Source organism: Impatiens glandulifera, chromosome 1 (genome assembly GCF_907164915.1).
Source record: "Impatiens glandulifera chromosome 1, dImpGla2.1, whole genome shotgun sequence".
NCBI classification, from domain to species: domain Eukaryota; kingdom Viridiplantae; phylum Streptophyta; class Magnoliopsida; order Ericales; family Balsaminaceae; genus Impatiens; species Impatiens glandulifera.
Window position 1 is genome coordinate 87851082 of NC_061862.1, and position 72089 is coordinate 87923170.

Here is a 72089-nt window from a genome sequence, read left to right on the forward strand (position 1 = left end):
ATGACCTAGTCCTAGTGTATACATAATTATATATGTGATCGAAATTTTATAGTTGAGATCATAAATTTTACCATTGGCTTTGCATTATTGAAGTCTTATTCACATTAATTAGTACCAAAACATATTAAATATGTCTACTAGACTTTGAAACGTTCAATATGTTATTTATGAATGTGTTGTTAGTTGAAGTTTTCAAGTAGACTTGGTTCTACTTTGAATTATTTTAAATTACTTCTTTTATAAGGAATATTTTTTTTCAATAGTTCACAAATTCACAATAGAGAAAAATATAGTATTAATAATGGGTAAAATACCTTACCTATACAATATAAAAAAAAATTGTAATTATCAGTTAATTAAGTGAAAATACCAATCAAAGCTCAAAGATAAACAGGTCCCAAATATACTCCAAATTGAGATAATGGTCAACTTGAAGTTTAAAATTCTTCAAGTTCTTAAGAGAGTAAAAAGCTCGATTTTGGGCTTGACTTCCAAAAGACTCTCTTATGCATATAAGATTGAGTTCGCAAAAACCCTCATCATGGACATACAAGACTATATATATCAACATTTCATTTTTCCAATAGTGTTCTAAATGAGGTGTTTTAGGGTTTATAAATAAGGATCACGAGTTAAAAAAATAGGTATCGTGTTTATATTCTTTTATTATTTTCATGTTTTTAGGACTTTTATTAATTTTTATTTTATTTTCTCATTTCATACAGTATTTTGTTGTAGTAAATAAATGATTTTATCATTTTTTTTATATATTGACCATTTTAAAAAATTAAAATTTAAGAATTTATTTTTAAAAATAAATTAATAAACAAAAAAAGGGTCGGTAAATTATTATTGTGTCAGCAAAATCATTTTCCTTTTTATCTTAATATTATTTTCAAAAAGTCATTTTTTTATAATTTAATTTTAGCTTACTCCACGTAACTATAAGTTGTTAAATGTGTATCTTGGTGTATTGGGTGAAAGATAGAAAAATTAGTTATTTTTCTTGTTTGAAAATAATTTTTTTTAACTCGTGACTTTTATAAATTCTTACATTTACTATACTTGGATCATATTCATCTTAATTCTGAACAACCACAAACCAAACTGAATGCGAAGTAATGAATCACCCAAAATTGGATCAATAATCTCAAGGACATGACCTTATTTTCACAAGTCCCAATTCTTTCTGAAAGACAAAATTAGATTGATAAAATTAGGAATTGTACATGTCCAATTAAATTAATTTTGTTATGGGGCTAATAATTGATATTTCGTACCTAAAAGTATACTACTATTATAAGATTATGCGGGAATACTTACCATGTTCCAACTACATTAATTCTTTGTATATTAACTTCCATTTCATCAACTCTAACCATTCTAGCCATTCCAAAATCCGAGATTTTAGGTTCAACTCATCGTCTAATAAAACATTCCTAACTTCAAATTTCTATGAATTATTCTCAATAGGAGTCTGATTAAAACTGACTCTTCACTTATGTATAGGCTATATTTCTGATGTTACAACCCCCTTATTGTTCAATAACTTATTTAGGTAATAACATTCAATATACCAGACTCATTAAATGTATTGGAACAGTTGGAAAAAAATCATCTAGCTATGATCTCAGTAATGCTAAGGTTGTTTATGGAGTTCACTTTAATGCTCGTCGATGAATCCGATGCATTCATGTCTTGTCCGTTGAAGATGAAAGCGGGCTGCTTTGGAGAAGGTAAAGACATATCTTTGCATATCATGAAAACAACTTCCGACATAGTTGGTCTGTCCATAGCATGTTCTTGCACACATAGAAGTCCTATGTGAATGCATCTCAAAACTTCTTGGTTTGGCCATAAATCTCCCATCCTCGAGTCAATTATATCAGAGGTCTTTCCTTCTTTCCATTTTTCCCAAGCCTATATAACACATGTTAGTTATCAAATATATATATCACTTCAAAGTACTACAAAGTGCAGATTGTAATGATCAAACTTAATTATTTTATCACACTTACATGTCCGATTAAATTAATCGTGTTCTCTCGATAATAACTGTTATTTTTCCTTCCACTTATAACCTCGAGCAATACAACACCGAAACTAAAGACATCAGATCTTATCGAGTATAATCCTCCCATGGCATATTCGGGAGGCATATAACCGCTGCAAATGTAATACATATCACAACATTTTGGTGAATATGATATTTTGGATTTGAAATATATACTACCTAAAGATTTTGTCAAAACACTTACATTGTTCCAACTACCCTTATTGTATTTGCTTCATTTTGATTGCCTTTAAAAATTCTTGCCATTCCAAAATCCGAGATTTTAGGATTCAACTCATTATCTAACAAAACATTGCTAGCTTTCAAGTCCCTGTGAATTATCCTCAACCGAGAATCTTGGTGAAGATAAACCATTCCCTTTGCAATTCCCAAAATGATGTTATACCGTTTCTCCCAATTTAGTTGAGAACATTTCTCTTCATCTGCATCAAAATTTTAGTTGTACGTTAACTTTATATTTGCTTGATTAAAATACGATAATTTGGCCACGTACCGAAAATGAATGAGTCCAAGCCTTTATTTGGTAAGTATTCATATACGAGAACCTTCTCATGATGTTCAACACAACATCCTAACAACCTCACCAAATTTCTATGTTGAAGTTTGGCAATTAACGAAACTTCATTCTTAAATTCTTCGATGCCTTGATGTGAACTTTTCGCTAATCTTTTCACAGCAATCTCTACTCCATCCTTTAAACATCCCTGCATTAATTTAAGTAGTATATTTATTGATTAATCAAGAAATTAATTAGATTTAATATTGTAGATATGAATTGTATTTACCTTATAAACCGAGCCAAATCCGCCTTGTCCGAGTTTGTTTGAAATGGAAAAATTGTTTGTGGCTGCAACAATGGTACTAAGTTCGAAAAATGGGAAATCCTCAAAAGGCTTTCCTGTTGTGGAAGGTTCAATCGATGAACTGTCAGCTGGAGTAAGCAGTATTTGTCTTTCCTTTATCTTTCTCTCTGTATTAATTATTAATATTAAGTTAATTCTCAATAAAAATAAAGTCATCCAATAAAATAATAAGTAAGATACTTATTATATAGTGTGAAATAGGAATTTACAAACTGTTTGTGGGCAGAAACCGAACAAAATTGAAGGAGCTTGAATATAATGTAACTTTTTTTCTCAACTGTTTATATTAAAACCACTAAACTATTAATATATTATATGTTTTCAGTATTTTTGGAAAGAGGTAAGAGTTTACTTATTTACCTTTTCTCCTTTTAACTATTATGAACCAGTAAACCATAAATAAGACTCCAATGGCTAATGCTATAGAGGTAAAGATCACAATTATGTACACCATTTGTTGTTTATGCCTGACCTTAACTGACCGCTGCGACTTCAAATATTCAGCTGAAAATTTGATAGAAATTGTGATTTCCTATTAGTTTTTCTTTTAATTTTGTAAAGTATTTGTCGTTGAGTTTAAACGCACCTAATTCGATGGCAGCGACGCGTACGTAGAGGTTCTGGCCTCCACCTTGAACGAGTCTGATATCGAGCAGTTCTTCGTGCCAAGTTATACAGTGATCAGGATCTTCAGCACTTGCATAAGCAGTGCATGTGCAATTATTGAGGCATTCTTCTCTGCATGCTTCTACTCCCATATTCCAGTTCAATCGAGCCACTCTGGTATCAGGTGACTTAGCTTGCTCCACCTTAATAAACCCGTCTGCTTCCCCACAAACCGGTCGATCTTTCTTTCTCACACACCCGTCCGAACCATCTCTTATGGTGTTCCAATCAGTCGTCGAATTTGGCTCAAACCCAGGTAAGCATATGCACTTAAAACTGCTCTGCGTCATTTGTGGGTCGCAGTTTCCGAACGCGCCGCAGTGATTATACTGATCGCATTCTTCCGTTTTCGATGTCCAAAACGCATGCCACTGACGATCCGAATCCTTCCACGTCAGTCTCTCAAGAATTCCCGACTCATTTGCCACGACCCTAGTCAAGATCGAATCGTTCGACATGACATACGTTACACTCACTTCATCTGGACTGTTAATGAAACTGGTCGTGAAAATAAAATCGGTTCTTGCCATCTGTGGTACTCCGACCCAACCGCGTCCCATCCATGGTCCGGTTCTCCATATCCGATTCGTAATCCCCTGTTGAAAGATCATCTCGGGCAGAGCGGATATAAGATCTATTTGGTACGAGAATTCCCCTGTTCCGGGATCATCTTTGGATTTCCATGAAGTAATGAAACGGTTTAGACCTGTCTTTCTGTCCAGACCCAGTTTCATGAATGGAAGCCAAGTATCTGTGGGATGATCGAAGCTCTGCCATACTACCGTTTCTTCTTCTCCGTCAACCAATTTCAAGTTCCCTGTATCCAAAAGTTGACAAGAAACCTGATTCCCTGAGCCCGAGGTTGAGTTGACATTGGTTGACCAGACTGGGTCTGATCCGGATGAGGATGAGAGGATTACAAGGTTTCCTGTTCCGTCCAGGGAGAGAACGCCGGAGGAATCAGGAACAGGGTTGTCTCTGTTGGCAACCCAGACGACGGTTTGGTTGGAGAATAAGTACCAAATTCCGACATATCGGTTAGTGGATGACTTGCCGGGGCTGAAGAATCCAAGACCAAAGATTCCACCGCTGGAGACGATGAAGCTTCTGCCGTCGTCCTTTAAAGGGTTGTCGACGGTTATGGTGTCTAGTGAGTTGCAACAGAGTTGTTGGGAAAGCAGACAGATAATTAACATTAAAACAGATAATCCCATGATTAGTTTCATTAATCATAAACTGGAAGAGAGAACCTTATTAACCTCAGCTAGCTTAAGTCATCTTATGTAAAGTTTTTATTATAGATTTGTTAGATATGAAGTAAAAGTTTTTTATTATTATTATTATTATTATTATTATTATTATTATTATTATTATTTTACTTAATAATTACCAAAATTTTACTTCATATCTAACAAATCTATGTCCAAAATTTTAAATTAACAATCCCTTGCTCCTGCCTTCCCAGCTCATCTCTCTGACTATTCTTCTTTAACTTTTGTTTTTTCAAATTAAAATGGTCATAATGCTCCTATTATTTACGACTTTGTAGTCAAAACAATTGAATTTTAATACTAATTAAGTTTAATTAATCATAAAAATCTCTTTCTCAACCCAACCCTACATTGTGTCAACCTATCAACGATTAGTGAAGATTTGAACGCGGAAAAGAAGACAATACTTGATTTTGTTGCTTTTAGACTAGCCACACAACCTTATATAATTAAACAAAGGTAACAAGATAAGGAATTTGAAAGAGAAACCCTGTATACATATTAGAAATTAAATTAAGGCTCGTATTTTTGTTCTAATTTAAATAAAATAATTAATTAATATATTAAGAAATAATTTGGGGAGGAAATTTGAGAGAGAGAATTTTAAAGGGAATGACGTCGTAATTTAATTGCTCGAAAAAATAACAAAATTTCTCTTTCTTCTCTATCATCACCATTTATCATTTTTTTTTCAACCAGTGATATAGTGACACATCATTCCATTCCTCATTTCCTCTCTCAAATTCTCTTCTCCTATCACTTCTCTTAATATATTTATATAAATGCATTTTCCTCAAAAACATTGAGTTTTCATAAAATTAGTCGGATTATTAATTTGTGGATTGATCTACCCATAAAATTTGAATTGGTTAAATTAAAAATTAAAAATGACATATAAATATATATTTTGAAAAAGGTCCATATATATTAAATATGATGAAAATCGTTTAAAAACTCAAAAACATGACATGAAGAAAAAATAAATAAAAATAAAAAATAAAAAACATTAGTCAATAGATTACCGAGCTCGTAAGTCCTCGAGAAGAATGATAACTTCTCGACACTCTACCGGCTTTCCTGAATGAATCTCAGAAATCATAATAATAATAATAGCATTATGAATGATACGTATCAGACGACTACTATAAGTGAAAGTTCGTCGATTTTTATTGTGGGTGATGGACGTTCGATTAGTTTTGGGACGACATTTGGTGTGGTGGTAAATATTTGACGAATATTTTCCCCGAGCTTGCTTCTATTTCTATTTGTAGAGATTAATCAGTCAAGGATATGTTTGACATTCAGTCTAGTAGTTTTGCTAACCGTATCAAATATAAAAGAAAATTGAACAATGAGGAAAGCATGTCCAATAATAGACTTTTGTTCATAGTTAGAAATAAGGGGTTAAACTCGTCTTCTCGAAATTCTATGCGGTGGTGTGATCTGAATAACATTCATGTGAGACATTGCTACACTTTGTTCAATTAAGTTAACTCGATTGATCTTTGTTGAGAAAATTTATGGGAGTCTAAGATGTCTAACAAGATCTCATTTTTTGGTTGGAGTGTTATTCACGGCGGAATTCTCACTGACGATAGATGTATAAAAAAAATGCATAATTATTGTGAGTAATTGTCGTATGTGTTTGCATGATTATTGTGAGTAATTGTCGTATGTGTTACAAAGAGGTTGAGACAACTTCTCATCTACTTTTACATTGTCACATTGTTGCAAGTATATGAAGTCTTTTTGTGGAATTTGTCTGGAATACAATGGGCTAAGCTGGAAACTGTTAGTGGCGGTTGGGAGGCAATGATTGGGGCGATTAAAAATGCGAGACTTAAAAGATGAGTCTCTATCCCTGTAATTTTTTGGTGGATTATCTGTTGAAAAAAATCGGAGTACTTTTAACAACGAAAGTAGGTCGTTAAGAATTATTCACAATGTCATTATCATGATGATGCCGGAGATTAGATCCGGAAAACTTGTGAATTTGTGTGTAGATGTTATTGTTATTCTTAAAGATATTCGAGTTACTTAATTATTGTAATGTATTCGATTTGTACATAACTTTTTTCATGACATTTTTTGGTTATGCTTAAACGATTTTTTATTAAATGATATTAAAAAAAACGCACATTACAGATATTTTTTTAATATTTTTTTTTTTCATTTTCTATATTATCTAACTTCTCTACATTCAACTACATTTCAACAGAATCTATTGTTTACAGTTCAATTTTTAATATGCTCTTACATATGAATGAGCTACTACATCATATTTTAATTTAGTTGATGACTTACATTATTTTATTATTATTGGAATTTAATTTTGAATTACATTGATTTATTTTAAATATATTAAAAAACCTAAGGAGGGGTCAATTATATGTTTTTTTAAGTGTTGATGATATTAGGTATTGATTTGGTGGAGGGAGGTGTATGTTTGCAATTGGACATTAGGAAAATATTTTTTATTTAAAAAAAATTGAGATTGCGTCAAATGGCAATGAAGTAATAAACGCCACGAGAAAAATCACACGTAATAGGATGGATAGAAAATTAAAAAACTCTAAATAAATTATAAAAACAATTAATATTGTAGTTTTAATATTATTTTTGATGTAAAAAATATATTAAATGAAGTGGGACAGTAAGAAAAAATGAGGTTAAGCAAGTCAATATGGAAAACGACATCAATTGAATTATATAATTAATAATAAATATTAAGATTTTCTTAAATAATCCAATGGTGATCGGTGAAGACTATTAGTTTGTGAACATGATTTTTTTTTTAAACTATATGTCTCCACTTATTCTTTGATTTTATTACATTTTTGTTATTCTTAATTAATATTAATATATTAAAATTACAAATTAATATTAATTTACTTAAGGACTTTAAAAACTACTATATACATAAAAAAAAAATAAAACAAATTCGAATCAAAATTTAAAAATTTAAATTACTTAATTTAAATAATTTAACACCGATTTTCAATTCAAACCCAACCAATATTATTTTTCAGAAATGAAAGAAAAAAGAAAATCAATATAATGAAATGTGTTGAAACACATAGAAGTCCTCTAAAAGCTTTTCAAAACTTCTTCTCGTGGCCATGAATCACCCATCCTCAAGTCAATTATATCAAAAACCTTACCTTCATTCCATTTGGCCCAAGCCTGAAAAATGAAATTATAAATATATATATATATATATATATATATATATATATATATATATATATATATATATATATATATATATTACTCCATGATATTATCATCAATTAATTGTGTTATAATTATGAACATATTTAGTATAATATACATGTCCAATTAAATTAATCGTGGGGATGACAAATTTTGTTTTTTCTTTCACTTATAATTTCGAACAATATGACACTGGAGCTGAATATATCAGATTTGACTAAGTATAATCTTTCCGTGATATATTCTGAAGACATATAATCACTGCAAATTACACCATTAAAACATTTTAATAAAAAATCGTTTTGAATTTGAAAGACAATAATATAAGATTATATCAAAACACTTACTATGTTCCAACTACTTTTTTGTGTTTTCTTCCATGTGGTCACCTCTAAGAATAAATAAATAAATAAATAAATATATATATATATATATAAATATATATATATATATATATATAAAACGTTTGCCTATAAATTATCGGGTTGTTGATTTGTTATGTGAGTATAAACGGGTTATTTGTTTTTTTAATAATAGCTTAATACACATAATAAATCACATTTTAATTTAAATAAAAATATAATTTTTTATATATATAGTATCTTCTAGAAAGGATATCCATTTAAAAATGTTATGGAAGGATAATAATTATTTATAGTTATCATTTATGAAAAATGACTTATATTTTATTAATGCAAGGGATCATATAGATCACAAAATATCTGTTAATTAAGTAAGACATAAAAATAATTTATTCAAATTATGACATTAGTGGTCAAATTGGAAAAAATGAAACTTCAAATAATAGTACATCCACACTATCTTTAATAATATTAACCCGTGTTCATTTTCAAAAGAATACAACTTTTTAAAAATATGAAATATAAATAAATATATTAAAGATATTATATTTTGCTTGTTTTTAAAAGTGATTGGGTGCAGAATCATGACAGAATAAGTCATCCCCAAAATTTGAGAGAAAAAAAAAATTATCTATCTTTAATTTAACTTGTTATATTGAAAACATTAATAATTTTATATTAAATTGAATATATATAATCTAGATAATTAATTTAGTTGGTTAAATTACTTAAATGCAGTTGCGTATTCAGAAATTAGAATTGAGACGTTTTTTTATCTTTGTTTAAGGTAGAATTAGAAAATTATCGAAAAATTATAATAAAACGAGTGAATGATTTTGATTTTGCTGTTCTTTTTTTTTTGGAGGTTGATGTCCACCTAAATCCCTAATTAGATTCGTCGTCTCTGTTTGAATGTTATAATAATTTTAATTAGGTTTTAGGTTCAAACTTATGTAGGATTTTTTTTAAAATAAAATTTTACAAGTGTCCCCTAGAGGAGCTTTAGGCGGCTGCCTAACTTGTCTATCCGTAAGGTTGGTGGGACGGGAGACAAAATAGCATATCCCCTTAGTTTCTAAGAGCAACTGCATCAGCTACTCTAAATCTGAGTATCTAAAATACATTAAAACAACATAAACTTATTTAACATCTCAAATTTTAACTGGTCAATACATCAACTACTCTAAATTTTACAATTTTATCCTACAAAATTATAAAATATTTATTTCCTTCAAAATCTATTATTATAATAAAAGAGACAGAGTAGAAAAAAAAGAATGGTAGAGAAGATAGAGGAGAGAGAAAGAATTATTAAAAAAATTATAGAAGAGAGAGGAGAGAGAAAGAATTATTAAAAAATTATAGAATTTGTATTTGATATGCTAAACTTAAAATAGGAGAGTCAAAATTTTAGAATTTTCTATTTTAGAATTAATGTTTAGATTAACTGATGTATGATTTTTTTTGAAGATTTTTTTTGTTAAAAAATCTAATATAACATAGATGGTTGTATTTAGAGTAACAGATGCACTTGCTCTAATCAACTACCGGTGATATTGAAAAGAAAAAAAATCATTTCAAACATAGTTTTAGAGTCTTACCTTTATTAGTGTTCATATGATGTTCACCTGATCACAGATTTTGTTGAGAATGGGTAAATCATGCATTTGTCTTGTGTCTATTTTCAACTGAATATATGAAGTCACAAAAATCTAAGGGGAGGCGTATTAAAGTGGCATACATAATTGTGGCCTCCATCTCCATATTGTTAGCCCTTAGTGCACTATATTGGTTGATAACATTAAAATAGAGAAAAAGTAATTCCTAAAATATTTCCTACTAACAATAAGCTTATTGAATTATTTTATTTTTATGGTTATAAATATACATACCACGTTAACATTGTAACCATATATAATGAAATTACATATCGAAAGAGAAAAGAACGTAATATATTGCTTACTCCTACCAATGGCTCAACAAATGAATGTTGGTCAATCGAAAAGTCGTTAAACGATTTTTCCTTTTTCAATATCAATACGATTGTTGTAGCGACCGATAATTTTTCCATTTCCAACAAATTGGGAGAAGGCGGGTTTAGCTCAGTTTATAAGGTTCTTATGCACATTAAACTGATTGTTTAGTTATACAATCTACATTCTTGCTTAATCAATTTTGTCAATTTGTGGAATGACGTTTAAAGAATGGATTAAATATTGCAGTTAAAAGGCTTGTGGAAAGTTCAGATCAAGGAGTGGAAGAATTTAAGAATGAAGTTTCTATAATTATTAAACTCCAACATAGAAATTTAGTGAGGCTCCTGGAGGTTGTATTCAATCAAATGAGAAAATGATCATATATGAATACTTGTCAAATAAGAGCTTGGATTTAGTTTCCCTTATTTGACAAGTATTCATATACCACCAGTATTTTCTGGTTTTGTTGAACACAACAGCCTAACTAGGAGCTCACTAAATTCTTATGTTGGAGTTTAACGATTAAAGAAATTTCATTCTTAAAATTCTTCTACTCCTTGATCTGAATTTTCCGCAAGCCTTTTAACTGCAATATTTAATCCATTCTTTAAACGTCCCAACATATGGTGTCAAAATTGATTAAGCAAGAAAGTAGATTGTATAACTAAACAATCAGTTTAATAGTTTAATCACTTTAATGTGCATAAGAAACGGAGACAAACCCACCTTCTCCCAGTTTGTTGAAAATGGATAAAATTATTGGTCGTTACAACAATTGCATTGAAATCGTAAAAGAGAAAATCGTTCAACGACTTTTCGGTTGACCAACACTCATTTGTGGAGCCATTGGTAGGAGTAAACAATATATTACGTTCTTTTCTCTTTCAATATGTAATTTCATTATATATGGTTACAATGTTAATGTGGTATATATATTTATAACCATAAAAATAAAATAATTCAATAATCTTATTGTTAGTAGGAAATATTTTAGGAATTACTTTTTCTCTGTTTAACCGTTATCAACCAATATAGTGCACTAAGGGCTAACAATATGGAGATGGAGACCACAATAATGTATGCCACTTTAATACGTCTCCCCTTAGATTTTTGTGACTCCAAATATTTAGCTGAAAATAGACACAAGACGAGTGCATGATTTACTCATTCTCAACAAAATCTGTGATCAGGTGAACATCATATGAACACTAACAAAGGTAAGAGTCTAAACTATGTTTGAGATTATTTTTTTCAATTTCACCAGTAGTTGATTAGAAACCAAGGGGAGATGCTATTTTGTATCCGTCCATCAGAACCAATCTTACGGCGAGACAAGTTAGGTATCCTCCTAATTGTAAAATTTTATTTTAAAATAAAAAAATCCTACATAAGTTTGAACCCAAAATCTAATTAAAATTATTATAACATTCAAACAGAGACGAGGAATCTAATAAGGGGTTTAGGTCGGCATCAACCACCCCGAAAAAAAAAAAAAAAAAGCAAAATTCAAAATCACTCACTCGTTTTATCATAATTTTTGTGATGAACAATTTTTCTTCTCTCAACTTTGGGGACAGCTCTGTTCTGTCCATATTCTGCCTCTAATACTTTTAAAAACAAACAAATATATAATATCTTCAATATATTTATTTATACTTATTTTTTTATTATTTTATTTTTTTTAATGTCCAAATTTAAGTTTGATCACTTTTTTTAAAAAAAATAATTTTGAGACAATGATTTCTGACCTAATTCAATTGCATCGACACGAAACATAAAAATCCTGACCACCATTCGGCATGATTCTTTATGTCAATAAATTCTGATACTTAATCTTCTTTGTCATCAAACTCACATTGAAAATAAATTGATTCATCACCGCATGTGTTATTCGCACCCAACCTTTTCCAATCCACAGTCCGGTTCTCCAAATCCGATTCGCACCCTGTTGGTAGATCAACTCCAGCGACTCGGTAATATCTAGCCTGTAAACTGATTCCCCTGTTCCGGGATCATCTTCAGATTTACATGAAATAAGGAACCGGTTTAGGCCTGTCTTACTGTCCAGACCCAGTTTCATGAATGGAAGCCAAGTATCTCGATCCTCCTCATCCGGTTCAGACCCTGTTTGGTCGGCCAATGTCAACTCAGCCTCAGGGAATCAGTTTTCTTGTCCACTTTAGGATTAAGGGAACTTGAAATTGTAGGTTAATTAGATGTTCGCAGCGGAATAATTTATAGATCTAATCTAAACATCTGATCATATGATCATGCATAATTGATAGAATCATGATATATAGTTTATAGAAATATATCTTTGATGCGTGAACCGGATCAGATCTGGTAGTAATGAATAATCGAGAGCCCCACGTGTTGCTCCTCTACTTGGTCCACACGAGCCCGACTAGATCTCTTTACTTTCGACTGCTAGGACGAAAAAGACAAAAGGGAAGCAATCCAATTGCTAGATTAAAAGATGAGTTCTTCCTTTTGGAGTTCTCACTGTAATATAGCAAAAGTCATTTTAAAAGAGGAACAATTCTCTCTCTATTCACTTCTATTTTTTTTGCAAATAAGTGAATTCTTTTGTATTAAATAAAATTCCATAATTAACCATTAATTATATATTATTTTATTTCACAAATAAATAATATTTCTTATTTATAAAAATATCTAATATGTATTAATTATTGATCGGACCATGTCTAACAAAGTTCTGTTTCTCCTTTCTCCTTTCAGACACACCATTTAGCTGAGGTGTTCCTGGAGTAGACAATTGTGTGACTATCCCACAGTTTTTCAAATGATGATCAAATTCGTGGCTCAAGTACTCACCACCACGATCAGATCGAAGTGCTTTTATTTTCTTGTCACTTTGAGTCTCTACTTCGTTTTGAAATTCCTTGAACTTTTCAAAGGACTCTGATTTATGTGACATAAGGTAGATATACCCATATCTACTCATGTCATCAGTAAATGTGATGAAGTATCTATAGTCACCTCTAGCTTTAGTGCTCATTGCACCACATACATCAGTATGTATTACGCCAAGTAGTTCAGTAGGCCTTTCAAACGTTCCTTTGAAAGGTGACCTTGTCATCTTGCCCATCAGACATGATTCACATGTATCAATGGATTCAAAATCCATGTCTTTTAGAAGCCCATCTTTGTGGATCTTCTTCATGCGATTCGCACTAATGTGACCCAATCGACAATGCCATAGGTAGGCCTCACTCAAACTATTTAATTTTTTTGTCTTTTGTTATTTATGTTATACAATTCTGATTTGAGATCTAATACAAAGAGTCCATTACTCATTGGAGCAGTCGCATAGAAAATATCATTCTTAAAAACAAAAATATTTCCATTTTTAATGCTAAATTCAAAACCTTCAGAATGTAATACAGCAACCGAAACAAGGTTCTTAGTAATGCAAGGAACATAATAACAATTATTCAGTTCTAATATTAAACCAGAAGGTAAAGATAGACTTAAATCTCCTACGGTAAGTGCAACAACACTTGCTCTATTTCCAACGCTCAGGTCTATCTCTCCTTTATTCACTTGTCTTTTATTTCTAAGTCCCTGCACATATGAAATAATGTGAGCACCACATGCAGTATCTAATACCCAAATATGACCATTATTTAATGTGAGAACATCGGTTGTCATAATCTCAATAACATAAATACTTGAAGTGGAACTCACAGTCCCGTTCTTCTTGTCTTCTAGGTACTTGGGACAATTTCTTTTCTAGTGTCCCTTGGCCTTGCAGTAAAAACAATCATGATCAGCAGCCATCTTTGGCTTCTCACCACCCTTGGGTTTGCAACTTTCTTGCCTTTCCCTTAGTTATTGTTCTTTTTCTTAGCCACCTTCTTAAACCCCTTCCCATTGTTGACATTTAGAACTTCCTTCTTCTTGTCATCAATAATATTGCCTTCAGCATTTTTAAGTATGTTATGGAGCTCATTCAGATCATGCTTTAGACCATTCATGTGGTATTGCATTCTAAATGGTGCAAAACCATCATGTAAGGATCTAAGAACAATATCAGTGGCCAACTCTTGGTCATATGGGGTCCCCAGATTTTCCATTCTCTTGAAAAGCCTAGTCGGGCTAATCACATGAGGACTCACTGGTTTTCCCTTCACAAGCTTGCTATCAAATATAGCCTTGTGAGTCTCATATCGCTCTATCCTTGCCTGATCCTGAAACAACGTTTTCAGTTCAGTTATGATAGTATAAGCATCAGAATGCAAAAACATCTTTTGCAATTCAGGCTCCATTGCAGTTAGCATGAGGCAAGTAACAGGTAATGCTTCAGTTTTCACCCGAGTTGATGTTGCCTTCTCCTCATCTGATGAGGTTCCGGTCACAGTAGGGATAGGGGTAGTTAGGACATCCTCATGTCCCTTAGACCTGAGAATAATTCTCAGATTCCTTTCCCAATCAAGGAAGTTCGTTTCATTGAGCTTGTTTTTCTCAACAATTGAGCGTAGAGAGAATTTCAAATTATCGTTCGACATATTCTTCAGAATATAAATGACATACAAATCAGTTTATGTTTTGAAATTTGCAAAATACTTATAATTGAACAATTTAAAATAAGTGAATGCACATTTTATTCAAGTTTTTATAGTCCCTAATGAATAAAATGATTCCAAGATCCCATTACAGACAATCCCCAACGTACTTTTGCACTGCCTTAGGTCTTGTGTGTTCAAGGTAAGTAACAATTACTAATTATAACTTCTTATAATTCTTGGTTGATGATCCACATCCAATGTATGATTCATCCCATGCCTCAAGATCCAAAACTTTGCCTTTTGGTCTCTTGTTGGGTACAACCGTATCAAGGTTTATGAATCCCCGTATAGATTCATCCTCAGGAGCCTAAGGTTGAGGAAAGACACCCTCGCTTTTGCGAAACCTATCCAACCAAAACCATAAACTTCATGGGTCATGACACGGAAAGGTATTGCCCTAATTTTCTTTAGGAACTTAAGTTTTGATTGTCTTTTATTTATTAGTAAAAGTTATTATAAATAAAAACAATGCAATGAAAATTGTGATCCTAGTATGGCCCTTAAGATGCAAAGAAAATATATAAAGAACTAAACTTCTTTGGTCTCCATGCTTGCACCCTTCATGGATCTCCATCCTTGAACTTCATGGTTCTTATTTGTATTACATAATTATTTATAATAATCTAATTATCAAAATAAATTACAAAATACATAACGATACGTAGATCGTGTTATAAGAAAACATAACGATGCTCAGATCGTATTTCTGGGCCATACTAAAAAAATATTAATCTTTAATAAGTGGGATTTCCTAACTTTTAGAAAACAAATATATCATATTTATTTGATCCAAATATTTATATAATCCAATTAAAATAAATATATCTTTTATTTTCTTAAAGATAGTTGTACATCTTAATCTATGTAAAATTATATCATCGATATAGATCCGCATCAAAATTAACAGTTAATTTATTGATCCTTTCAATATATGCAACATTGCGCTATGATACCACTGTAGGTTAATTAGATGTTCGCAGCGGAATAATTTATAGATCTAATCTAAACATCTAATCATATGATCATGCATAATTAATAGAATCATGATATATAGTTTATAGAAATATACCTTTAATGCGTGAACCGGATCAGATCTGGTAGTAATGAATAATCGAGAGCCCCACGTATTGCTCCTCTACTTGGTCCACACGAGTCCGACTAGATCTCTTTACTTTCGACTGCTAGGACGAAAAAGACAAAGGGGAAGCAATCCAATTGCTAGATTAAAAGATGATTTCTTCCTCTTGAAGTTCTCACCGTAATATAACAAAAGCCGTTTTAAAAGAGGAACAATTCTCTCTTTATTCACTTCTGTTTTCTTGCAAATAAGTGAATCCCTTCGTATTAAATAAAATTCCATAATTAACCATTAATTATATATTATTTTATTTCACAAATAAATAATATTTCTTATTATTAATAATATCTAATATGTATTAATTATATATTATTTTATTTCACAAATAAATAATATTTCTTATTATTAATAATATATTATTATTAATAATATCTAATATGTATTAATAATTAACCATCTTTCTCGTTTATCTAGTCGGTCAATTCTAAGTGTGTGACTTCATAGGACCCGATTATAATAGTTATAGGTTTAACCCCATTAATCGTAGTTGACTTCTAGCAAAGCACTACGACTCCTAAAATAATCGGATTAAATTATATTTGTTAATTTGTCCTATCCAAGTTTAGTCATTGCACATTAAATTAAATGACATAATTCCTTCCGAAATTGGTTAAATAATGTTATTGCCATAAAAATATATGGTCCATAATATTGACATTTATAAGTCATTGACTATTCACATGCCTATTTGAATATGATTTCTCATGCAAAATAATATTAAATATTTACTCACAACTAACTTCTATTCCGTACATTTGCACGAGTAATTATATAAAAAAATTGTGAAAAAAATATTACGGTGAAAATGTTTATGCGCGGGTCAACCCACAATCCGACCCAAGTATCTATTTACTCTCACATATATATCCAAATTAACCACAGCTCTCGAACCGGCAATCCGGACACTTTAAAAATTAAGCATCATATTATATATATATATATATATATATATATATTAGAAATCAAAACAAACAAAAACATTTAAATTTAAATGTTAAATTATATGAATAATTTACTAAATTAATATTTTTAATAAAAAAATATTTACCGTTCACATCATTTGTTGAGGGCCACTCCAAAGACGAACTCAATTAAATATTAAATTTTAAACGATAAGTGTTAAAGTATATAGTAGGCAGCGAACCAATGAAACCAAATTGAAAGAATTTTTACCAAATAGTCTTAACAGTAGTTAAATTATCCGTAAGGAACGATAAATAACCGGAAAAAGATTTGTCAAATAAATAATAATTAACCATCTTTATATATAGTCAAAATTTTTGAGAAACTCCTACAAATAATGAGATGATACATATACGAGGCTACAAATAATGAGATAATACATATAGAAGGATTTCATATAAAAGATTAGTTTCAATAACTCTCTATTGAAAATAAAATTAAATCAAATAATTACGTCTCATTTGCTACTAGGAAAAAGACGGACATGGACTCAAGAAATAATTATCAACACTATCAAAAGGTATGAGCAACAAACGATTCACCAACAGTTGAGAATATTATTCAAATTTAAAAATTTCAAGATAAAAAATTTGATTCAACTAAATAAGATGCCGAAGCCAAATCGAACAAAACATAATATCAATTCAAATTTGAGATGAATAGATAGATGAGACCCTCCCCTATATTATAAAAATAATTAGAAAAGAGCAAATAAGTGATTTTTCAATTTCTTAATAACTTTTTTTTACATCAAGAAAAGAAAATATTGTGTTATTGTTTCTCTTTATTTAATACAATGAGATAGTTTAGAAAGCCAATAGTTTAATTTAATTGAAAGAAAAAAAATGAAAATTTGATTAAATTTGTTATGAATGAAATGTATCATTAAGAATATAAAATATCCTAATTGCAATGAGATCAATGTATGTGGCTCATGTTTAAAGAAAAAAAAAATTGATCTTTTGAGAATGCTCTACTATATATAGACTATGTTGCAAAGGAAAATGAGGAGGAAGGGATGGAGAAAAAACAAAACTTAAGCGTTGTAATGCTACCATGGCTAGCTCATGGTCATATATCTCCATACTTGGAACTAGCCAAAAGACTCTCCAAAAGAAGCTTCAAAATCTATCTTTGTTCAACCCCAATCAATCTAACCTCCATCAACAAAAACCTCGTTCATAACTATTCAATCGAACTCATCGAATTCGAAATCCCATCTCAACCAGACCTACCTCCGCATTTCCACACAACAAACCGCCTTCCACTTCACCTACACAACTCTCTCATAACCGCAGTGGCCATGGCCAGCCCAACTTTCTCAAATCTCATCAAAACCCTAAAACCAGACATACTAATCTACGACTTCAACCAACAATGGTCTTCAACCCTCGCCGCCGCACTTAATATACCCTCCGTTCAGTTCATTACTGGGAGCCCAATCTTTTTTTCTCATGTCATCCATAGATTGAAGAAACCCACTGAAGATTTCCCTTATCCCGCCTTGAATCTTCCTGGAATTTATTGGAACAGGAAATTTCTAGAAATGTTTAAGCAGCATAAAAATGTTAGTAGCAGTAATTCGGTCATGGGTAGACCGTGTGGAATAATGTTCATGAAGAGTAGCTTTGAAGAGGTAGAGAGGAAATATATTGAGTATGGTTCAGAGCTGTTTGGAGTAAAGATTGTTCCAACAGGTATGTGCAATTAATTATAAAAAGAGTTCTTGTATTATTCGTTAAAGATGTTACAACTATCAATTATTTTCCTGCAAGGTCCGTTGATTAAAGATCCAGAAGAAGACGATGATATCGAAAGTGAAATCATGGAGTGGTTAAACAGGAAACAGATATCCTCGACTGTGTTCGTTTCGTTTGGGACGGAGAACTTTCTCTCTAGAGAAGAAATAGAGGAAATAGCTAAAGGGTTGGAGTTAAGTATGGTGAACTTCATTTGGGTACTTAGATTTCCGTTTGGGGAGAAGATCTCCATTGAAGAAGCATTACCCATTGGCTTTCTTGAAAGGGTAAATACAGAGTCAGATAGAAGATTGGTGATTGATAAATGGGTATCGCAATCTAGGATTTTAGCCCACCCGAGTATTGGAGGATTTGTAAGCCATTGTGGGTGGGGATCTACTACCGAGGCTATGGCGTTTGGAGTTCCAATTGTGGCTATACCGATGCAGTTGGACCAACCTTTGAATGCGAGGCTTGTGAACGAGGTTGGTGTGGGAGTGGAAGTTGAGAGAGATGAGAATGGGAAGTTTAGTGGGGAAGAGATAGCAAAATTGATAAGGGATGTGGTTTTAGGGGAGAATGGGAAGAACATAAGGGATAAAGCTGTGGAAATGAAAGGGAGAATGAAAATTGAAGGAGAAGATGCAATTGATGGAGTTGTGGAAGAACTCTACAAACTTCACCACAAAAATGTATGTATCAGTGGAGAAAACAACTAGTTTTCTATGCCATATTTTTTATTTATTTTTGCTCTCTTACAAAAAAAAAAAAAAATTTATTCATATCTCCTCACCTATCAATGCAATTTTATCAAGATAAATTTCAATGTTTAAGAAATAACTCTCATCCAATTTATAAGAAGGTGCTTCAACTTAATTTCAATTTGCATTGAACAAACCGTTAGAACTTGTTTCATGTTGGTTATTTGTATTTTTAATTGATTAATTCATTATTGGGTTATTTTGTAATGTCATAACCTTAAGTGTCACATTTTTGTAAAATGATATTATTGACCCAACGAGGACACCTTTTTTGTAAAATGATATTATTGACTCAATCAGGAGAAATTTGATGAAATGAACATGAAGATCAACTTATTTGACTTTTTTTTTTTTTTTGGTAGGGGTGACAATTTAAAATCGTCCCGCTCGAACCGAACCGATTGGTATGGTTTTTCTCCGCTTTGACTGGGGATCGGGGCGTATCGGAGAAAACCCGAAATATGTTGACAGAGGTTCGGGATGGGGATGATATTTACATGCATCGAACCGATTCCCGAACTGAACCGATTATATTTATTTAATAAAAATATATTAATTAATGACATCATTATTTTTCCTCTTTTTCATTAAAACCTCTTTAACTTATTTCTCTACACGCTATCCTCAATTTATCTTTTACTTTTTACCTCTTCATCTTTCTCTCATATTAATTTCATCTTTCTCATTATCATTTCTCTTTCTTTAGGATTTATTATAATTTTAGTTACATATTCTTTCTTCTACGTACATGATTATCTCTTGAATCTTGAGAGTGTTTTCAGATTGAAGGTTAATTCTCTCTTGAATCTTGAGAGTTTTTTTAGAATGAGGTTAGTTGAACTCTTTGCTAATATTATTTTATATATTATTTTACTGTTTTCTTACTAATTAATATGGCATCACATCTTTTCTGTAGAGTTTTTTTTATCTTTGTCTTTCACAATCTTTGTTACATCTTCTCTCGACTTGACGACGATATTTCCGATTTTAGGTCAGTTTAGTTATTTTATTTCTATTATAAACAATTAGTTTAGATCGCTATTATTTAATTTATATAATATTTGTGTTCGATCATTTTCTTTTACTTATATATTCACGTATAATATTTTATTGTTCCTCAAATAAAAAACTGTGTTACTAATTATTTTGTCCTCAAATTACTTTTTATTAAATGTTGATGATGAAGATGTTAAAGTGGAGGATGAAGAAAGAGGTTATGAATTTTTTTGATGTTATTAATCAAGAAAATTATTTTGTCTTTGTTATTTATTAATATTCTTTTTTATGAATGTAGAATCTTCGTTTTTGAATGTAAGAAAATATGATGAAAATGAGAAGAAGAAGGTTAGATTTCTTTATTAATAATACTTCATTTTCTTTATTAATATTTTTTTTATTAATATAAAATATCATCCTGATCATTGAAGATGAAGAATGGAGATTCAATCTAGAGTTTATGTTATATTTTAAAGGAAAAAAGCTCACTTAGACGTATGTACTTGTACAACTAGCTCACTTAGACGTATGTACTAATAAAAGATCATTTAAACATATGTACTATCAAAAATTGGCTCATTTAGCCTCTTTTAGTAACCATGGTTAACTTTTATTTTTAAATTTATATATTTATTAATTAAATATTAATATATTTTCTCTCTCATTCCTTTTCATTTATTACTAATAAATGAACTCTCTATTTTTTTTTTATCTTTTTTATTATTTCTATATAAGCATTTAGTTAAACTAGGTAATTTATTTTATTCTTAATTTATTTTATTATTTTAATATTAATTTCTCTTTTATATGTTATCTTCCTTTTTTTATTAGTTTTTATTTCTCATTTTGTTTAAATTCTCATTTTTGAAAAATATTTAATAATTTATTTATAAATTTTATGTTTTACTGGAATATTTTTTTGAATGATTTTTTCTTATTTAATTTAATATAAACAAAAATGAAATTAATAATTTTTTATTTAATTTTTATTCACGACTTATAGTAGTAGGTGCATTGTTTTGTCTAATATTTGATTATTATTTTTTTGGGTTTATTCAATTTTTAATTCTTAATTAATTTATTTTTGTGTTGAAGAATTTTTATTGTTGAAAGGATTTTCATTGTTAAAATGATTTTCATTGTTATATTCAATCATTGGGACCAAACAATTTTAAAATAATTAATAATTTATGTGAATATAAGAAAAAAATATAAGAAAGAAGAAAAAAATATAAAGTTAAAATAATTAATGATGAATACTCATATATATATAAAATAAAATTAAAATAATTAATAATAAATGCTCATATAGAAATAATAAAAAAGATAAAAAAAAAATAGAGAGTTCATTTATTAGTAATAAATGAAAAGGAATGAGAGAGAAAATATATTAATATTTAATTAATAAATATATAAATTTAAAAATAAAAGTTAATCATGGTTACTAAAAGAGGCTAAATGAGCCAATTTTTGATAGTACATATGTTTAAATGATCTTTTATTAGTACATACGTCTAAGTGAGCTAGTTGTACTAGTACATACGTCTAAATGAGCTTTTTTCCTATTTTAAAACATTATTATTATTGGAAGTTTATTTGCTTTGTATTTAATACTTTAAAATTATTATTATTGAATGTTGTTTTTGTTTGGTATTTAATATTTTGATCATTTATAACTTTAAAGATATGAATTATTTTATTTTATTTTATTTTATTATTTATGTTTTAAATTTAAATTGTTATTTGGTTTCGGTGCACCGCGGGGAAACTCCATCCCCGATCGGGGCGGGGATGGTTTATATTTAAAAACCAAGTTGGGAATCGGGGCGGGGATCAGGGCGGGATAGGTAAATTCGGGGCGGGGATGGTATTGTCATTCACCGAACCGAACCGTCCCATTGTCATCCCTACTTTTGGCCAGCGCATAAAATAAATGTCTGGTAATACTTTTTTTTTCTTTTGACGAAAATGCCCCGTTGTGAGACGCAATCAGATGTCGTGTGAAAAATTTTTATTTTATTTTATTTTTGGAAAAAAAAATAAAAAAAAAATTGTCTCGCGAATGTCAGTTGCGTCTCGCGATTGAGGACGTCTCGCGACAAGGGCAAAATCATCCAAAAAAAGGAAAAGGTGTCACCATCGCTTTCTATTTTGAGCGATGGTCAAAAGTCAAATAAATGGTCGAAAAGTCAAATAAATGAATCATTAGGGTCATTTCGTCAAATTTTCCCTCAACCAGGGCTCGTGTGGGCTAAAATTAATCCCGGAAAAACAAAATTTATTTTTTGTTTTTACAATAAAAATGTAACATTATCCTTTAATTTAAAAAAATATATAATTTAATTCACTAATTATTTTACCTTAAAACATCTCCAATGGGCACGCAAATCCCATTATGCGTGCCCTTTTTCACTCGAACCGGACACTATTCGCAAACCCAAAATGCGTTTGGATGTTTCTCTCCTCTAGCTAACGCATATTTGTGTTGTTACAGTTCATTCCCATTTTAGTCATTTTTAAAATGGCCCTCATTCTATTTTTTCTTTTTTTATATATATAACCTATATATATATATAATCAAAATTAAGCCTTAAACTTAGTTTTTTTTCTTTTTAAGATAAAAGTTATAGTATTTTTAAATGTATAGTTAATCATTAAATTATATTAGATTTAAAATTTTATCTAATTTATTTATATTTTATAATTTATTTTATAGTTACGAATAAACATATAAATTTTTTTATTTTTTATTAATAATGTTTGTTTTAATATATTATGTTTGTTTATTTAAGTGTATTATTTAATTATTTTTGTTATGTATGAATTATTGATATATAATTAATTTTATTATATGAATAAGAAAAGATTGGGGTTAAATATGTGAAGTTGATAAATATATAGATAATATTAATAAGGTTAAAAAGTTAGTATAAAAAAAGAATATTCTTTTGAATTTGGAAATTGATTTTGGGGGTTGTAGATGAATTACTGTTTGATGTGATGTTTACTGTATTTTGGGTTTAAGAATGTGTTTGTGGGTTGGAGATGGTCTTAATTTACTGATTTTATCTATAATTTTTCGTTATTTCTTTATAAGTTCACTTTTAATTTTTTTTAAACTCACTTCATTCCGATTCTTGAATTCGTTTCTAAACCTAACTACAAAGAATAATTTTTGACTTAATAATGAGGTAAGAAGTCTTAAGAAAAAACAACAATGTTTGAAATAAAATATCGAGGCTATAATAACTTTAAAAAATAACAAAATATATCATATGAAGACTTAGTAATGTTTCTAATCGTAATTTTATTAACCTTTTTTATTTCTCCAATAAACATTAACATACAAAGGTAATGAAATTTATATGATTTATTTTAGAAATATATAGCAGCTAAAAAATTGAAATTTTTTTTTTGTTAGGAAGTGTTTGATAAAATAAATTATTATTTAATGTAAGTTTATTTGACAATAAATATTAATAATCACTTATTTTGATAAACTTGAGTGAAAATACATTAAAATAAAAAGTTAAAATGTCTAACTTATTTTAAAAAACAATTAATCATCCTACTCTAAATAAAATTAATAAAAAGAAATCAATTTATTCATTTAAATTTAATAAACTATTTTTTAAAATTTAATAATATAAAAGGAAATATATTCCATTTTATATATTTTTCTCTTTACAACTAACTTATACTCTTTTCTTAATTATGAGGTAGGAGATTATTCATGTTATAAGATTAGTTTTAAAAATAATTAAAATAAAGAAAGATTTTGCGATTAAATTTAAACAAATTATGTAATAAAAAATATAAAATTTAAGGCTATAATAACTTTAAAAAATTAACAAAAACATATTGAAGCCTTAGCGTACTAATTCTGAATGTAATTTATTGACCTTTTTTATTTCTTTGATAACATTAACATACATAGGTAATGAAATTTATATGATTTATTTTTGGAGCTAAAGAAATGAAAAAATTGTTAGGAGGTGTTTGATAAAAATAATTTTATTATTTAATTTAATATAAGTTTATTTGATAATACATATTAATAATCACTTATTTTGATAAATTAAAGTAAAAATATGTTAAAAAATAAAAAGTTAAAATATTTAACTTATTTTAAAAAACAATTAAACATTCAATTTATTCATTTAAATTTAATAAACTATTTCTTTTTTAAATTTAATAGAATATAATGAAATATATTCCATTTTATATTTTTTTTCTTTACAACTAACCTAGTCCCTCTTCTTAATTATGACGTATGACCTATTAATTTTGAAAATAAATTAAAAAAAAAGAAGGATGCGATCAAATCTAAACAAATTATGTAATAAAAATTATATATCTTTATATATATATATATATATATATATATATATATATATATATATATATATATATATATATATATATATATATATTTTGCAGTACTTTATAAAATATTTATAAATATTTTGCACGTTATAAAAAGTTGTTAGTGTTAATTGAATCTGGTTATTTAATAAATTGACTTGCACAGCCTCTCCTGATTCGACCAGGTCACCATGAGTAGGAAAAAAGCTTTTTAATTTACTTAGAAAACACGATCATTTATAAATCTCAACGATATTATTTTCAATATTACGCTTTATTACTCTATTTTATTTATTTAAGGAATAGAAAATACAAAGTAAAAGATTGAAATAAATTTTGAATGAAAATAAAAAATTTAATAACAATAAAAATTCGTTGATTTAATTAAGGTTATTTTCTTTGGTCCAATTACTAATTAGAAAATTAAATATTTGAAGTTATTTTTAATTAGCTAATTACCTTATTTTTTTTAAAATACTTATTTAAACGTATGTATAACTATCTCAGTTATACGTATAAACTAATATAAATTCATTTAAACGTGTATATTATCAAAAATTGGCTATTTAATACCGGTTAGTAAATAGAGTTATTTTTTTTTTAAAAAAAATTTGTTAATTAAATATTTATTTTTGTTCTCTTTTTCCTTTTTTTTATTAATTAATTAATCAATTTCTCTCTATTTTTTTATATTAATTAGTTAATTAATTTTTTTTTTATTTATCTATTATGTTAGTATTTTATATTTGATTATTTTAATTTTATTTTTTTCAAAACTATATATTTTTGTGTTCTTCCTGTATCAACATTAATTATTTTAAAATTGTCTCCTTAAAGAGTTATACCAAAAGAGTAATAATCAAGATTATACAAAATAAAAAAAAATAAAAATAGTAACTTAATGATTTTTTTTTACTATTATTATAAACCTGAATAAAAAAAATTAGATAAAAAGACTCTTAATTTTATTTTTTTTATATTAAAAAAAATAAATTATAACAAAATTTACAAAAAATATTACAAAGAAAAAAAAATAAAAGAAGATAAAAAGAAATAAATTAATAAATAAAAAATAAGAGAGATAAATTGATTAATTAATTAATAAAAGAAGAAAAGAGGGAGAAAAAAAGAATATTTAATTAATAAATATATAAAAAAAAATTAAATTAACTTTTTTTTATTGATCGAGACTAAATAAGCTAATTTTTTTATATTTACATCGGTTTAAATAAAATTTTATTAATTAATACGTCTAATTAAGTTAGTTGTACAAGTATATGTACGATCTAAACCTTTTTATTTTCGCTTAATTTCACTTTGAATTTGATAAATGTATTATATGAAGCATGTGTTATTTTGATTCTTGCTCTTGCTCCAGAATGATGAAAAGCTCCAGAATGATGAAAAATTATGCGCAACTCAGGTGGAAGTCATGCAACTCAGGTGGAAGTCATGTTCACTTTTTTTTATTTTTATTTTTATTTTATTGGCATAGGAGATGTTTGTTGAACCTCTTCTTTTGATATCCAAAAATAAAATGATACCAAATATATATATATATATATATTTATATAAATTAGTATTTTATTTTCATTATTTAGTATTTAATTTATTCAATTATATTTATTTAATTATATAGTTTAATATATTAAATTTATTAAATAAGAATATAACAATAACAATTATGTTTTTAGATGTGATCAATACAAAGGACTTAAAATTTAGATATTTATGTTAATTTAATTCAATGTTTTATCATAATATATTTAAAATTTTCAATATTTATAAAGACAAAAAAAAAATACTCTAAACTTGTAAATACAAAAAATCTACATACTCAATTCATAAATTTTAAAATAATAATTTTAATTATTTTTGAATAAGTAAAAACAAAATAACTAAAACCAAAGTCGAAACCTAATCAAACAATTAATTGAATTAATTATTATAAAAATTAAATTCTAAACTAATTAAAGATAATGGCCAAAGAAAATAAATAAAATAATTTGAGATAAATGTTATATCCATTTTGTCTTAAATTAATTTTAAAATAATCAAAAGAGATTAAAATAAATAATTTAAGATAAATGTTGTGTCAAGTTTATCCCAAATAAATTATTTATTAAACCCAAAAATATACAAAAGTAAAATAAATTGACAAAATAAATTTCATATTTATTTTAAATATTTTGTATATTTTAATATATTTAAAACAAAATTAAAAGGGTGAAAGAAAAATTAATTTCAAATAAACTTTTAATGTTAAAATAAAGAAGTAAATATGTAATCGGGAGTAGCCGAAATTTGGAAGAATGACTGCAGGTAAAACCACGGTCTTCGGATAGGCGTTGGATTCTCATACAACTCCCAGGAGTCGCCCACGTCGCCCATTGCAACGAAAGGAGCCCGCTTCCATGAAGCACAAGATTAGTTAATGCGTGCTCCATCGTCGTTAGCTGAAACACGACGAAATGCCCAACCACGGACAAAACGTGGACAGAACGGAACGCTAATGGAGCATCCTACGTTCGATTTTACACCCAAAATGACGTCGTTAAAAGTCTGGTTTGTCTTCTTCCTCGCGACGAAGAATAGGATAAGGGCGAATTTCATCATTGATTTGTCAAATATGGAACTTCACCGATAGTCCACCATATCGACTGATTCGAAATCTGAAATGATCACCCTACCAAGGTGATCATTTCGCCTACAATCATAGACCTCGTCAAGAACAGTCAAAACGTCATTGATGACTTTTGACTAAATCTAATCAACTTGCTTCCTGAACTAACTTCAGGAGGCTATAAATAGCTTTCCTTGATGAATATAAAAGCAAAGAGATCAACTCTCAAGCCTTCAATCTGAGTTTTCAGAAAATCCACCATTAAAGCTTCAAACTTTTAATTTTTTGAAATTTTCGTATCAAGGCTTAAAGCTCAGATCCAGACATCCTAAAAGTTTCTTTAAGGTCTAAGTAGTATTCTCCGATCCTTGGTAAACTTCTAATCACCCTCTAATTCAATCTTATAGTTTGAAATTAAAATTTTTATATTTCAGTTTCATAAGTTTGTATACTACCTGATTGTTGAATTTTCTTATTGAAAAACGATCATTGGATCATTTACAAGTTTTCTGTTGAAGCTAAAACCGATCTAAAATAGAAACCCCCAAATTTAAATTTGGAAAAAATAAAAATCAGGTTTTTCTCTTCTTGAGCTCAAGAACAAAAGTCTAGAAAACTTCCCAACATGTTTATAATGATGTTGGGAACCTATTTGAATCATGTTTGATTCATCCCGATCATTTTGATCAAAATCAAAATTTTCAAAATAAATGAAAATTTTAAGTTTGTGAATTTGTCCAAACGAATAGGCAAGGTTCATCTTTTGGTACTAATCAATCATATAGAGTATAAGAAAGCTATTGTCAAAATCCTTACATTTCATTACAACTAAAAAACCAAAAACCCAATGTTGGTCTCCAAATTGTTTTGATGAAATCGAACATCATCCAGGTTGAATGAAACCTTGAGATGATGTTCACAATGTTCCTGGGAGCTTTGTGAAGCTACCTAGACCTTTGGATCGAAGACTCCAAACCTCAATCAAAACTACAAAACATGCAGTTTTGATGTTCTTGAGGACCGATAGGTCCGACCGAGGAATTTTAGTTATGACCGAGGAATTTCAACTAGGACCGAGAGGTCCGACCGATGATTTTGACATCCGACCGAGAATTCTAACATAAGACCAAGGAGTCTCGCACCCGAACGAGAATTTCTGAATCTATGACTGATGAAGTTAGCCCTAGGCTAATCCAAGAGGCCAAGATTGGTGGTTTCCGCACCTCGACCATGGATCTCCGAACCCCGACCGAGGATCTCTAACTTAGGACCGAGGTCTTAGACCCCGACCGATAAAAACGCACCCAAGACCGAGGACACCGGTCCTAGGGTCTATTTAATTGCATTTTTTAATTTCCAAAATTATTTTTTTATAATTTTGGGAATTCAAATCATTTTAAACAAAATCCAAAAAAATAAAAAAAATGATTTCAAAATATTTTTGGAATATTTTCCACAAAATAATATTTTGATAAGGATTCGTTTGAGATTTATTTTTAAACCTTAATGTCGTTTAAACTGATATTCTTCAAGTATATTCATTCATAGTCATCACCATCAGCAATAAATACCAACATTTAAATATTATTGTTACAATTTTTAATACACAAAAAACATTTGCATGTCAAGGACCAGAAAAATAATTGGTTAAAATAAAAGGTTATACAATCAATTTTCAAAATTCAATATTTTATAAAGTAGAGACCGTTTTAAAACGGGTACGAAGGATAAAGCGCAAAAGTTTTTTTCGAGTATTATCAAACTTCAAACTAAACGAAACTCTAGTAAAAAATATGTTTGTACACGTATACTTTTTATTAATTTAAAAAAAGCAATTGGAGATTCTATTTTAAATAAATAATCTTTTAAATTAATTAATTTAGATACAAATTTTCAAAAATTAAATTTTAATTTGATTATTTAAAATATAAAAAAATTGTTTAATTTGAATTCAAAACGTGTGAGGATTTGTTTAAAATTTTTTAAAATAATGTCTAATAATTAGGTTGAAATTTTTGGAACCTTATGTTTTGTTGGGACTAGAGTTTTTTCTTCTCATTTTTTGTTTTCCAAGTTTTGTTTCTCTTTTAACTAATACGTGTCTGTGTGCTCAACATTTTTTATTTTATTTTTATAACAAATGTCTTTTGGCTTTTTTTTTTCAATAAATGGACCTTAGAAAAAAGAAAAAGAAAAAAACAAAGATGATAATTATGACATATGTTTCTTAATGATTAAGAGCAGTGGCGGACTCAGAAATATTTTCTCGGGGGCCAAATACCTAATAACGTAACATTTTTTGGCTATCAAATAAATGCATTTTTTAATTAAAATTTTACTCGATAATTACATAAAAATACTAATAAGCACAATTACTAAATTATTCTTGTCCATGAGTCGGTACAAAAGAAGACAAATATCTTCATTACGTTGACTATATTAATCAATCAATTCAAGAAAATTTCCTTTATTTGATGAACTACTTGACTCATCATGTCCTCGAAAAGGTAATCCTTGCCTCAATAGAAAGCGTGTTACATCAAATATTGTCGTTAAACATGTGTGATAATTTATTTCTATATCACGACCATGTGTACGTAAAACGTTTCTCACGTTATGTCTTTGATCTTAAAATGATTCAAATTGAATTCTAGCTTCATTATGACAACTATTTGAAGTTCTCATATGACGATTGAATCTTTCTAATTCTCTTTTCTAATTTTTGTACTCATCTCCTATAAATGTATCATCTACGTTTTCTCTATTTAAAGGTTTGAAAAAATAACACCACAAACAAAATGATGCATCTTTTGATATGCTATATTCTAACCATGTATATTTGATCAGTAACATTAGACTCATTAGTAGGCTCATTAATTGATTGAGAAGACTCATGCTGGTCATATGATGTAGAAGTACAAATTCGTTTATAGAACATCTTCATTATTCTATATCCTACATAAAATAAATGATTAAAAATAAATATGTGTCACAACCCCTAAATAAAATCTAACAAATACATTTATTTGTTGAAATAATTTAAAATTAATTTAAAATTAAGAAATATAAAATAATATTTTACCCTTATATTTATATAAATGGTTATTTTACCTTTATATTTATAAGTAATTTGTATTATTAATTATATTAAAATTAATAAAATATATATATATATAAATAAATTATAATATAAATGTAGTTTTAAAATAAATAATAATATTATATGATTTTCATTATTTTATATATAATTCTTTATATTTTAACTTATATAAATAAATGTTATTTATAGATTAACTAAAATTTATGTATTATTATAAATATTGTATTTTAGAAAAAAAAAATTGTATAAAATAAAATATTAATAATAATTACTTGTATTTTAGAAAATATTTTTTTTGTATAAAATAAAATATTAATAATAATTACTTTAATAAAATTATATTTGAAATTAGAATACTATAATTATAAATTAGTTTTTATAAAAGGAAGGGTTAGTTTATTATAAATGTATAAAGGGTTTGATCACCTGACCTCTACTATACATTTTAGCTCCAAAACCACTAAGGCAAAGCCTTATTTGATAAACATATATATAATATCTAAAAAGTTTTACCCTGGTTGGGGGAGGCCCGGGCCCCCAAGGCCCCCCTTGTAGGTCCGCCACTGATTAAGAGTACTGAACTAAAATTCAAAAATTGTTTTGGATTTTCTTTACCATTTAAATTTAAGCTATATTATGGACTTAAAATATGAGAAGTGATAAGGAGAAAATTTAGGAGATGGAAGGTGGAACGTGTCATCACATCATTGGTTAAAAAAAATAAAATGTGAGAAGAGAAAAAAGAGATAAAAAATTTATTATTTTTGCAGCTAATTGCATTATGTAATTTTCTCCCCCAATATATATATATATATATATATATTTTATTTGTGAGAAAATACCAACCTAACACCTATAAAACTATTGAAATAGACGTACAATTATTTAAGAGTTTTTTTTTATTTGTGTGTGGTGCAAGCTTTTATGGTAATATATATAGGGATATACATTAGAAGAATAATGTTTGTTACCAGAATTTATTATATATAATATTGATATGTGGCATAAATTGAAAGAGGTTTTGTGGCCATTAATAATTAAATATAAATTGAATGAGTGGCAATAGATGAATGTATATCTTTTTTTGGTTGTTTAGGTATCATTTGGATAGCAAAGTCTTGTTATTATTCACCTGTTCACAGGAATCACAGCTTACTAATTATATTTTTGATTATTGCGTTGATATTTGATCGCATAAATATTATTGGTTATTTTGATAAAAAAAAAAATCAAACCGATATAATCGTTTTTCAATTACTTAGGTGTTATATAGTCATAAATTTTGTGGGTTTAATAAGTTTGCACATTTTGAAACAGGTAAATACATTATTTTTAATTTAATACAAAATTATTATTATTTTCAAAATTTTGGAATATATAAATGTTTATATGTAATTTATTTTTTAAATCTAGGCTTAAATCTAATATAACCTGTACATATATATATTTGCACTTTATGTATCATAAATTTACCAAACAAATGATCAAACATGATAGGAGGCCACAATTTTTGTTTTGGAGTGGTTACTCAACAAAGTTAAAACTCAATATATCTTTATTTATAATCACGATACAATGGTTACATTGGGGTCGAAATATTGGGGTCATTCCGACCCGACCAAATAGGATAAATCAAGAAACAAATATTTTGGGTCAAAAATTAGGTCGGTACTTGATTACCTATAGCTATTCAAAATCGAAAAAATAAGGATGACTTTTTTTTATAATTATAATTTTTTATAAGTTAAAAGACTTTTAATATTTATTTTATAATTAAAAAAACATTACTTTTAATATTATCATTGTTTTATCACTCTGTAGACTCATATTTATTTTGTTAAGGTATAGTTACAATCTCATTTTAAAAAGAAAAATAATTTATAAAAAAATGAATTCTTGAAAAAAAAATGTTAATTTATAAAATACACTGGTCATTCAAAATAAATTCCCTAATAAATTGAGTCTAGGTCGAGTTACTACTCATCGGTCTGAACCTGAACCTGATCCTGATATTTACGAATCACTTAGTTCGAATCCTTCCAAGTAAGGGGACAATGTCAAGTTATGCATCCACTAGAGGCGTCAATGAATACTTAGGCCAGTCAGTAAGAACAGATAAATAGTTCTTCCACACCAATGGAAATACGATCGAATAGTTGAATATCTATGTCTGCCTTTACTTTATGTTGGGCCTTCAAGAAGGCAAAGAAAAGGCTATTTGGAGATCTAAGAGTAGCAAGATAACCCGCATTTTCGCTTATCGAGCCTTTTGGAAAGACAATGAAATCGGTTTTTGTTTAAGGAATAATATTTGAAATTTTACCAAGCCTATTCTTTTACAAAATAACGTTTCTTAAATTATACTATCTATTTATATAACACAAATCGCGTTAAAAAAGTAGAAAACCTATGAATATATTTTATAAATCACACAAATAAACAAGGTGCCAACATGCTATTTTTAATCCATAATAAGAAATCAACCAAAAAAAAAAAATGTTAGACCCTCAAATTTAAAGAGGAGTTATGACTATACTATTCATATTTGCCCTCACAAAAGTTAATGTAGTATTAAAAGTAACATAAATGACAATTTTCTATTGAATTTATCATAAATATCAATTTTTCATTAATATAAAAGAATATATACTTAGGGTTAAATATCATACTTATTTATTTTAAATTGATAATAATTTAAAATATATATTCTTCACAACAATTGAATCAATATTTATTTTATAATATAATTTATTATTTTAAAATAATTCTTAATTTATTTAAATTTATAATTGATTATTTTAAACATTTTAATAAATATATATTGTTTATTTTCAAATAGAGTTTAATACTGGAATTTAAAAAATTTACAAGTCCAAAATTTTAAATTGATAAAATTTAAATTAAAATGAATTTTGTTTTAATCTTCTTATATATAATAATATAATTGATTAAAAAAACAATTCCCTATAAATCCCTCTTTTTCAAATTTATGCAAAATAATTCTTTTGAGTTTATCATTAGTAAATATATATATATATTATTTTTATTATAAATTTTAAAACAGATATAATTAAATCAAATTGTAATATTATGACCGGATAGGAAATAAATTATATAATTGTTTTTAATATATTTGAATTTTTATAAATTAATAAAAATTAAATTTATCAAAATCGTAATAATAATAATAATAATAATAATAATAATAATAATAATAATAAAAGAATGGTTGATAACACAAATACATCCCGTCGATAAAATCGCCGTCTCCATCTCAAGGTCCGATTAAATTGTGGTCTATATCATTAGATCAAGTTAGAGAAGTTTAATTCATCCAAAAAAAACCCAGATAAATGTGGACTTCATCGTAAGATTTCGAATCCCATTCTTCCTCTCACAAGGAACTGTAAATCATTCATGAAAGGAGTTGGATTACCTTTACCCTTTTCCTCTTCAGACGACCAGTTTTGGAACCTTGAAGGTGGAAGCGGAGGCGGATTCGGATGGGCCACAATTGGAAACACCTTGTTTGTCCTTGTCCTTTTATCTATTTGGCATCTCGCAGCCATAAACAAGACTTTGCTTTGGTTTCGTCTTCGATTAGGGTTCGTTTTCACGCGTCACCAACACACTTCCAATGCTCAACCTGTTAATCTCACTTCCAACTCCACAGTTGCTTCTTCTTCGTCTATGGAGGATTGCTCAACTCGGTAACTACTTCTGTCACGCTTTTAACTTTCTGTATTCGTTTGGTTTCTTTCTTCGATATTCAAATGAACATTCTTTCTTGCCTTTTTTTTCTACAGAGTATCTGAACTCATACCGGATTCTGATCTCACGTCCTTAATTGATATTTTAGACGATAAATTCAATGAAGATGTGAAATGGGTTAATTTGATTAACAGAAAGAACAATAGTGTAGCCTATGAAGCCAAGTGCTGCAAACCAAAGGTTAGTTACTGCAAGAAAGATAAACCCTATGTTTTCAATTAGGATTGTATGATGAACTTTATGAAATTGTGGATGCAGGATGTAAACATATTTATGATTATTTAGTCAATTATGATGGATTTTTTTATAGTTTAAACAATACACTTATGCAACAAATGAAAGCTGAATTTTTCTTCTGTTTTTGTATAGGATGGCCCTATGAAGTACTTGAGTTTGACAATACTTGACAATTGCTCTCCTGAAATGCTGCAAGATTTTTATATGAATAATGATTACAGGAAGCAATGGGACAAAACCTTCATTGATCATCACCAATTGCAGTTGGATAAAAGTGGAACAGAAATTTGTCAGATGATTAAGAAATTTCCTCTTCTTACACCAAGAGAGTATATAATAGCTTGGAGAACTTGGAAAACTGAAGATGGTACCTTCTATTGTATCTCTAAGGTATCAATTAAACTAAATCATTTCGAGTTGAGATGATTGTAAGACTTGATATACTGTAGTTGATGATCTTGGAATTAACTTGAATTGATTTTCTGCATTAATCAGGAATGTGAACATCCTATGGCCCCAATACAGAAGAAGTATGTTCGTGTTAAGTGCTTTAGATCTGGTTGGAGAATTAGCAAAGGTATGTTTTTCTGCTTTACTTCTAATGTTTTCTTCACATTTTCCATTAAAATTGAAGATGGTATTAAGGTTATATCATTGACCAAATTACTCTTACTTTATTTTTATAGCATGTTAAATTATTAAACAATAAAGACATTTTGGAATTTTATTCAAATGACACAAATAACTCACTTCTTATATCAAACAAGGTTATTTGGAAATCATAAGTTGGTTATTCAAATAACCCCAAATCAATCAAGGTCTAAGAGTAACACCAAAAAGGACAAAACCCAAAACATGAAAAGTATTCATCAATACATATGTGAAGTTGTGAGAACAGATGCTTGAAGTTTGATAATGTTCTTTATAGCATAACTCTAGTGACTGATTATGCTATAAGTAGCACATTCTTGGTAGTTTGTTTACTTTTTGTACACATCATAGGTTTGGTTTTCTACACTATGGCGGTGGGGATATTGTATTTGTATATGTGCACTTTTCAAATATTCAATTATCGCCCCTTTTGGTTAGACAAAAACAGAAATAATAGCAAAACATTTAAATCCCTAGTTCTTGATAGATACAAACACTTGAAGAAGGAAGCCTTCTTTCTCTTCCCGAAACTCTTTTCTTGGAAATATCCTCTTGTTCTCTTCTTTACAAATTAAAAAAAAATCTAAATTCAAGTATGAATTTGGCGATTTCTCATTCAGATCGAGATACAACTAAAAATTTACTCAAGAAACTCAGTTACCAAATGGGCTGGCTCTATGTTGTGGGTGATGGAGAGAAATTCATCAATGAATTTGTGTGATAAAATAACTCCCACAATCAAGAGAGCCATTTCTTGTTTCTGTTCTATGGCTATGTTTGGTTCAGGCAGTATTGGATGAAACTGCAGTATATGATATCATTTTTTATCTTATTTCTACAAACATAGGAATTTAATTCCAATTATACTCATCCAAACACAGCCTTAACATGTGTGTTGCACCTGTTATATGCAGTGCCAGGCCGTAACGCATCAGAAATCAAGCTGATTCATCAAGAAGATGCTGGCTTAAACCCAGAAATGGCAAAATTAGCCTTCACAAAAGGCATATGGGATTACATATGCAAAATGGACAATGCATTTCGCAAATATAACGAAAACCTCTCAAGAATAACTTCAACTGAAGTTTTAACGCCTCCTCCAACTGCAACAACATTAAAAACATCAACTGAAGTTTTAACGCCTCCTCCAACTGCAACAACATTAAAAACATCAACTGAAAGAGTGGTTGTAAAGAAGAGAAAGTTAGTTGATGGCGACAGTTGTGTGGACGGAGGTCCTCCAACTAAAAAATCATTGGCTAACGTTCTAATTCTTTTGGGCGGTGTTTGCGTAGTTTGTTGCTCTCAGTCTAATCTAGGCGCAAAAGTTGCTACTGCTTTTATATGGAGTAAACTCACTAAACCAGCTGGTGCCTCGTTCAAGCTTTGGAGGAGACCCAGTTCATAGTTTTCGATTCTTTTTTGTTTATTTTTTCGGGGATACCTTTACTTTGATAAGGTTTGGTCTGGAATGTCGAAGTCTAACCGTTCTGATTGAATAATTTTATAAAATTACAAGTTAATTATATATTGTATACTTTGTACTTGTTTGTAGTTGTTTATTCATTCTTATTATAATGTACTCTTTCCAACCTTTCATAAGTTTTATATTTTTTTTCACTATAATTTTATATTTGCTTTATTAGTCAAACATATACCCTTCATAACTATTCATACTTTTTATTACAGTAATTATCACTCAAATAAACAATTAATACACACAATTAAAAATTTTAAACCTAACACTTACTTACTTTTCCTATCTCTACTCAATTTAAAGTTTCTCTTCTCTAAATATTATTCGTGCTCGACATCTTCTTTAAATACACCATCGACGAAGGGAGTCTGGTTCATCTGTTATTCTTCCTATGAGCGACATCGATTCGTGCTCGCATTTAAGATTGAGTCAGAATCAGTCGATTTCTTGCTCGAATCATGGGTCCCTGAGATTATGCCGGAGTCTTGGTTACATACATGACCGGATTCGACGCCTGGTGGGTTCAACTTGCTTTATTCGTCGGATATGAAAAATATTTCATCGATAGTAGTTGAGTCAAAGACTTTGACTCTGATATCCGTTAAATCGGACTCCTCTTCGTCGATGGTGGTTGAATCAGACTCTTTGGCCATGGTACTGGACACCGATGCAATGGAGGTCAACTATGGAAATTTTGGCTATTTATTGTACAAAAGAAATTTTTAGAGTGTAATTTATATTATCTGATTGATCAATAAATAATTTAATTAGATATCACCTGACTGGTATCAACAAAAGGGTAAGACAATAAATAGCCAAAATTTCCTACGTCTCTCTGTTGCATCAGTGTCCAGTACCATGCCAAAGAGTCCGATTCAACCACCATCGACGAAGAGAGTTCGATTTATCGGATATCGGAGCCAAAGTCTCTGATTCAACCACCATCAATGAAATACTTTCCATATCCGAAGCGAGTTGAACCCACTAGGCGTTGAATCCGGCCATGTAGGTAACCAAGACTCCGGCATACTCTCAGGGACCCATGAATCGAGCCGACTGATTCTGGCTCAATCCTAACACGAATCGATGTTGCTCATAGTGAGAATAACAAATGAATCGAACTCCCCTTTGTCAATGGTATATTTAGAAAAGATGTCGAACATGAATGATATTTAGAGAAGAAAAACCTTTAATTGAGTAGAGAGAAAGGAGTAAGAAGAGTAAGTGGATAAGAAAACAAGTAAATGTAAGACTTATGAAGGATATAAAAAGTATAATGTAATTAATTATGGTGTTTATCTTTCTTTATAAACAAATATCATTACTTTGAAAGTCATCCCCATCCGTCACAAAATCATCCTTAGTTTAATCTCATATCTAATTTGGTTTACTCTAAAAAAAAAAAAAATGAACTCATAATCAGTAGTGTTCTTATTATTTTGTTGTGCTATATTATTTTAGATTTGAAATTGAGGATGTACAATAAAATTTGAATAAATGGATAAATACATGTTTAATTAAATTATGATGCAAAATATTATGTAAATTAATATTTGAAGAAAAGAAAAACGTTTATAAAAATCTTGTTATTTTTTTCGGTCTAAACCTTGCTAAACTTTTAAAAATTGTTTTCAAATAAGACTAACTGATTATAAAAAAAAAAATAAGTAGTTTGTTTTGGTTTCTCTAATAAAATGATAATTGTAAATATATGATTTTTTTTTTTAAATATGATGTTATTTTTTGTTTAGGAATTTTTAAAAGGTATAAGACTAATTTTGAATTGTAAAATACCAAGGTGTGAGTAAGGATGACAATTTGAAATTACTCCGTGAAAATCGAATCGAATTGCCTCGTTTAGGACGGTTTTTCCTCAACACCGAACGTGGATGAGGCGGGAATAATATTTGTGTCCCCGCCCCCGATCTCTTCCCGATTATGTCCCGAACACTATAAAACATAAATAAATATATTAAATCACCAATATATTTATTTATTACTATATTTTATAAATTTGTAAGTTTATTTTTGTATAATAATATAAAATTCAATATATTATAATATATATTATATTAAAAAATCCGTTTATATAATATTATTTTTTATTTTTTATTTTTTATTTTTTTAAAAATATTTTATTAACGGTGTCTCGCGGGGATTCTCTAAAACCGAACGGGGCGGGAATGATATTAAAAAAATTCCCGAGATAAAAACTATGCGGTAAATACATTTCCCGCTCCGAAACATTGCCATCCCTATATATATATATAGGATAAATATAGTTTTTTGATATTGAGGTTTTAGGATAAAACATATATTTATTTAATAAAAATAATGAGTTATTTGAGATTTGTTAAGTTAAATTATTAAAATATTATTTTATATTTAAAATTTAAATTTGATAAGAGTAAAATAAAAATATAATTTTTTTTTATTGAAAAATTAAATAATTTTATAATTAAAATAATAATGATGTGATAGATAAATAATAATAAAAAAATCGGTTAAAAAAACAAGAAAAAAATTGAAAAAAAGACCCGTGCCATCTTTGACTCCCAAAATTAACCGGCTGAGTTTTTTTTTTAAGAACCGGATGAGTTTTCTCTCCCGCAGAAGTGGCCTAAGCAAACCCTAAATCGCACTTCTTTTGTTGTCGTTCTAAATTGCGATTACACCACTTCCATTCCAACCAAACAAATTCGCACTTTCTGTTACCATATCGGAACCCTAATTTCGACCCTATCGTTTCGCCGGTAACTTCGTCTCCAGACAAGAAGAAGTAGTAGAAGGTAGACGATTGCTCTTCCTTTGGTCAAAATACCGATCTTCAATAGTTTATACATATATATATATACACGTATATTTTGCTAGGTCAATAGTTTATATTAATTTCTCATTATTCTCCGATCTTGCAGTCTAAGAAAACAACAGGAGAGGTAGCGTTAATAACGTTCTTGGAGAAGGACTCACAGAAGCAGGAAAAGTAACCAAATTCCAATGGCTTTGAAGTTTCTAAATAAGAAGGGATGGCATACTGGCAGCCTTCGTAACATAGAGAATGTATGGAAAGCGGAGCAGAAACACGAGGCCGAAGAAAGGAAGTTGGATGAGATCCGTAAGCAGATCCAGGAGGAAAGAGAACGCGCCGAATTTCGTCAACTTCAAGTGCAAGCTGGCCTAATCCCGTATGATCTCTTTCATTTTTTGACTGCTTGAAATTGTGGTTTTCGCTGTTAATTATTTCTCACATTCTGTGTTGTTGTATGATTGATAATTTTACAGTCAACAAGAGAGGCTGGAGTTTTTGTATGATTCTGGATTAGCTGTTGGGAAAAACAATGATGGATTCAAGGCACTTGAAAGTCTACCCAAAGCAGAACCACCTACAGTAGCAGCCCCATCTTCCTCTAGCCAGGTACTCTGCATTATTATCTTTTCTTGGTATATGCATGCTACTATGTTCTGAGAAGGCTTGATTTTTTAAGTGTATAGAATAGTATTAAAAGATCAAGCTAGTGATTGATCGGAATCCACCCATGAATTAAATGGGTCTGAGAATGGTTATTACATAGTACAATCATTTTTAACATGTGTAATTCTTCATTGCAATTAAAATTTCAGGCAAGGGTATTTGGGGAGACAAAAGTTACTTGTAGTAGGTCACTTAATTTTGGAATATTATTATTACATAGTTGTTTTGATGCTGATTTGGCTCCTCTTGGCTGATTTGTTCACATTCCTGTTAATTTAAGCATGCAATGAGGCTTGTATTCCATTACGAGATGTCATTGGAAATGCTATTAGACCAAGCCAATGGAATATTTTGGCAGACTGATACAATAGGCTACAAATAAGATATCTTAAAATATCAGGTCGAAAGTATTAATGATATAAGACTTTATATTTGAGTTTATTACAAGCAAATATTAAATTTCAAGGACTGATATGATTGAAGCACTAGTGACTTTTTTCAAATTTTACATTAGTATGGTGAAGGTGAGCTGTAAGAGTTTACAAGAAAATGAGAAAAGAGAAGAAGGATTTATTTGAATGTTTCTTTGATTATCTAGGGAATTAAATCTCTTAAGCATATGTCCTGGTTATATTATTACTTTACTCTTAATCGGAATCTTATGATTGGTGTTTCTTCAGCCACAACCACCATTAGCTCCTGGAGCCTTATTTGAGGATAAGCCACAATCTGCTAATGATGCATGGAGGAAGCTACATTCAGATCCTCTGCTTTTGATTCGTCAACGAGAGCAAGAAGCACTTGCTCATATAAAGAATAATCCAGTACGGATGGCAATGATTCGCAAATCTGTAAGTGTTACACCTTTTATTAGTGGTTATTTATTTTCTAGAAAGTTTGCACTAATTGAACTTAAAGACAAGTTGGGATAGCCTTTTCCTTATATTTTTTAAGGTTTTAAGGTATTTTTTTATTCTTAAAAAAATACCATGGAGCTGCAATTTATCTCTCAGCAAAACATGTGATCAAGATGGATGCTGAGGAGTTTTCCTTGAGATAGCTTGCATTTTTTTTTGAAACCACAGTTTATTCTCCTGAGGAAAGAGATACTTTGAATTGTTACTTACGCAGAATCTGGATTATTTGGGTGCACTTGATAAAATTGGAAACTAAGTGCTGAATCTTAAAATTTCAAGTAAAGTTGATTGGATAAAATGTGGAACTAATGTTGAAAAGTACTTAAGACTAGTTTTCCCTATAATGATGTAATTTGATTAATTTCTAGGGGTTAAAGTTGTCTTTTGGACGCTCTTATAATATTACCGAGTTAAGTCAATCATAATTAAGTGACTTTTTGTAACAGTTGTCAAATGATCTTAATTCAAATGATCACTTAACAAGATTTAGATTAAATGATATGCTGCATTATCAAATAGTAGCAAACTTTCTGAAAAATATGTTATGCCTTTCTCTCATTATGTTTTGCACATGGATTGGATCTTATATAGGTTGATGAAAAGAAACAGAAGAAGTCATCAGACGACAAGAAGCGCAAAGAGAAGCGCCATCACAAAAAATCCAAGCATCATCAGCCTCATTCATCTGATGACTTTGACTCTAGTGAAGAAAAAGACCCGAAAAATGCTAGAGTTTCCGACCATAGAACCACTGTGTACGATAAGAAGTCAAAAAGAGAAGCTAGTGTTTCCGATGGGGAACTGAACGAGATAACTGTTGGAAGAAAGAGTTCTGACAAAGACCATAAACATAACTACTCTCGTGATCGGGTGGAGAGGGATCACGATAACTCCAGACACGAAAGGCGATATCCTGAAGATCGAAAGAATTCCGAATCTTCTCAGAAGGAATGGAGTCACGATAACTCCAGGCACGAAAGGCGTTATCTTCAAGATCAAAAGAATTCCGAATCTTCTCAGAAGGAATGGAATCGTGATAATTCTAGGCATGAAAGGCGTTATCTTGAAAATCAAAAGAATTCCGAATCTTATCAGAAGGAATGGAATCGTGATAACTCCAGGAACGAAAGGCGTTATCCTGAAGATCAAAAGAATTCCGAATCTTTTCTGAAGGAATGGAATCACGATAACTCCAGGCATGAAAGGCGTTATCCTGAAGATCAAAAGAATTCCGAATCTTCTCAGAAGGAATGGAATCACGATAACTCCAGGCACGAAAAGCGTCATCTTGAAGATCAAAAGAACTCTGAATCTTCTCATAAGGAATTGAATCGTGATAAGTCCAGGCAAGAAAGACGTTATCCTGAAGATCAAAAGAATTCCGAATCTTCTCAGAAGGAAAGGAGTTATGATAAGTCCAGGCAAGAAAGAAGTTATCCACAAGATCAAAAGAACTCCGAATCTTCTCAGAAGGAACGGGGTCATGATAAGTCCAGGCAAGAAAGAAGTTATCCAGAAGATCAAAAGAACACCGAATCACGACACAGAAGGCGTAACATGCCTGTTAAGCTCTCTGAAGAAGAGAGAGCAGCGAAGCTGCGGGAGATGCAAGAGGATGCGGAGGTTCATGAGGAGCAAAGATGGAAACGTATAAAAAAGGCTGCTGATGACGATGCTAAGGAAGCGGTCAATGTTAAGGGTGGCAAGAATTTCTTGCTCGCTTCTCAAGAAAATGTTTATGGTGTTAGTAAAGGTGGAAGCACTACCATAGAAGAGAGCGTTCGTCGCAGGGCTTACTATTCACAAGGCAGATCAGAGGCTGATGGCAGCAGTGCTTTTAGGCGCTAGTTTGGCAGGATTTTGCAGGTAATGCTTCTTTTTTATGTTATGTTATCGTTATCTGATAACGATCTGGAAAGAGTAAATTAATTTTTGGACAAAGATCCATATACATTTAGGCCTTGTTTGATCTAGGGTTATTTGAAAACCAAGTGGTTGTTTTTAAATATCCTTGTTTGATGTAGGTTATTGCAAATTAGGTTATTTGAATAACTGAGTGGTTATTTTCAAATAACCTTGTTTGATGTAGGTTATTAAATATTAGGTTATTTGGGTAAAAAGACATTAGGGGTAAATATATAATGAATAAAATATATATTTAAAAAGGAATAAAGGGTATATGAGAAACATTTGGCACTTATTTTCTTGTTCTTATTTGGAACACCTTTTGTACCTGGATCTTGAAATTGTATGATTTTTTGGATACAGATCCATATACATAGTGTTATTTGCAAATCAACTGGTTATTTTAAATTAACCTTGTTTGATGTAGGTTATAAAAAAATTAGGTTATTTGAATAACCAAGTGGTTAATTTCAAATAGCCTTGTTTGATGCAAGGTTATTTGGGTAAAAACGACATTAGGGATAAATATATAGACTTTAAAATAAATAAAAATAAAGGGTATTTACTGTATTTTGATTGATGAGTAGATTGTTAATTGGACTATGGGTTATTTGGAATTAATCCCAGATAACCCACATCAAACAAGGCCTTATAAGGTGTCACTGATTTGTCTGGTTATCAATGAAAACATTTTTTAGTCCTCAACCTACCCATTCGAACATTACCTCTGCCCGGGTTAGAAATTCTATTGCCTACACATTATTTTGGTGTATCTGTATCTAGGTGGGACTAAAGTTCACATATGCAGTGAGCTTTGTAGGTTTATAAAATTATTCTAACCAAAACCTGAAATCTATAGTTTTTCTTTCTCACAAATTGTGGTTAGAATTGGATTCCAAACAATGCCAAATGGTATCCCATCCGAACCCCACAGTTGAAAGTGTTTTTCCAAATGAAGATATTTGTTTGTTTTTGTCAATAAACATTTTTCTATTCTGCAATTGAATTGTGTTTTGCTCAGCCAGCAGTGAATATAGAGAGTTTGAGCAAATCATAACTGAATTGGATTCTTTATGTTGTTTAAAGTAAATTATTTTTCTAAAATACATTAGTAAGCACTTCAAGTTTGGTATAAACTCTTAGCTTTTGATTTATTCCCTTGAAGTTTCTCTTTTATTTAATTTTATGGGATTTATTCCCAATCTGAACTATTGTTTTGATAAATTGGGTGATTTTAAAGGATTTCAATATTTCAAAAGTACAAATCAAAATGAACAAATAGTGTATGAGATTTTTATGGAGTTTCTCAATTACCTCTCTTTTCTCTAGTGAAAGGATCTTATCATGTGTATTATTGTCAATGATGTTTCTATTTATTTTTTGGTAGGTTATTCAAAATGGGGTGATATGGACTAGAAGACCAACGTTCATAGTTTTTAATACTCTATTATCATATTAATGAATGTTTTACATGGCTGTTGATTTGTATCTTATTGACAAATCTATCATTGGGTTGATTATATTATTGTTAATTTTGATGTTAAGAAACTTATTTGAACGTCGAGGGAAGCTTGAAAATTTATATTGAATCATTCACTTGTAATACTTTTAGTTTATTTTAAAACAGTTATTTATTTTGTGCAATAATTTTAATACACTAGCTTTTTCAATATGCTTGGCTTCACACTATTTATTTTTTCAAATTTAGTTGGGAAATTTTAACCAAGAAATGTAAAAAAGTAGCTGCATCTTTATTTTTAATTTTTTGATTAGGGTATAATCTTATTTAAGGAGGTTAGTAGAACTCTTCAAGTCCATAACTTTCATTGAAATTGATGCATATTTAGTTAAAATTGATTTTGAGATCTTTGATTTCTTAATTTTTTTTATTAAAGTTACCGTCCTAATTAAAATATGAGTTAATTTTTACAATATTATCAGAGTTAAAATTTTAAATTATTTTGATTTTATAAAAATAAAATAAATTAATATTTACAAATTTAAAACAAGTAAACACTAATTCATATAAACTCATCTAATTTAGTAACTAATATTGTAAAAATAAATCTTTGCATTGATTTTGATACACATGTCAATGATGTTTTATTAAAGATTAGTTATTAACATTTAAACAACTATTTTACTCATTTTTATATTTCTTAATTTTATTTTAAATTAATAAAAGTGATATTTAATCAGATTTATTAAAAAAAAAATTTACAATTTCAAAATTTTTTATTAGTTATTATTTTAAATAAAATAATCAAATTGTGAAATATATTATAAACAAGTAAATTAAAAAAAATAAGTATTTAATAAAACTGAAAATTAAGATATAAATACTAACACTTAATAACTTAAATATCTGAAAATAAAATTTTGATTTAATTAAATAAATTTTTTTTTTAAACTTTAACTACTTAATATATGAATTAGTTTTATAATATCTAAAATTATTATCTTAATAAATATATCAAGACTATTATAAGTGTATATTAATTTTATTAAACTTTATATATAGAGAGAAAATAAGAAGATATATACATATATTTATCATCTTTACTCTCTCTTTTCTATTTAACAATTAATTTAAATATGATAACATTTTTATTTCTAGATAATATTTAAAATTAATCTAGTAATATTTAAAATTTAACTGAATTATGATAAAGAATAAGAAAAATGATATGGTTTAATGTTATAATTTAATTATTTGTGTTGTTCTAGAGAGTTTGCATTGATAATTTAATGTAAATTTTAGGTTTGATAATATTATTTGTAGATAACAATTTGTAATGAATTATATTTCTGCGTTTTGACAAAAAAATATTTATTACAAATAAATGTAATAAAATAGTAATTTAATGATAATTAATATTAAAATAATATAAATTATAATTAATTTTATAATTTACAATATATAATATATAAGCAAGTTATTTATATTGAAATAAATTATAATTTGTAGATGATCATTTATAATTATATAATTCTAAATATAATATAGTGTTGTAGTTATTTTTAACAAATTCATATTATTCATAAATTTAGTATAAATTTGAAAATAAAATAAAATGTTAAATTTAATGAATTTCGCCTTAACACTAATTAACATAAATAAATATATAACATTATTAATTATTCTCAACTTCATTTCATCCCGAGAATGAAGTTAGGGCTATGGTGAAGAGTTGGGGAGTCAAAGTAGGGTGAAATGGTTGGAGATGGGGATGAAGTTAAATGGGAAATTTAAGGAAATGACCTCAAAGATGCCCTTATTTGAGCTGGTGGTAAATTATAATTTTAATTGTGTTTGTGGTCGTTTATTTTTTTTTTAACGAAATTGCCCTTTTCACGAAATGCGAAAGGGCTTAGCGTTTCGCGAAGTGGGAATGTGTGAAATGTCCAGATTACCCTTACTATTTAATATAACCTCCCTTATTTTTTTCATTTCTTTTCTTCTCCTTCTCTCTCTTCCCGCTCTTCTCTTCCTTCTCTCTAAACTTCGGCGGCGATCTCGGCGGCGACGGGTCGAAATCCACGATGAGCACGAGCACTGTTCCACTTGGTACGTTTATTTTAAGCATGATACTTCAAGTTTATTGATGTTTGGTTTCTTTGAATCACTGTTGTTCAGGGTTTGCTTCCCGTTTCGCTAAGGCCTAGCGATTCGCGAAGGCGTTCCCGTTTCGCTAAGAGCCTAGCGATTCGCGAAAGCCTTCCCGTTTCGCTAAGAGCCTAGCGATTCGCGAAGTATTAATTATCCGTTTCTAAATCAAATCATATTTTTTTTATTGCAGCTAAAGTTTTCGTTTTCTATAATGGAGAGTGGAAACTTGATGCTGATGGAATACTGTATTTTGATGCATCTTCAATCAAAACATTTGATTTACCCCAAAGTACTCGTTATGCTGAATTAGTTGATATATTCTACGCTAGACTTAACGTGTAGAAATCTACATACGATTTAGTGCTGCAAGTCAAGTATGATATTCCGAATATCAGAAATCCAAAACCTGTGTTTATTGATTGTGATGAGGATTTGAACACATATTTATCACGCTTGATTTTGGGTCGAATCGTGTCACCATTGTGTGTCTCTGTAGTAGAGAAGTCATCATTTACTAAAGAAAAGATACCACTACTTACATACCCAACTGAAGAAAGTATACTACCACCACAACTTACTCAAAAAATTGTACCACCCGTTGTACCCTCGGAATTCTTTGATGAAAGTCAAAATGAAGCCGGAGAAAACTCTTTTCCTCACATCCCACTTACTCAGGACTTGCATGTTAATACTGATGAAAAGGCATCAATACTTATACCAACAAGTGAAAGAAGATCATCAATGGGTACACCAACTAGTGCAAGAAAGACATCAATGGGTACACCATCTAGTGCAAGAAGATCATCAATGGGTACACCATCTAGTGCAAAAAGATCATCAATGGGTACACCATCGACATATCCGATAGACACATCACCGCCAGACCCCTCATTTGCGATGGCATTAACTAGTGAAACCGTATTGGAAGTCGGTTCGTTGTTTGAAAATAAAAAAGAACTTCAACTTGCTCTATATAAATATGCGATGACCAATCATTTTGAATTCAAAGTGGAGAAGTCAAGAAAACATCTTTGGGAAGTGAAATGTTTGGATGAGACATGCAAGTGGAGCTTGCGGGCTGTGAAAGGTAAGTTTTCTGAGATGTTTGAGATCTGGAAATTTGAGCAACAACACTCATGCTCAGTTTTATCGAGGCCAAAGAAAAAAATGCAAACACCAACATGGGTTATTGAGCAGTGCGTGAAGAGCAAGTACATGGACCATCACCATAACCACTTGCATAAGAAAATAATTGAAGACATGCAGTCAACTTATGAGATATTTTTGACTTATAATAAGGCATGGAGGGCAAGGGAAAATGCTTTAATAGCGGTGCGAGGAACGGTAGAAGATTCTTATGGAATACTGCCATAATACCTTTACATGTTAGAGAAGTATAATCCTGGTACCATAACTGACATCCAGATAGACGAGCTCGACCACTCCAAGTATATGTTCATGTCCCTAGGCCTCTCAATTAGGGGTTTCAAAGCCTTTTGCCGTCCTGTATTATGTGTTGATGCTAGTTTTCTTAAGCACAAGGTGGGTGGTCAATTATTGGTGGCTATTGCATTGGATGCGAATGAGCAACTATATCCTGTTGCATTCAGCGTTGTTGATTCAGAGAATAATAACTCCTGGACTTATTTTATGCAAAAACTGAGAGACGCAATTGAATTAGTTGATGATCTCGTCTTCGTATCCGATAGACACCCAAGAATCGCCAATGCCTTGTGTGTTGTTTTTCCAGAAGCAGACCACGGTGCGTGCACATATCACATAAAGATGAATATTGTGGCCAAATTCAAAAGTGATAAGTGTCATGCGGAGTTTGATTCAGCTTCTAGAGCGTACACTATCCACGAATTTAATCGTTTTTTTTTACAAGATCAAGGTTAAAGATCATAGGATTGCTGACTATTTGGAAGAAATTGGGTTCCAAAGATGGAGTAGAGTATTTTTTCCCGGTAAGCGATACAATCAATTCACAAGCAATTATGCTGAGAGTTTCAATAGGCAGAGCAGGGAAGCCAGAAAGTATCTCATTTCATAAATGGCTGAGTATTTAAGACTCACAATACAACATTGGTTTAACGATAGAAGAGAAAAAACGTTCAATCACGAACAAGTTTTATCTCCAAATTATGAGAAGGTGTTACGTGAGAGATTCGAGAAGGCCAGATTCTACACAGTCCAATCGCTTAACCGATTCGATTTTTATGTGCATGAAATTCAGTCCCATTTCAAAGTCAATTTGAAAGACATGAACTGCACTTGTAGAGTATTTGAAGTTTCGGGTCTTCCTTGTACGCATGTAATGGCTGCTGCCCGTAGTCGGAATTTGGTTTCTTATGACTTCTGTTCAAGGTATTATTTAGCTCACATGTTCAATTTGTTTAACTAATTGATCAATCGTTATATTTTCCATGCACACAGGTATTACACAACTGAATGTTGGATAAATGCATATGCGGAGACATGTTATCCTCCTGGTGATGAAGAAATTTGGGATGTTCCCGAACATATCAAGCAACGCTCGTGTCTTAAATCAAATGTCAATGTTAAGAAAGACCGACCATAAACAAAGCGTAGGTCATCCCAAGGTGAGGTCCGTAAGGTCCCGAGACGATGCAACTCATGTTCTGGACTAGAACATAATAGGGCAACATGAAAAGCAGTGATGCCTGTACCATCTACTGCAAGAGCATCATCATCTAAGCAACATGAGTCATCTTCTCAACAACACGAGCCATCATCTCAACAGTATGAGCCTTTAGATTGATTGTGGTGATACGTTGTACAATTAACTTGAAAGATTATTATGGTTGTAATATATGTTGTTAATTGAATTGAATTATGGTGGTATTGGTCAGATATAAGTTGAAGTATGTGTTGTTCATTCAGGTGGTTTGGGATAAGTTGTAGTATATGTTGTTCATTTAGGTTGTTTGGGAAGCACTTAGCAAAACGTTAAGCACATAGCGAATCGCGAGGTCCTTAGAGAATCGCTAGGTCCTTAGCGAATCGCGAGGTCCTTAGCGAATCGCGAGGTCCTACAAAACCCATAAATTAACCACTTAACAAAATGCACAAATATGAACCAATATTAACTTCAAATATTTTAACACTTTACCAATTAAAGTTAACACTTGTTTTTACAACTTCAAAGGTTATCTGAGGTGCAAAATAAGGATCCATGTTTTTACAACAGTCCCCACTCTTTGTTGCTCTTGGGACTTCCCCTATCTTAGTTGCTGTGGTTTTCAATTTCGGGTGTGAAAACCATTTGTATGTCATGGGTTTGATGGGGTCTTGGAAGTTTAAGTCAGGATACCTTTTCATCTCACCGTCAGTTGTTGTATGTGCAAATATATGTGGAATCATCTCACACAACGGTTTCAAATAAGGATCCAGGTTCTTATAAAGATACGCATCGTAGTCATACACGTCAATGCGATTCTTTTGAAGACGTGCTACACACAAAATCCAATGCTTCTGGTTTATGTTCAGAGGCACATATATATCGTCGATTGTTGACCATTCAGGCATATTTCTATGCGGTGCACCCATGTAATAGTCTTTGAATTCTTCGACTGAATATTTTGCACTATCTTTACTAAATTTCTTGTGCTCTTGCCTTATTCTATCTGCCAATACGCAATCCCCTATTGCGACTTTAGAATTTTTATACGTCTTGGGATATTCTGCAATCCTTTTTCGCAATAGATAGCAGAATGCATCGATTTCCTACACAATAGGAATACATTCAGTATATATCAAACAACATTGAACCGTACTTAGCGAATCACGAGGTACTTAGCGAATCGCTAGGTACTTAGCGAATCGCTAGGTCCTTAGAGAATCGCTAGACACTTAGCAAATCGCTAGGTACTTAGTACCTCACGAAGACATTAATAATGAATAATAAATTGCACGACTTACAGTGTCTTCAAGCCATGTCAACCTTGTTAGAACTCTAACAAACATATCCTTCCCTACTACGCAAGTCGCTACATCATTTTTCACATCATTGGTTTTTGGATCATCCAACCACTCTTTTACATTATCCAGCAGCTCATCTTCAAATTTTTGAAGGGATTGACTTTCATTGGATCATTTGTCTTTGGCAGTTTTGACAAAGAAGGGTTGGTGTACGATTCATCTTTTTTCGGCTTCCTCACTCTCCTCCCAAAATTTCCTTTAAGAGAAGTATTGTATAACTTGAAATCATCATTGTCATCTTCAACCTTCTTACTCTCAATTCCTTTTTGCACTTTCACATCCTTCACTTTCACATCCACACTCTCCTCATCCTTCACCTTCACTTTCAGATCCTTCACCTTCAATTTCAGATCATCCACAACATCTATCTTCTCATCATCCTCCACAGCCAAATCATCGATCTTCTCATCATCCTCCACAGCCAAATCATCGATCTTCTCATCCTGCAAAATAGCAACATTGTGGTCAGATATGTACTTAGCGAATCGCGAGGTCCTTAGAGAAACGCTAGGTCCTTAGCGAATCGCGATGTACTTACCTCATTCTCCTCCTTTTGGTCAACAACCTTGCTCTCCTCCTTCTGGTCAACAACAACCTTTCTCTCCTCCTCCTTCTGGTCAACAACCTTGCTCTCCTCTTCGAATTCTTCGACTTTCACATCCTTAGGATCTTTCACCTGCAAAATAGAAACATTCTGGTCAGATATGTACTTAGTAAGTTCAAAATTCTAAATCTTACCTCAGTCTCCTCCACATTTTGGTCAACCTTGCTCTCCTCCTACTCGAATTCTTCGACCTTCACATCCTTAGGATCATTCACCTGCAAAATAACAACATTCTAGTTAGATATGTACTTAGTAAGTTCAAAATTCTAAATCTTAACTCAGTCTCCTCCACATTCTAGTCAACCTTGCTCTCCTCCTCCTTGAATTCTTCGACCTTCACATCCTTAGGATCCTTCACCTACAAAATATAAACATTGTGGTCAGATATGTACTTAGTAAGTTCAAAATTCTAAATCTTACCTCAGTCTCCTCCACATTCTAGTCAACCTTTCTCTCCTACTCCTCGAATTCTTCCTTAGGATCATTCACCTGCAAAATAGCAACATTCTGGTCAGATACGTACTTAGCGAATCGCTAGATCCTTAGCGAATCACGAGGTCCTTAGCGAAACGCTAGGTCCTTAGCGAATCGCTAGGAACTTAGCGAATCGTTAAGTTCACAATACAAATTTTATCTCAGTCTTCTCCTTCTTCTTTCCCACCTTGCTCTTCTTCTTCTTCTTCTTCATCTTCTCCTCCATATCATCTAATTTGGTTAATAATATGGACATCCTTTTGTTGGATTTATCTAACATTTGTTGGGACATACTAAAAACCATCTTCTTCATCGAATAAAGGTGAGTTTGTTGAGTTTCTTTGATTGTGATTTTCAACTCTTTAATGAGCTCTGTTTTCAGCTCTTTCAGCTCCTCCTTCAACTCTATTTTCAGCTCTTTCACCTCCTCCTTCAGCTCATCACAATTACATCTAACACCAACAGAAGGTGTTGAAGTCCGAGGACTTGACGTCGCGGTGGGGGGAGTAGGAATGCGGGTCGAACTCGATTCATAAGCAAGCTTCCTCTTCAAGTTGACTGCTTCTTTGAGAGTACTTTCAGCCTTTCTCTTCCTGGAGGCAGGTTTGGGGGAGTACATTCTTCATGTTCACTTTCATCTTCATCAAAATCCTCTTTGATTACCTTCCCTTCAGTAAATCCCTCAAAAAAACATCAGTTGTCTCATCCATTTCTTCAAATTCCTCACCACTATATAACCTCTTCTCCATGGAGGACTCTTCCATCTCAGTCACATCCGTGGTCTCAAGGGCAAACTTTATCTCGATCGAGGTGTTTTTTTCTAGTGGAATGATAGAGTAACAACCTTGGGCATAGAGGGTCATTAAACTGATTCTTTTTGGCGAATTTAGGGACAAAGTTTTGGATGACTTCAAACGTCCACACTTGAAGTGCCAGTGCGAACCCATAAATGTTATATGCAAAAGGAGCATAAGGATCATCAGCAATTTTCTTCTTCTCATAATATGAGAGACTGAGATGTTTCATGTTCTTGTTTAAACCATTGAGTGTGGCTCTAAAGGTGACCTTCCCCCATGGATATCGGAGGAAAGTTTCCTCGTCTTCCACCATGTTGAGTATTTTTGGAAATATCACCCTCCTTGGGTCAAATGTAAATAGGTACTGGCAAATTAGGCATACCAGCCCCATTTTGAATGCATCTTCCTTGTCTTTGCATTTCAAAAAAGCAGTCTCCAACTCGCTCATTCGCACACTATTTTTCCCTTTGAAATATTTCACCGAGAGAGGTGGACAACCTCGGAATTCTTCTTCGTTCAACTCAGGAAAACTGCCGAAGTATAGGCCTGTAACCAACGCGTACTCCTTCATACCAAATATAAGTTCATGCCCATTCACCATGAAAGTTATCTCCTTGGAGTTTGAGCTTACCCTCCTCATCAAAAAATGATGTACTATTGTTCCTGAGAACTGCAAAATTGGGGTTGTGAATATTGATCTGAACTGGGTATTGTAAACCCTCTCCAAAAGATCCATATCCTCGAACTTCTTAACAATCTTCTTCAGGCAGTGGACACTTTTCCAAGAAATCCGACCAGGAAACTCAGTAACTATGGTTTCTTCCATCTACAAAAGGAACAACATCATCAAAATTGTAAGAACAAATACATACACCATCGCAAACCATAAGTACTTAGCGAATCGCTAGGTACTTAGCGAATCGGGAGGTACTTAGCGAATCGCTAGGCACTTAGCGAATCGCTAGGTACCTAGCGAAACCCTAATAGCGAAACCATTGAGAACATTAACTGAACAGACAACAAAAAACATAAACTAATAAAAAACCAGAAACAGACAAGAAACACTAAAACTTAGCATGCAAAAACCCTAAAACTTTACATGCAAAAACCAAAACTCATAAAAAAAAATCAAAAAATGATCGGCCTTGGCAGGGAGAAGAAAGAACCAACCTGTTTAATAATGACGAACGGGAAGAAAGAACCGAGAAGACGACGGGCAGAAATGATCGGCCTTGGTAGGGAGCAGTTCAGTGAAGACAGTGAAGAGGGGTTAGAGAGAGACGAGACGCGCGGTTGAAATGAAATGTTCTAAAATGATTTTTTAAAATATAAGGTATAGCGCGTGTGCGTACGCGCGCCTCTTCAACTTCCTTAGCGAGTCGGTGAGCACTTAGCGAATCGCGAGGCACTTAGCGAATCGCGAGGTACTTAGCGAATTGCAAGGTACTTAGCGAATCGCGAGGTACTTAGCGAATCGCGAAGTAAGAGAAGATGATTTGAATTTGATTTCGTTAGTCATTAAGCATATTTGTTTAATAACGAACGAAATCGAATTCAAACTATCATCTCTTAACTGGAGCTCGAAGTACTTAGCGAATCGTGAAGTACAATTTTTTTTTATTGATTTCATAGATAATCTATCTCGTTTGACAAGGTATTAACAATAAAGTCATGGTTTTGAAGAGAAGTTGTGTTAAGAAAATAAATCTTATAATTTTACTTGGAAACATTTAGATTCTTCAGAAAAGGCATTTTAAGAATCAATCATTGAGCTCCAGCTAAGAGAAGATTGTTTGAAATTTATTTCATTAGCTTAATGATTAACGAAATCAAAGTCAGTCCATCTTCTCTTATCTGGAGTTCAATGATGGATTCTTAAATGGCCTTTTCTGAAGAATCTAAATGTTTCCATTAATGTAAAAAGATAAGGTTTGTTTTGCTAACACAACTTCTCTTCAAAACCATGAGTGATGTAAATACCTTGTCAAATGAAGTTCATGATTAACTATAAATAACAAAAAATCTTGACACTTAGCGAATCACGAGGTACTACTTAGCGAAACGTTGTGTCCTTAGAGAAACGGTAAGTCCTTAGCGAAATGGTAAGTCCTTAGCGAAAGGTAAGTCCTTAGCGAAACGGTAAGTCCTTAGCGAAACAAGTCCTTAGCGAAACGTTTAGCGAATATTCCATGAAACGGAAACCCATATGATCAGAGATTTTCTGCAAAAACCATTAATGAACCTAACGAAATGCTCAAATATGAATCAATATGAACCAAATAACAAATATGAACCCACAAATACGAACAAATATGAACCAAATAACAAATATGAACCAAATAAGAACAAGTTAAATCGAAGGGTTTGAAATGAAGAAAATAGAAACATGAACATAACTCGAATTAGGTTTAGGTTTGAAATGAACATCTTCTTCAACCTTCAAATCCTTAGAATCGGTGACCTGAATGCAAAATAGGTTTAGGGTTAGGGTTTATGAAGACCTGCATGCAAAATTAATTGGAGACCTGTTAATTTTGGTATTCACATACATGAGTCAGTGTACTTACATGATAAGTAAACTGTCTTCTCAGGGGTGGGTTGGGGATTTTACATGAACGTCAGGTTAAAAATAATTGAAGCGAAGAATGGATCGCTTTAAAGGGTCTCCTTAAAAATTTGCTAATTTTTTAAATATAAAAATAAGTAATTGAAGAGAATATTTCTTCTCTCCTGAGCGTCTCCTCGTAAATAAAAATTTAATAAAAAATTTATATTCAGAATAAGAAATGAAGCGAAGATTTCTTCTCTTTAAACCGTCTCCCCGTAAATAAAAATTTCATAAAAAATTTAAAAATAAAAATGAAGTAATTTGAGCGAAGATTTCTTCGCTGAATGTTTCAAATAAATTTATTTAATATTTAATAAATGGAAATATTAAATTCATGTTAATTTTGGTATTTACATACATGAGTAAGTGTATTTCCATGATAAGTAAACGGTCTTCTCATGGGTGGATTGAGTGGTTTACATGAAGGTCAGGTTTAAAATAATTGAAGCGAAGATTTCTTCGCACCTGAGCGACTCCCCGTAAATAAAAATTTCATAAAAAATTTAAAAATAAAAATTAAGTAATTGAAGCGAAGATTTATTCGCTGAATGTCATTTCCAATAAATTTATTTAATATTTAATAAATGAAAATATTAAATTCATGTTAATTTTGGTATTTACATACATGAGTAAGTGTATTTCATGATAAGCAAACGGTCTTCTCATGGGTTGGGGGTTTACATGAAGGTCTGGGCTCCTAGGCGGGGAAAGCTTCGCTCCCTTCGCTTCTCACCCTTCCTTCTCACATGGCGCCTGGAGAGAAGTTAGCTTCACTAGAGCATATGAATATTATATTAATTCTGTAAGTTAATTGGACATTCCGTTAACGGCGTTTGGGGTGAACCCGGAATGAAACCCGGATTCCGGATTTTCCCTCCCCCTCTCCTACCCAGATTGATTTATTAATATAATAATAAAGCTGCAATTTGATTGGTCCGCAACATGGGAACACGATAATCGGTAGCAGAATATCCGTATTGTTATCTTAAACTAGGCATATGTTATATTAATTAATTGTCAAAGATTTTATAGCCTATATATTATTATCTTACTTCATAATTATATAATTAATTTCTAAAATAAAATATATAGATAATTTGATAATTTTATGGTCTAAACTTAATTTAACACTAATTTTCGCATCCATTTCACAATATTTTGGCACCGAAAACTAATAAATATAATTAAATGTATAATATTAAAAAAATTTTTATTTATTTTTCATATTATATATAAGAATTTTAAATTTATTACTCTATACTAATATAATTTTTTAATCTATTATTTTATATATATATATATATATTATATTATAATTATAGTTTAGGTTTTAAAAAAAAATTAGTATCAACATAAACACCTACAAAAAAATTAGTATCAACATAAACAAAAACATATATTATCAATATCAGATACTTTCTTGATTTGATTTTAATACTTTCCTAGACTAATAGTAACTGAATGATTTCATTTTAATATTTTTTTTAGACTAATTTTAATTTTCAATTACTGAATTTTAATTAAAAAAATCTTCAATTATTAAATTTATTTTTTCTCTCATATTTTTTCTCTTATATTTCTCACCTAATGTGTTTGCTCATATTAATTCTTAATTATTATAACTAATTATTAATTAATCAAACCAAAATTATTTAAATTAAAACAAATACAACAATTTTTTTTACAAATAAATAATTATGACAGATTGTAAACTCTATTTACATCTATCAATGTTATGATACGGATTTTATAGCACATATATTCACTGAATAATTATATAATTAAATTTTAAAATTTACAATATGACAATTTAAAGATTTGATTGTGTAAACCCAATTTCACACCAATTCTATCGGGTACATCACATATATTAATAAATATAATTAAATTTATTTATTTTATATATTATATAATAATTTTAAATTTATTATTTTATAATAAACATTATATTGTAAATTATAATTTAGCTTATTAATATATAGGTCTTTTATATTATTAGTATTAATATATTGAGTTGAGGTTTGTTGATTTCATTTTAATATTTCCTAGGCTGACTCAAATTTTTAATTGTCGAACTTTAATTTAAAAATTTTATTAATTTTTTTTCATACATTTTTTTAACATATATTTCTTAAATAATATGTTTATTAATATTAATTTCTTAATTGTGTTAACTCGTTTTTAAGCACTTACAACACAATTATTCAAATTTAAAAAATATAACAAATAAAATTAACAAATAATAATTTATGAAATTTATAAAGACTATTTTATCTTAAATTATGCTTCTACAATATTATTCTTCACTGGATTATATTGTTTAGAATTTTATTGTCTATATATTATTATCTCACCAAATAATTATATAATTAATTTCTAAAATAAATAATATGAATAATGTAATAACTTTATTGTGTAAACTCAATTTCATACCGATTTCACTACTGTTCGACTACAACATCAGTGACACAACATCAATAGCGTATTTAAATATATAACATTATTAATATGTTTGTTTATATTTCATATTATATAAGAATTTTAAGTTTAGTATATTTTGTCACCAATATATTAGTATATAGTTTAATAATTATATAATTAATTTTTAAAATAAAAAATATGAAAAATTTAATAATTTTATGGTGTAAACCTAATTTTATTCCGATTTTCATATCGATTCCACCGCAGTCCCAAAAGCTAATAAACATAATTAAATATATAATTTTATTAATTAATTTTTTTGATATTATATTATAATTTAAAGTTTATTATTTATATTAATATAATTTTTTTAATCTATTGTACACATTATTTTGTAAATTAATGTAATACTTAAACAAAACTTATATTATCAATATATACATTTTTTTGGGTATGGAATTGAGGTTTGTTATTTTTGTTAGAGGATGTGTTTGTTCTTATTAATTTCTTAATTATGTTATCTGGTTATTAATTACAATTTTTTTTTATTATGACATATTCTAAATACTCTTTATCATACTTATATATTATTATCTCACTTAAAATTATATAATTAATTTATAAAATAAACAATATGGTTAATTTAATAATTTTATTGTGAAAATTCAATTTTGCACAGATTTGACCGCGTTCTTCCCCAAACACTAATTAGTAATTAAATACCTAACATTAATAATATATTTATTTATTATTCATATTATATAAAACAAATTAAGTTTATTACTTTATAATAACATATATTTTAAATTTACTTAAGCAAAACATATATTATAATTATCTAGGTCATTGTAACGTTGATGTTTATTCATTTCATTTTAATAATTTCTTAAACAACTTAAATTTCTAATTACTACGCTTTAATTTAAATTTTTTATTAATCTTTTAATTGTGTTAACTAGTTATTAAATACTTACAATAAGATTATTCAAATTTAAATAAATATATCAAATATTAACAAATAAAGAATGATGACGTCTCGTAAACTTTATCTTAAACTAGCATGTATCCCGTGCATTTGCACGAGTAATAATATAAAAAATTGTGAAAAAAATATTACGGTAAAATTTTTATGGGCGGGTCAACCCACAATCCAACCCAAGTATTCATTTACTCTCATATATATCCAAATTAACCACAACTCTCGACCCGACAATCCGGACACTTTAAAAATTAAGCATCATTATATATATAGATTAGTTAGTTAAAAAGTTGAACTTATATTGTTAAAATGTCACGCGTTTATCAAATTTTGGGTTGAATTTAAAATATAAAGTGTTATTAGCCTAGTTGGTTAAAAAGTTGTATTTGTTTTGTTATGTTGCAAGTTCAAACCATACCCATAACATTTTTAATTTTATTTTTAACCGTTTTATGTTTATGGGCAGGTCAACCCACCATCCGACACAATTATCCATTTACTCTCACATATATCCAAATTAACCACAACTCTCGACCCGACAATCCGGACACTTTAAAAATTAAGCATCATTATATATATATATATTAGTTAGTTAAAAAATTAAACTTATATTGTTAAAATATCACGCGTTTATCAAATTTTGGGTTGAATTTAAAATATAAAGTGTTATTAGCTTAGTTGGTTAAAATGTTGTACTTGTTTTGTTATGTTGCAAGTTCGAACCATACCTATAGTATTTTTAATTTTATTTTTAACCGGTTTAAGTTTATGGGTGGGTCAACCACAATCCGATCCAAATATCCATTTACTCTCACATATATCCAAATTAATCACAACTCTCAACCCGACAATCAAGATACTTTAAAGCATCATATTATATATATATATATATATATATATATATATATATATATATATATATATATATATATATATATATATATATTATGCCTTTATTACTTTAGTGTAAATGATTTTATAGTCTATATATTATTATCTTATTAATAATTATATAATTAATTTATAAAAGAAAGAATATGGATAATTTAATAATTTTATTGTGTAAAACTAATTACATAGTATGATTCCAAAAATTAATAAACATAATTAAATATATAATATTATTAAAAAATCAATTTATTTTTTCTATTATATAAAATTTTTAGGTTTATTAATTTATAATAATACAACTATTTAATATATTATAATAAATATTATGAGAGACGATAATAATAGAGAATTAAGGTGAAGGAATGAGAGAATGATTTGACACAATCTGGAATTCTTTCTCTTCTCACACTTATTTATTTTTTCATTCAATAACATGATGTCACGTCAATCTTTCTCCCATTTTCAATTTCAACTTCTCCCCGATTACCCCGTATATATTGTAAATTATATAGTCAGGTTATTAAAAAAATTCTATCTACATAAACAAAATTTATATTATCAATATCTATGTCTTTTGTAAAGTTGAAGATTTTATTTTAACACTTTGGCTAACTTAAAATTTTAATTACTGGACTTTAATTTAAAATTTCAGAAAGATTAATGTTAATTTTTTTCTCCCATATTTTCTTATCTTATATTTCTCACTTAACACACCTAATGTTTGTTCCTATTAATTTCTAAATTGTGCTCACAAGTAATTAATTACTCACATCAAAATTATTTAAATTTTAACAAATACAATACAAATTAACAAATAAATAATTATAAAATTCTGTAAACACTCCTTATCTTAAAATAGGCCTCTATCAACATTTTTTTTTTTATGTTACACTAGTTATAATATCAAAGATTTTATAGCCTATATATTATTATCTCGCTGAACAATATGTATAATTTTATTGTGTAAACCCAATTTCACACCGATTTCACTAAGGTTCCACCCTAAACATTAATAAACATAATTATATATATAATATTTTTATTATATTTATTTATTTTTCACTCTTAGTCTTGCATCAACATATATATAAAAATATAAAGTTTGATAATTTCATTTTATTACTTTACTCTACTAATTTTAATTTTGAAATTCTCAAATATTAATGTTAATTTTCACATATTATTAATTACTTACAATAAAAAAAAACTAAACAAATATAACCAAAAATTAACAAATAAATAATTATGATATATTTGTAAACACTTTCATCTAAAATTAGTCATTTGTCAATCTCATGTTTTTTAGTCTATATATTATAATCTCATTAAACAGTTATATAATTAATTTTTAAAAATAAACAAGACGAATAATTTAATTATTTTATAATAAAATAATTATGACATATTAATTTCTTAACTGGTTATTAATTACTTATAATAAAATAATTTAAATATAAACAAATACAACAAAAAAATTTACAAATAAATAATTATGACATATTATAATTTTTTTTTCTTATACTAGACCTCTGCCAATAACATGAGTAATATTGTTAAGGATTTTATAGTTTATATATTATAAGTCAATTAATAATTATAAATTTATTTTTTAAATAAACAAAATGGATAATTTGATGATTTTATCATGTAAATTCAATTTCACACCGATTTTGCACAGATTTCACCACGGTTTTGCCCCCAATACTAATTAATATAATTAAATATATAAAATTATATAATATTTTTTTTTTTCATATTGTATAACAATTTTAAGTTTATTACTTCGTAATAATATAAATTTTAAATATATTACAATAGTTTAGGTTTTAAAAAAAAATTTGTATCTACAAAACAAATATTGTATTATCAATATATATTTAAGTTCTTTTAGAGATGAGGATTTCAATTTAATAATTTCCTAGACTAATTCAAAATTTCAATTGCTTTTTTTTTTGTCTCATACTTTTTTCATTTTATATATGTCTCATAATAGATTGCTCATATTAACTTCTTAATTGTGTTAACTGATTATTAATTACTCACAGCAAAAATATTTAAATTTAAACAAATACATTAAAGATTAACAAATCAATAATTATGGTATATTGTAAACACTCTTTAGCTTAAACTATGCATCTACCAATGTTATACTACACTTGAGTTATATTGTCAAGGATTTATAACCTATATATTATTATCTTACTAAATAACTATATAATTAATTTAAAAATAAAAATATGAATAATTTAATAATTTTATGGTGTAAAACTAATTTCACACCTATCCCATCATAGTTCTGTCCAAAAAATTAATATAAATTTTTAGTCTATTACAATATTTATTATGTTGTAAATTATATATTAGGTTTTAAAAGAAATAGTATTTACATAAATAAAAATTTAATAATCAATATCTAGGTATTTTTTTAGAATCTAGGATTGTTGATTTCATTTGAATACTTTTCTTATGCTAACTTAAATTTCCAATTGCTTAACTTTAATTTTAAAATCATCTAATATTAATGTTAATTTTTTTATTCATAAATTTTTATCTTATATTTATCTCCTAATGTTTTTGTTCCTATTAATTTATTAATTTAAAAACTAGCTAGTTATTAATTACTCATAACCAAATTATTCAAATTTAAACAAATAAATAATTATGACATCTTGTAAACACTTTTTTTATCTTACACTATCAATGTTATTTTATAATATTATATTTTCAGAGATTTTATAGCCTATATATTATTATTTTAATCAATAATCATACAATAGGAATAATTTATTTTACTCAATAATCATACAATAGGAATAATTTAATAGTTTTATGGTGTAAATCCAATTTCACACCCATTTTGTCATTGATTCCACCCGGCTCCGTCCCAAAAAAACTAATAAACATAACTTGTAATATAATATCTATGTCATTTGTAGATTTGAGATTGGTTGGTTTCATTTTAATACACTCCTAGTCTAAATTAAATTTCAAATTACTGAAGTTAATTTAAGAATTCTCAAATATTTATGTTAATTTTGTATCTCATACTTGTTTTATCTTATATATCTCGGATAATGTTTGATCTTATTAACTTCATAATTGTGTTAACGGGTTATTAGGTACTTACAGAAAAATTATTCAAATTTAAACAAAAATAACCAAAAATTAACAAATAAATAATTATAACATATTATAAACCCTCTTTATTTTAACTTGGTTAGACCTCTGTCAATGTTATGCTAATTTGACTTATATTGTTAAAGATTTTATAGTCTATATATTGTTTTCTCAGTTAGTAATTATATAATTAATTTCTAAAATAAAAGATATGGATAATTTAATAATTTTATTGTGTAAGCCTAATTTCATACTATTCCACCACGAATATTAATAAATTAAATATATAAAATTATTAATATATTTATTTGTCTTATTATATAAGAATTTTTTGTTTATTATTTTATAATAATATAAATTTTAATTTATTAATGTAGACACTCATTTTTGTTTTCCAAATTTATATTTTAAAATAAATCTAGAGCCTATTAAATTGTTTTCAAAAAATAAAATTACTTCTAGGAATAATATCGTAATGGATACAAAAATAAAGTGTTGCAAATAAAATAAATAATACTTTGATTTTTAAATGATTTAAGCTATTATTAAAAATATTATTTTATTTTATATATGTTAATAAAATAAATAAGCAAATAAATATGCTAATATATATATATATATTAATGCTAGTTTATTTGTACAAATAAATAAACTAAATAAAATAAATAAATATTAATTTTAATTTATTTATTTTTTTGCATTAATTAAATAAAATGGAGAAAGAAAAATGTGAGATTATTTGACGCTCTTTACGACCATAAATTGCAAACGTCTCTCCTGAAAAGAAGGCCAAAATTCATCGTGGGAAAGAGTATTGAGGCCACTGTAAAATAGAAGATCAGAATAAAAAAAGAGAAAAAAGGCAAATGGCTTACATAATCTTCACAATTTTTTTTTTTCATTTTTGTGTGTGAAGTTGTTTGATAGTTAGTTATCTGTTCAAGAAGATTCTAGCATTTTAAGAAGTGTTTTAAAAAGCATTTAAGGCTAATTGTAACTCTCATTTTGTCTTAATTTCAATTTTATATTTTAGTTTAAGTTATTTCATTTACGATTTTTTTTTAATTTAAATTGTTAATTGAGATTCACTAATAACATAGTTTAAAATTTTTTTCGGATAAATAAATAAATTAATTTTATATTGAAAATATTTCAATTTAAACTTTAAGATTGAAAAAATGAATTTGTTGTTCTTGAGCAAAAGCTCAAGAATGAACCCAGAAAGATCATAGATAATCTGCAACGAGGTTGAAGATGAAGTTTGTGAACCCCAAATATGTTTCAGTTTTATTTAATTTTTTAAATTTAAATTTAAATGTTATGAACCACTTTATAAAAATAATAAAAAAAGAGTCAAAAATAATATTTTTAATCAAAATTTTTTTTGATTATTTTTAATATTTTCTATCAAAACTCTTAAAAAATTGTAATTTAATTTATTTATATTTATAAAATTAATTTACTAATTTGTAATTCCCTTTGGTTATTTTCTCATTTTTTAGGGTTTTAGACCATCGTTATATATTAATATAAATAAATAAATTGTTATCCTTGAATTGTAAGTTTTATGGTATAAGTTAGATATTTTAAACCAGATAGAAATTGACAAATAAATGGATAAAAATAAGTGAAGAATATTTTTTTTTTTAAATTAGTCAAAATATTAGAGGTATAAACTGTTTATAATGGGCACATCAGACATAGCGCTAATGCCCCTTTTCGTGTGTAACAAAGAACTTAACCCTAAAGAATTTCTTTTCTAAAGCATTATTGTTCTACACACCAATAATTTATTTTTTCATAGTTTTGTAAGAAAATTTAGGTGACAACTCTTTAGTCACAAACTGGGTTTTAAACCGTTCCCTGATTTGATTTAATTTAATTTCAAAATTTTCAATGAGATATTTATGTTTTATATATATTTCTTAAAAGTAAAAAAATTGCTTTTATTAGGAAAACGTTTTTAAGCGTGTATAGTTTTCTGACGACTCTATTGGGGACGTTTGATACCGAATTTGAAAATAATATTTTGGCTATCCAATTTTTGTAAAATATATTTTACACTTGCACGGGTATTAAAGACCCATATTTTTGTCTTCTTCGATATACATTAACTTATTTATGTTCAGGGTGTGCATTGTGCGACGTCACCTATACACATATATATTTACATGCTAATATTCACCAATGTGGAATGATGATCTCTGCCCACATTAAAGGCTTTTTAATGATTTTTTTGGGAGTCTTCTGTGTGTTATAATCTTTTGGGGAATGAATCCCATATGTTAGTTCAGAATTGATCATGACTTTGCCAGGTTCTAGGGGGCTACTCTTCTTTTTTGTCGACCGAGCCGCTCTCCCTCATTCTACTCGTCCAGCCCTCTTCACGAACTTGTACAATCGATACCACAAAGATAGCCAACTCTATTATAAAATAAATAAGGAAAGGGGCGACAATTTGGCACCAGATCACCAGATATCCGGAGGTGTGGAAAGAGTAGCTGCAAGAAGCGGAAAAATGATGAGAATACACTAAGGAAAATCTCGGATTAACCCTCTCTTCCATTCAGATCCCCTACTATTGAAAATTAGGGATTCTTGAATCGGTTGTGAGGGTACGTTCAATTGAGAGCTCCCCTTACATCGAGAGATCCTTTGGGATAGTATCATTTTCGGTGGAACAACTCTCTCTTAAGCCATTCTAAACTTTAGAACAAAAATCCAAAAAAGCCATTTCTACCAAGACATTGACTTGTCGTGCCCAAGCAACAAAACCACGCCGAAGAGAACAATATGTGTCTACTATATATTAAATACATATACATGAGATATGCGTCCAAAAGTACATTATAAAATTAGTTTGAAAATAAAATGGAAAATTAAAATGCTTAACATAACGAGTTGTTGTCTTTGAATTTTTATTATACACATATAAGATTGTTAGCCACGTAGAGTAGGAGATTCAAGTGATATCTGCGAGCTAAGCAAGATCACTCAAGAAGGTTAACAATCTGACGACCATTACGAAGAAAACAACACAGAAGCAGGCTTGAGCTAGAAATGAAGGAGCAAACGAACAATGAAGGTCCTAAACTAAATATATATCATCGTTTCCTATGTTATTTTCACTTTTAAGTTATTAATGTTTATATCACATCGAAATTTAACACGTTTTAAAATGAATCGAAAATTGGACGCCTATTACAGTTATGATACATACGTGCATAAGGGTGACACTACTTTGTCTCCACTACTTGTTTTTGAACTCACTCTTCTCGATAGTTCCACAAACTTAACATTTTCACCACGTGTCATACACGATATCTCACCACCGGATGCTTCATCCAAAAAATGTTTGATATGGGACCAACATCGCAATCTGTATCACCCATTATTCCTCATGGACCAAGGGTCAATGAAAAAATGACCTATGCATTATCTCGATAATCGAAGTAGACAATCTCAATGAGAAGATGTCTTTACTATTGGAATCTATGAGGCATGTACTTAATCAACCCACCAGCCAAACGAACCCTTTGTTCAGGGCCACTAGCAGACCCACTAACCCACTTGAGCCCAATGTATCATCCACTTGTACGATAAATGACCCCAAATATGAGGTGATGGTAAAATCATGGTATGCCTCAGATGACGAGGAAGCACAGGAAGCAGCTCTTGAGATATTGAGGCTTCATTTGACCTGAGAGGGGAGGAAATTCATGGTTAAAAAACAAAAAAGAACCGACAATACAAGGCATGCCTCAAGAATGGAATACGATTTCCAAAACTAAACAAGCTTTGAAGAAGAAAATCTCTTCACCTATTGGAGCACAAGGTACATCACCATACTCATCCCAACAACATCGATATAACCAGAAAGTTAGAGTAACGAACTAGCGCAACTCATAGATTCTCAAATTGAAATAAAAGCACATATTGATTCCCTAATTAAAGGGAAGCTAACACACGAAACTAAAAGTTGGAAATTATGGTTAGAAGCAGCTAAGAGGGCTGTGGTCCCTCTCGAACTGAAATTATCACATCTGACCAAGTATGTCGGAAATAAAGATCCAATAGCCTATATGAACATGTACTTGACGAACATCATGTCATTACAATGTGGGAAGCCCAAGATATTGAAACTATTCCCTCGGTATCTTGAAGAAGTGGCACTTGAGTGGTATCTACGTAAAAACATAGCCTAACACCAGACTATTGAAGAGCTAGCCAAGGTATTCATAAGTCAGTTCGATATGTTCTTGAAGGTGGACAAGCATGAGAGAAAACTTCAGAGAATTAAGCATGGTACGAGTGAAACTTTTGAATCGTACATTGATAGGTGGAAGGTCGTGGCTTCACTAATCGATGGACTACTGAATGAACAAACTTAAGTGGTTGCTAATATGAATGTAGCATATACCAAAGTCATGTGGGTCAACAAATATGCTTTCATGGAGGACTTGATTGTTTCTATAATGGGATACAACGACGCACTAAAGAAAGAAGCCATCGAGGGCAGGTCGACATATCAAGGTAATCCCCATTTTAATCAAAAACAGGCTAAGGAACAAGTAAACTTGTTAATGCATGGGATGTGGAAACATCAGAAATCATGAATATCATGCAAGGGCACCCTTATGGATCATCTACTAACTTCCAACCAACTTATCACACACTTTCTAAAGGAGCTACTTCGTTTACACCTAAGCCACCCAAGAAGTTCGACGATCTGGGCATGACACCATCTAAAGCTCTCCAGATTTTAAAGTAAAAAAACACAATTCAGGTCTTAACCCTGAATCCTGATAGACCTATATTTCGGAGGTTTCTAAATGAGTGGTATGAATACCACCAAACTAAAGGGCACGAGACTAATTATTGCCTTTTAATAAGAGGTGTAATTCAAAAACTTATCGACGACAAGATCATCCCAGCCCCAAAGGACAAGTTGAATCCCCTACCAATTCATATAGTGAATCTATTCAAGGTGCATGAAGATCTAATAGACATGAAAAGTTGATAGTCGTTACTGATATCTATGGTGACGATGTTGAAGAGTTGAGTCGAGTGCATACAATAGATAATTAGGGTTTGAGTTACACATCAATGATATCGAAAGCAAAAAATAGAAGGCCAAAGGAGGAAGACATTTCACGATAGGGATAATTTAACTGTTTTTTTTGTAAAATGAACTATGTCGGACCTCATTTTCTCATATTATGAGATTACGTGTGCAACCTCTCACGAGGTTCGATCCCTAAGAAAACCAAAAAGAAATTTCTCCTTTTATGAGAATACGTAGGCAACCTATCATGGGTTCGGTCACAATAATGTCCAAAAATAAAAACACCTATGCTAACACTAAGGGAACCACAACAAGGACAATTTCAACTATTTTGAACTTGAACTATGTTGGGCCTGATTTCTCTTTTTATGAGAATACGTAAGTAGCCTGTCATGGGTTCGGTTCCAATCATAATAAAACAAAAAAACAAAAAAACCCCTATTTTAATACTAGGGGTATTTTTATTAAAATAAAAATGATGATTACAATGATAAACTTTTAGCTTAAGTAAAAAGCTAACATTAACTAGGTCAAAAATCAACATTTTTAAAGTGAAATGTAAAATTTTTGTTTCTTAGCTAAAGTGAACAAGTTAAGTCAAACACCATAACATTTTTAATTTATAGTTTAAGTGGACAAATTAAGTCGAGATAAAAATCAATAGTTGTCAAGTTTATAGATGAACCAAATGGATTACCGTTGCATTTTGAATTATCCAACAAACGTCATACGAGCATCAGGTTAGAAATGTCATGAACATGGGCATTATCGAGTTTTTTTCTCTTTAAATCTGTTGGGATCGATGTCAACAACAAACAATGGGGTTTGAGTATTGTTGAACGACTATCGACTTCTAATTCGGTTTAAACCTGTTAGAGGTTAAAACCTATTTCTATTCTCATAAAAAATCTTCGCGAGCTCTTGAATCAGATTCAAGTGCTGATTAACTCGCTGGATTTGAAGCGTATTGATGTAGTACAAATAAGATAGTAAGAAATGGACACGAAGTTATTTCTGGATGTTCGGAGATAAATAACTTATACGTCACCCCTTCTTCTATTTCCAGAAGGATACATTAGAAGACTTTTACTTGTCTAGCCTCTACACAAACTCGGTCAGAAACCCAAGACTTAACAATGCCTATTCTGAACTCCTAGCTTTCACTCTATTGAATAGACACCCTCTGTTCAACTTACAATGCATAATATGCTTAACGGATATTACGACAATTTCTCTCTCAGCTAATCTCAAATGGAAATACAAAGTATATTAATTACAATAGGAGTAGTGAGAGGGTGATCTTAATAATGTGTATAATAATGTATTCTTCGTCAAATGTCCAACCTCTTCTTGATTAAGATCCATATATATATATATATGTATATATATATATATATATATATGTATATATATATATATATGTATATATATATATATATGTATATATATATATATATATATGTATATATATATATATATATGTATATATATATATATATATATGTATATATATATATATATATATATATATATATATATATGTATATATATATATATGTATATGTATATATATATATGTATATGTATATATATATATATATATGTATATGTATATGTATATATATATATATGTATATATATATATATATGTATATATATATATATGTATATATATATATATGTATATATATATATATATGTATATATATATATATGTATATATATATATATATAATCGCCGCTCTACATTCAATGATAGCGTGTTGTAGAGCTTCGCATGCTGATATATCGTAGCTCTACTTGAGTGCTGTAGCCGCACTTGAATATCGTAGCCCTACTTAAATGGCGTGTGACTATGAGCTTCTTAGAAGGTTTGTAATAATGACGCATGACAATAAATGCAACAGTCGAATCTGAATATGGACATGTGACATTATTCCGTTGATTATTGTGCGTGATGATGTGGCAGTCTGTTGTTTATCGGGCGATAAACAAGGAAGATAAGCGAGCGGTGTTTTAGTCGTCTACTAGCGCTTCTTCAAACCAGACCGTCTATTGAAGCCTAGACGTCTACTGGCGCTTCTTCAGACCAGAGCGTCTGTTGAAGCCTAGACGTCTGCTAGCGTTTCTTTAGACCAGAGCGTCTGTTGAAGCCTAGACGTCTACTAGCGCTTATTCAGACCAGAGCATCTATTGAAGCCTAGACATCTACTAGCGCTTCTTTAGACCAAAGCGTCTGTTGAAGCCTAGACGTCTGCTAGCGCTTCTTCAGACCAAAGCGTCTGTTGAAGCCTAGACATTTGTTAGCGCTTCTTTAGACCAGAGCGTCTGATAGAAGTTCAGACTCCGTCTCCTTGTGCATTTCTTCAGATTACCCGTCTGATAGAAGTTCAGACTCTGTCTGCTCGCGCACTTCTTTAGACTACCCGTCTGATAGAAGTTCAGACTCCGTCTACTCGCGCACTTTTTCTGACTACCCGTCTGATATACGTCTTATGAGTTGTACATGCGCAAAGACAATTTACACAACTTAGTTTTATTCACAAATACATCCTTAAAGCTTATTGTGAACACATCATTAAAATCATGTTGTATTGATTAAACTAGTTCTTATTCACATGGGTTTATTTTAATCAATTTACATGGTTTTCTTAATTAATTTATTCTAACATTATCTTTTAATTGTTTTTAGTACACAAATCCAAAAAAAATAATAAATTCGGGAAATTCAAATGAAGTGCCTATTACTCAAGCTTGGAAATGCATTTTACCAAAACCAAAATTTTCATCCAAAGTTTGTCCAAAAGTGACATTATGTAGACATCCATTTTTGTTCTCCAAATTTATATTTTTAAATAAATTTGAAGCATACTAAATTATTGTTTTTGAAAAATAAAATTAACTATTTTGTCTGAACACTAATACAAATAATTAAATATTTAACATTATTAATATATTTGTTTATTTAATTTTCATATTATATAAGAATTTTAAGTTTTTATTACTTTATAATAAAATAAATTTGTAATCTATTAGAATATATATTATATTTTATATTATAGTTTAGGTTGATAAAAAAATAGTTTCTAAATAAACAAAATTTATATTATCAATATCCAAATCCTTTTCATATTTTGTTTGGCTAATTCAAATTTTTAATTGCTGAACTTAAATTTAAAAATTTTCAATTTATTAATGTTAATTTTTTCTGTTATATATGTCTCATAATGTGTGCTCCTATTTATTTCTTAATTGTGTTAACCGGTTATTAATTACTCACAACAAAATTATTCAAATTTAAACTAATACATCAATGATTAACAAATATATAATTATAGTAAATACTCTTTATTTTAAACTAAGCATCTACCAATGTTATGCTAGGCTGAGTTAAATCATCAAGAATTTTATAGCCTATATATTATTATATTACTCAATAATTATATAATTACTTTCTAAAATAAAGAATATGAATAATTTAATAACTTTAGAGTGTATACCCAATTTCACACCAATTTTAACACTGTCCATCTCAAAAAACTAATAATCATAATTAAATATAAATAGATTTATTATTTCATATAAGAATGTTAAGTTTATTACTTTATATTATAAATTATAGTTTAGGTTGTTAAAAAAATAGTATCTTAGTAAACAAAACTTATATTACCAATGCCTATATTTTGTAGAGTAAAGGGATTTCATATTATGGTTTCTCACTGTCCCTTTCACAAGGAGAACAAAATGGTCATTTTTTATTTAAATTTTACTATTTTGTCTCTTCTTGTGAGGGGAACCGTAACTAGAAACCCTTTTGTTTGTAGAGACAAAGTTTATTGATTTTATTTAATCTTTTTTCGATAAACTCAAATTTCCAATTACTGAACTTTAGTTTAAAATATTTCAAATATTAATGTTAATTTTTCTCTCATACTTGTTTTTCTCTTATATTCCTTAGATAACATGTTTATTCCTATTAATTTCTTAATTGTGCTAACTATTTATTAATTATTTATAAAATAATTATTCAATTTAAAAAAATACAATAAAATATCAATAAATAAATAATTATAGCATATTGTTAACACTATTTACATTAAATTAGGTCTCTAAAATTGTTATGCTACACTAAATTATATTTCATGTATTTTATAGTATTATTATTTTACTCAATAATTATATAATTAATTTCAACCATGAAAAGTAATAAACATAATTAAATATATAATATTATTAAAAAATTTATTTACTTTTTTTATTGTATTATAATTTTAAGTTTATTACTTTATACTAATATAAATTTTTGACCATACTTATATTATCAATATTCATGTCATTTGTTGATTGTTGAGGTTTGTTGATTTTATTTTAGTATTTTCAAGTACAACTAAC

The 72089-nt window shown here is 29.4% G+C and overlaps 4 protein-coding genes across 5 annotated transcripts; 3 read left to right on the plus strand and 1 right to left on the minus strand.

Annotated features, from left to right (window-relative positions):
• Positions 1-1614: 1614 nt before the first annotated feature.
• Positions 1615-4811, minus strand: LOC124935367 (G-type lectin S-receptor-like serine/threonine-protein kinase At1g11410). The gene is made up of 7 exons (XM_047475808.1): positions 3524-4811; positions 3298-3441; positions 2860-3044; positions 2568-2778; positions 2259-2496; positions 2019-2166; positions 1615-1920 (listed from the first exon to the last, which is right to left on the minus strand). Exons 1-7 carry the CDS (start codon positions 4797-4799, stop codon positions 1615-1617), a joined length of 2508 nt encoding a protein of 835 aa, XP_047331764.1. The 5' UTR covers positions 4800-4811.
• A 13301-nt stretch (positions 4812-18112) lies between these two features.
• Positions 18113-20093, plus strand: LOC124922087 (beta-D-glucosyl crocetin beta-1,6-glucosyltransferase-like). 2 transcript variants are annotated; one of them, XM_047462812.1, is made up of 3 exons: positions 18113-18812; positions 18891-19546; positions 19978-20093. In XM_047462812.1, the coding sequence occupies exons 1-3, from the start codon at positions 18134-18136 to the stop codon at positions 19981-19983; spliced, it is 1341 nt and encodes a 446-aa protein (XP_047318768.1). In that variant the 5' UTR covers positions 18113-18133; the 3' UTR covers positions 19984-20093. The 2 variants fall into 2 exon arrangements, with proteins under 2 accessions (XP_047318768.1, XP_047318767.1); XM_047462811.1 differs by lacking the exon at positions 19978-20093 and having other exon boundaries at positions 18891-19603.
• A 13899-nt stretch (positions 20094-33992) lies between these two features.
• Positions 33993-36884, plus strand: LOC124922088. Its single transcript, XM_047462813.1, has 5 exons — positions 33993-34409; positions 34506-34650; positions 34840-35097; positions 35203-35284; positions 36273-36884. Exons 1-5 carry the CDS (start codon positions 34117-34119, stop codon positions 36764-36766), a joined length of 1272 nt encoding a protein of 423 aa, XP_047318769.1. The 5' UTR covers positions 33993-34116; the 3' UTR covers positions 36767-36884.
• Positions 36885-39451: 2567 nt separating this feature from the next.
• Positions 39452-44656, plus strand: LOC124919215 (pre-mRNA-splicing factor CWC25 homolog). Its single transcript, XM_047459408.1, has 6 exons — positions 39452-39624; positions 39751-40020; positions 40118-40250; positions 40988-41158; positions 41816-43090; positions 44517-44656. Exons 2-5 carry the CDS (start codon positions 39833-39835, stop codon positions 43070-43072), a joined length of 1749 nt encoding a protein of 582 aa, XP_047315364.1. The 5' UTR covers positions 39452-39624; positions 39751-39832; the 3' UTR covers positions 43073-43090; positions 44517-44656.
• Positions 44657-72089: the final 27433 nt, after the last annotated feature.

Bases quoted from the DNA above. Each gene is read 5' to 3' on its own strand.
- LOC124935367 (XM_047475808.1), bottom strand. From the start codon at position 4,799: ATGTTAATTATCTGTCTGCTTTCCCAACAACTCTGTTGCAACTCACTA. The intron at 2,497-2,567 runs GTACGTGGCCAA...ATTTTGATGCAG, and splicing joins CTTGGACTCATTCATTTTCG to ATGAAGAGAAATGTTCTCAA. The intron at 1,921-2,018 runs GTAAGTGTGATA...TGTGTTATATAG, and splicing joins CGATTAATTTAATCGGACAT to GCTTGGGAAAAATGGAAAGA.
- LOC124922087 (XM_047462811.1), top strand. From the start codon at position 18,134: ATGGAGAAAAAACAAAACTTAAGCGTTGTAATGCTACCATGGCTAGCT. The intron at 18,813-18,890 runs GTATGTGCAATT...TTTTCCTGCAAG, and splicing joins AGTAAAGATTGTTCCAACAG to GTCCGTTGATTAAAGATCCA.
- LOC124922088 (XM_047462813.1), top strand. From the start codon at position 34,117: ATGAAAGGAGTTGGATTACCTTTACCCTTTTCCTCTTCAGACGACCAG. The intron at 34,410-34,505 runs GTAACTACTTCT...TTTTTTCTACAG, and splicing joins ATGGAGGATTGCTCAACTCG to AGTATCTGAACTCATACCGG. The intron at 35,285-36,272 runs GTATGTTTTTCT...TGTTATATGCAG, and splicing joins TGGTTGGAGAATTAGCAAAG to TGCCAGGCCGTAACGCATCA.
- LOC124919215 (XM_047459408.1), top strand. From the start codon at position 39,833: ATGGCTTTGAAGTTTCTAAATAAGAAGGGATGGCATACTGGCAGCCTT. The intron at 40,021-40,117 runs GTATGATCTCTT...ATAATTTTACAG, and splicing joins GTGCAAGCTGGCCTAATCCC to TCAACAAGAGAGGCTGGAGT. The intron at 40,251-40,987 runs GTACTCTGCATT...GTGTTTCTTCAG, and splicing joins CCCCATCTTCCTCTAGCCAG to CCACAACCACCATTAGCTCC.